This window comes from Lepeophtheirus salmonis, chromosome 13 (genome assembly GCF_016086655.4).
Source record: "Lepeophtheirus salmonis chromosome 13, UVic_Lsal_1.4, whole genome shotgun sequence".
In the NCBI taxonomy this organism is placed as follows: Eukaryota; Metazoa; Arthropoda; class Copepoda; order Siphonostomatoida; family Caligidae; genus Lepeophtheirus; species Lepeophtheirus salmonis.
The window spans coordinates 6,685,323-6,757,411 of record NC_052143.2 but is presented as its reverse complement, the minus strand read 5'-3'; positions in this window follow the sequence as shown (position 1 = coordinate 6,757,411).

Sequence of the window (72,089 nt, the reverse complement as noted above, 5' to 3'; positions counted from 1 at the left end):
ATCATTATTTAATTCTTGAGAAAGGAACATCCAAGTATAAAGTTCTTGTGGATATGAATGATGAAGAGTAACACCGTTGGTTTCTTGACGAGGTAGTAGTGTAAGTCCTTAGTGGACCCAGAGTAGAGTTGAGGAGCGGTATCGATATCATTCTTGCCTATGTCTGTATGTCCTTTCTCTTAAGTCATTATCTAATAAAATTTAGTGGAAGCTACACAGTTCTCCCTCTAAACATTTTTCAAGTTTTCAGAATATCAATATTAATTTTTGTAGTTGTTATTTTTTTACTGTTTGGCAAGCCCTATCTTGTACAATTCTAACTATGTAAATATAGTTGAGACAAATTTTAATGCTGTGATAAACATGGTACACCTTAATAACTATGTACAACGTACATGAATGAATATTTAAGTACCCTACTTCTCATTTATTATTAAAAAAGACATTATAAACGTACAAAAAACAAAATAATGTTCAAAAGTGAGTAACTTTTTCCCCTATTTTTCAAGTGAGAGCGTTGTTGATTATTTTTTGGACTCGTTCTGTGACATTATTTTTTATGAATTTTGTATACATAATATACAGGGTTGATCTTATCAAGTGATAAACATTTTTATTATTTTCTACTTTTCAAGAGTTAAATTTAAATGAGTTTTTATGTTGACATTTACTTAAGAAAATAATCTGCAAACAGTACTTGGCACACCTTTCATTCAATATGTGACCCCTTAGGTCTAATAGTTGCCTCAAGATGAGGCCTAAATCCTCTGCAATGCTTTGTTCACTCCTTCTTGATGTAAACCTTTAGAGACGGAATACTCTTGTAAGGAATAGCAAGCATCTTCTACTCCAGACAACCCTAGATAGAGTAGTCAAAGGGTTTTGTATCTAGAGAGAAGGGGAGCCTCATGTTGAGGTAAAAAGGTCCGGAAAGTTTTCTCTAAGTGAGATCTGTGTCATAAAGGTAACACTTTCTTATTCAGATGTGTGATATATACGTTGAGCCTCTCCTTTTTCTCCAAAAAAATGGGATGGCAGACTTTGCCTTTGCTGGCTACTGGATTTTTTTGGTTTGAAGACATGTCTCATTAAAGATGAATCATTGTGTGGATATTCAGTCGTGATGTAGCGGCTGTTCTTCTTATTCACAGGGGTACCAAGAGAGATTTTTTTTTCAGTGCCTGTAAGGATATTTCTTTTTTAGAAGCGGTATGACTTCATCCTCAGGTCTGTTTTTATGGCCCTGGAGAGTGTTGAACGGCTTACTTGCCGATTTTGGGTAAGAGCGTTAATAGGAGTCCCAGGAGAGGATCTCAAGGAACGTTTCAGGCCTACGAGGAATATGGGAGTGCGTTTTTTTATTCCTCCGGGACTTGTGAGCTTTTCTCTTATATGCTCTTTCCTCCTTTCATCGGTTTTAGACGTTTTAAATGTTCTCTTTGGAAATCTGAGCATCTTGTTAATGTACGCTGGGCTATAACCTGTAAAAGCAAATTAGATTTAGGTGTTCCTCCGAATCACCTACATTGTTTTGAATTAAAAGTTAACTTATTGTTGAGGATATAGTTAAAAATGGTCGGAATATACCTGAACTACATCGTAGATAGAAACAATATATAGATTAAAATTAAAGAAAACTTATTCAGTCAAACTTTTAATTTGATTATACAATATTTAATAAATAAGTAATATAAGATTATGTTAAAAGTTTTAAAAGTACATTGCTTATTTATTAAAAATAATATATGAAAATTATTTAAAATTAAGCTTCAAAAATCTGCCAAAATAATACTTTTTATTTTGACGTTATTTTTAGTATAATACAATTGGGAAAAAAAAATATGAAAGCAAAAAAAAAATTGTTTACATTCAAAACCTTGCATTCTATTTGATTCTTATATTATTACAAAAGTTTATTTTTGTAATAATATAGATACTCATTTTGTAGGAACTGTATTCATTATAACTTAATAATTGTTTCATCTTTTGAAGGTTGGAGTGCTTTTTATAAGAATTGTTATTACCTTAAAATTTAATCTATACTCTTATTTTATTTTGAAATATGGTACTGAATCGCACAGATACTTAGATTGTAAACTTTAAAATATAACTTCAAATATACTGCGATTGAAAACTTAAATGGTAATTCTCGTGTTCTATGACTTAAAGAACAATAATAGATGTGGGTTTTAGACGGGAAACCAAAATTATGTTGTATAGTGTTATAAATAGGTTTACTGGTGATTTAATTTTATAGCAGATTAGTTCAAAAAAAATGGATCTAATCTAAATAAACTTATAAAAGTTGTTAGATACTAATGCTTCAATTTAAGCTAAATAAAAAAGAAATAGATATATGAAATTATGAGAAAATGCTTTACTAACTATTGAGCATATTAATTGATCTCAAAACCACTTTTTGTTTAACTTCCTACATTAATGAGTAATTCAATATCTACTAAAATAATAATAGCAATATTTATGAAGGTTTTTCATTTCAAAAAAATATATTTGGAAGATTATATATAAGTTTGTAATAGACCAATTAGTGAGATAATTTCCCTACTGAAGCCAAACAAATTGATTATCAATTATTTAAATTCCTTTTGTTAGCCCTTTGAGACCATACGGTCACTCTTGATATTTTTATGCCATTTTTGATATTTTTTACTCATTGGAACATGCAAAACAACTTTTTTAAAGAATTAGGAAAAATTGATAATGGCTCTGAATTTTACAAAACAACAAATTTATTGCTATAATTATTTTCTAAAATATAAACATTTTCTATATTTACAATAGAAATAGATAAATTTTCAAAGAAAGACGTAGCTCACTCGGGAGGAGTTATTCTCTTAAACTCAATCTGCGTAGGTTTGCATTCCGGTCGTTCCTAGAGAAAGAAACATACTGCATGTATATTGACTTCATGGTCCGATGGAGAACCTAGATGTATTTTTATATTGTTTGCGTATACTTAATCAGTGCAACTCCATCTGATTATGTATAGAAACTTACTTAAAAATAATAATTATAATAAAATTATTTTTTAGGTTATTCTTTAATTTCTTCTGGATGCAATTTCTGCATTTCCCTCTCATCGATATGATTATTGGTAGGTGGAGTGGAAAAGATTGAAGAGTGGCTTGTTTATAAGCTTTAAATTCTATTCCTGTATTCAACTACGTGTGATTTTGCTAAAATAACTTTGAATTCTCATGTCCCATTGGATTTTCATTTATGTTGGATTTTTTTCTAAAATAATGTGCAAATTAGCTACACAAATATCCAAAGGATAAAAAAATCACTCAATATCGACTTCAGAATTTCAATCCAATCTATAAGTAGGATAGATGGATTTTCCAAAAAAAATATTTATGTAGGTTTTTATAGTCCCAGAAACGGAGTTGTTGACAATTTGTTTGGTCTTCCATGCAATAGTGGCCTGTAAATGGCATTTTTTAGAAGTCCTTTGATCCAAAATAAGGATACCTTCCAGACAAGAAATGTATCATTTTATAATATTGGACATGGGATTATTATTAATAATTTTTCCCTCTTACTCGTTTTAGGACCGATCAAACTTGATTGTAGTAGTCCAAAGTTATGGCAATTAAAGTTACTCTTGGACTTTTTCACCACATGATTGCTATTATAAAGGGGTTTTCAATAGGGAGAATTTAATTCATTCTTTCAGTTAGAGAAAAAATGACGTCATATTTATTTTCTTCCTTTTACTTGTATACATTTCATCATGGAACGATATACACTTGATCAGTGATTCCAAATAATTCAAATTTACTATCTAAATAATTGTCCAATGCTCATACTGATTTGCATTACAAAATCTTTGTTAGTGGTGAATCTCATTTTTGGCTCAATGGCTTTGCTGATAAGTAAAATATGAATTATTGGTGAGAGACAGCAATTCACAAGTCCTTCATAAACATCATTGCATCCCCAAAAAATTACTGTTTGGTGTTAATTTTATGGTAGAGGGATCATTGGGCCATATTTTTCCGTTAATGATAACCGCCACACTATAGTACATACATGGAAATCGCTTTTGACCATGATAAATGAGTTCTTCTTACAAGGCATGGACTTGGAAAACTTGGAGTTTCAACAAGACGGTGCCACACTCTTGCCACACACCAAACGTTACAATCGATTTATTGCAAAGCAAATTTGGTGAACACATTATTTCGAGAAATGGACCATTTGATTGCTGACCTCAACCGTGCAATTTAACGCCTTTAGATTATTTTCTTTTGTGTCACGGTAAGTCATTGGTCTACACCAATAAGCCACCGTCCTTAGAAGAGCTTAAAAAAATATCGAACGCAAAATGTTTGCAAGATCGGTAAATTTATTGGAAAAAGTAGTCGAAAATTGGGTTTAGCGATTTGACTTTTTGTAAACGAGTTTGTGATGGTCACGCTAGAGAAATCGATAATTATACATATGCTTATAATTTTTACTAAAAAAATTAACATGGCAAAATTTCTTACCATTTGTGTTTAATTTGAAAAAAAATTTGAAGGGTTTTTTTCTTTTGTTTTTTTCATTTGCATTTTGTGTTTTTATTACTTGAAAATTATGACGACACGAATAACAAATACACAGAAACTACAAAAATATACATTATAAATGAAAAAATATATTAATAATAGCTCATTAATTTCAAGTTGATAAAAATTTCTTGAATTATTTATCAAATTATCAGTTATATAAACACAGGATGAATATGAAAAACTGGGATGGAAATAAATTTGGTGGAATTCTTATTCTTTTTAGACAAATTCATGTTTCATAATCTAAATAATACACCAACGTTTGTGAATCTGTTTGTGAAAGACTTATTTTTGAGTGTGCACTTCATATCTTAATACAGTGTGACTACTTGATCTAAAGAATAATGATTAGGATTGATAAAGGTCAGTACCTCATATTAAAAAAGTGAATAAAAGAAGAGTACATATATAATGTTTTTTATATGGACACCTTATTTTTGACTAAATATTTTAGAACTACGACTTAAACATGACTATTTGATCCTTAAAATAACAATCTAGCAACGAGGGTGTGTAGACCAAGCTCAGCGCGGCATATTCAAAAAGATAAAAACACTTTATTATGTTAATGATTGCCAAGGCACAGAAAGTGCATTATTTATTTCCCATCTCCGATTTATTAGTGTAAAGTAAGGATGTATCCATTTGATTTCTAAATCACTTTTTTCAATAAGAAGTAAAAGGGTCCCTCAATCGCGGCTATAACCTAAGATCCACAGTCTACTGTAAGTCATTTTACCAATTGATATATCACTCTCAAACTTCTGAGCTTTTGCCTTCTTCAATGTGTTCATAATTGATGTTGAGGACATTGTCACAATGAGCTAATTGAATCAATGAAAAAAAAACTAATTGGAATTATTTTTTGATCAAATTTTTAAAATACGTAAATTCATCAATATTTGGATTGCATTTCACGGGAAATCGACGTTGAGAGGAAACCTTTAAAATAATCTTGTTTGAACTTTTGGATTTCCCCTCTGTTGGTTATTAAATTTACAAAAGAGGATTTATTCAGCAGAAATACTTATTTGTTTTTTTTTTTGCAAGTAGAATATTTATGAGGTTAGTTTTTAATTTTTTTTCAATTCTATGATGTATAAATTTATGGGCTAAAAAGAAGGTACAAAAATAAATTTTTTATATATTCGTTTTAAAACCTCTTAGGAATTATTTAATTATTTTCTCCGAATTGGATGATTGTATATGAAATATATGTACATATTTAAAATAAGCATAAAATTTTGCAAATAATATATTCCCTTTTTTATGGATTTCCTTCATTTTCCACATTTGCTACAAACCTATATAAAGGTTAAAAATACTCAAAATATGGAAATCAAAAATTGTATCAAACCAGATTCAGTATGAAAAAAAGTAAAGACTTATATATGACTAGCTCTTCCATTACTTTTCGAATTGAATATGGAATTTAAAAAGAATAATAAATTATTGTTGACACTTGTTTGCGATTTAAATATTTATTTAACGTATAAGTTAATGAATCACACAGGGGAACAATAAGGGGGGGGATTTTGTACAAATGAATTGAAGGCAATAAACTAATTCATATATGAGCACAAAATCTAAAAGTGATGTAAGTTTTTCTCTCAATTATCAAAGTTATGATATATCTGGAACTATGGTAGTTTAGGATTACTATTGTTCAGAGTGATTGAATACCCTTAAAACAATCCCAAATTATAACTAAGATTAATAAAATTTATGTAAAAGTATTTTCATGGATTTTGTATCTATAATACATAATGATTAAAAATATCATTTAAAAAAAGATTTATTTAAAATATATGCATCTCCAAAGATTTTTTTTTTTCATTTTGTAGTAATTCCATATTTTATGGGGATGTACTAGAAAATAGTTAACATTATCATTATATTATTTCCGATCTCAATTCTAGTTTCATGATGTCATATCTCGTAAAATGAAGATCAAGACAATCTAAGGAAAACTTTTCTTAATTGATTATCCATCTCAAAAGATATTCGAATTCAGATTCCGAATTCCACGTGGAAAAATCGGATGATAATTTATCCCAGAAAAACTACCAGACCTCATACCAAATATGAAATACCAGGATCGAAACAGTAAAGCGATCCATTTACGTTGAGTAAAGAATTTTAATACTTCTAATGGGATCATTTAAAAAATACAAAATGGAACAAAAATACTTGCAGTAGCATTCTTTTTAAAAATATTTTTTTAAACTCTTCATATAGAATATTTATCTATAATATAAGCTCTGATATTATCTCCTTACTTATAATTTATACGGGTCTGAAAAAGAGTGTCTTTTTTCATCATTTTCACACTAAAAATGGAATTATATCGAGTTCAGAACTGTGTTATCAATAGCTCAATAAAGAAATTATTCCGGGAATTTCATATATTTGTAAAATCCCGGGATCCTGGAAGAGAAACCCAAATATAAATAATTTATATGGATGTATGTATAACCATTTTTGATAGAAATAGATATTCCATCAATCTTGTTTTGATGGATATTTAATCAAACACAGGTGGTTTCTTCTTTTTTAAATTGCCAATTTCTATTTTACCGAGATAATATTATATTCTTCCTTTTAAAGAAGGTATATTATTGACATAAATAAATGAAAATAATCATTTTGATTTGATTGATTTTTGTAGCCGTACAGAATTTAAGCTTTGATTTTGCTTGGAATATTATAAATATAGCACGATTTATAAAGGGTTGTTGGTTCCAACACGAGACAATCACTGCAAACTCTTTTTCTAACGTCAAAAATTAATAGCCACAACAGATACACTATAATTGTATAATATTATGGAACAAATCAGTTAATCCCGTCAAAGGTTAAAAATAGGGAACGTCGTTGCAAGACCCCATGTTACTTAGGTATACTCCTTACTCAGAGAAAATAAAAGGCAAGATACAGATCATCGAGGGAAAACTTCTATAGTTTTCTTTTTGCGAGCATATCTTTCAAATAGCCACTATTATGCTCCAATTTCATAGTGGGCCATAAGTTTAGAAATATACTAATTATGTGGAAATCTTTAAAATTTCCATGGGTGGTTTGAATCTAAAGTTGTTTGGATTCCTAGGCAAAAGGCTGGAAAGACTATTTGAAAAGGAATACGAGTTTCCATTCAACGAAATAATTTCCGTCAATATTGGAAAGCTATTTAAGTCTTCAGGTATTATTAATGATTACTGAAAGCAAATGACTAATTCATGGTAATCAATTGTAGACTCTGTTCTTCCTATGGTGGATGTATACAAGCCATTGAATTTCAACTATGGATTGATGTCTCGAGATGAATTTTTCAAGACATCAAGACTTTCAGCAATTGGACAATTTTGGAGTGAGAATGAGATGCCACGCCAACGACCTTCTTGCTTATCAAAAGAATTAAATAATGATTAAGCCGTAAAAATACAAAGTTTTATTGCCAACACCACTGTGGTACGTGGTGTTAGAGGCTATACTTCTTCATCAAGAACGCCATTGAAAGCCAAATTGTAGATTCCCCAGCCTATTTGGTGCGTAAACACTTCCATAATTTAAGTTGTAAACCGTTGGAAGATGTACTCAAAAACTTTAAAAAAATAATTTGCAACTCTTTCATGGACTCAAAAGAAAAGTTGTTCCCCTATAGGATGGCTACTTTAACCCTATTAACGAATTAATCGAGGGTTGAAGATATATAGACAGACTGCACATTCTGTAAGTCTTGTCTAGAGACTTCAAGACATATTTTATAGGATTGTTCCAAAGTGGTTTTGTAAGTGCACATGACCACTGAGTTTTGCAGGGAATATCACAAAGCAGCAGTAAAGATTGGGGTCACCCCCATCACAAAGATTTCACTTGCAAATAGAGTACTTAATGGATAAAGTGTTATTTATTCTTATTGCTGAAGAAGTAATAACTCTTGCGTACCTATTGGTGTGGAAAAACTCCTCTTAAAATCCCACAAAGTCCTGTATAAGTTCGACGTGAACTGAACAATTGTCGTGAATGGAAAATTTTGAGATTGAAGGAACGTAGAAATAATGTGGTTTGTCATGATATATTTTATTCTATAACTCTAGTGGATGCCCCCGGTATATGCACTAACTTTTATTTGTTTCTTTCTCCAAAGTATTTGATACAACAAAGTCCAGCGGGTTTAGATCTGGCGAGGAATAGGACGACATCTCTTCGGTCTAGAATCCAGCCATTTTATTAGCCTGTTAAATTGTACCCTACACTTCTTTACTTTACTATAGAGGTCTTCTTCATCATTTTTCATATTGATCACCTTGAAAACCAGACTCCTGGAGCACTTTACAATGTCCCCTTCAGCAAGCAACTAGGATATCTGAAATACGCTCCCTTTTGGCTTCTTGCTCACTCATGACGACGAGATGAAGAGATAATTTTTTTAGTTGGTTTATGCACAAATGATGGTAGAACCAGATTGTCAAAAAATAATCAATAAACCTTCCTATTATAATGAAAAAGGTAATATTAATTCAAAGACTACGTTTTGCTGCACAATCCTGTACTTTTTGTGGTTCAGGGCATTACACTGGTGTATAGAAAGTTAACTTTTTTTTTATGTACTATTGCATTTTCTGCCGGAAAAACATAGTAGAAACTCTATTTTCAAAATTTCAAGTGTGGTGGTAAAAAATATTTATTCTAATATTCGGCCAAAATTAGATGCATTCCCCCCTCCAAAAAAATTAAAAATAGTGGCTCTCTTGTAAAAAAAAGACAGGGAACCCCTGATCTAATGTATCTTGGACTGCTCAAAATATAAATTAGGGTCATAATAATTTCCCCAATATTATCAGAATCTGCAAAACCTAATTTTGGTATTGCAGCTAGGTAAGTAGAGTACAAATACAAATTTTAGCAAATTTGGTTCACTTTTACCTCCAGCATATTTGCAAATACTTTGGATGCACTGACTCTGACAAGGATTTTTAATTTCGGGTGCAACTACATCACCCTAATAGACATTGATTCAATAGACACTAAATATAATAATATGCTTACTCACCTTTCTCTCTTTTATTTCTTCATAAAACGATACGAATAAAAGAAAAAAACTCATTTTGATAAATCAATTTTAAATACCTTAATTTTTAATGTAGATTTTTAGTGCCCTAAAATCTATGACAGAATTAAAGCACAATATTTGACTCAAAACTATAAATTTGGAGTAGTGAAAGGTTGTGCATTACCTTCCAATAGAAGCATATTTTTTCGAAAATCTATTCGGACATTTTATGGGAAAAGGAAACGTTCTGGCATTTAACCATGTTTATCCATTCATCAAAAGATGTTTAACTTTTTAACTGTGCCTTGAGCTCATTGTAATTAATTATAAAATAAATATTCTTATGTAATTTATCTTTATTAAAATTAACAGATCATTAACATTAATTAAGATCTAATTAATGTCAAGTCTCTCAAAGTTTCCATTAAGAAGGAGTGAACTAAATTTGAGTCTGACTAAATAGTCAAGGTCTGCAAGGGATTTGAGCCTCGGTTTGAGGCAATTATTAGAGATGAGGACTTATACATTGAATAAAAGTTGTGTCAATCACTATTTACGGATGAGTTTGTTCATTCAATGTCCTCACAATACCTCTCATGTAAATTTTACTCTCGAAAAATTGAAAATAATGATATGTGTACCCCTAAATAAGATCAACCCTGCAGTGAGTACTAGACAAAGAAAAATTTACCCATCTTTAAACAATATTTGTTAATTTTCTACCTTGACTTCTGGCCATTACGTCAATTATTATTCTTGATTTGTCTTTTGATTTTACGTCATGAGAGTAATTTTCGTAGAAAGATGTATTTTTACATACCTGTCAATAAAGTATTTAGATTAATGTCTAGTTATAAGTTCTTATAAATCACAGCTGGTTTCCTCAACTCCTCCGGGCCCAGTTTAGCCTTTTGACAGATTTCCAACTGCTTGGATTGTGCAAATGTATGTAAATTAAATATTAAACAAAAGTTTAAAAAAAAAATCAAAATATATAACAATATTTTACAGATATTTCTTAAGCTATTGTCAAAGGCATGCAAAATAAATCATTTTGCGTTAAATTTATGCGTTGATTTTAATATGTTTAATAAATGACTTTGTAGAGATGTTCAATGAATGATTATTATTAAATATCAACAACTTGCCGTATTTTTAATTCCAAAGCTTTCTAAGAACAAACTATGAATAACTTCGCTATGGGCAAACAAACTATATATCAAATTCGTTAGGCTCTTTATAAGACACGGTATTTATTAAAGTAAATTATGCTTGGCACAGCTCTACGTCTAGACGTAAAATAATAATAGTAATCAACCATGTTGAACAGTAGGAAATAATGAATTATATTTAACTTAAAACAAAAATAAATTATAATAAAAATTTTATTTAATTTCATACATTGTCAAAGCCGTTTAGATTTTTGAACAAAGGAGCCATTTTAATAAGAAAAGTAGAGTCCATCTTGGAAGGAAGTCTCGGTTTTTTTTTCTTTTAAATAAGTTCAACTGTAAGCCATACTCATGGAAATAGATATTTTGAGCATCGTAGATAATAAAACATTATTTTCAAATCTGGGATAAACCCATTCGCCTGTTAAATACAATCATGCAGTTAAGATTACCGCATATTATGATTTAAGAATAATTTGGTAATTTTCATTCCATGTTAGAGACTGTTTGAGATCTTCAGAGAGAAACACTTATCTATTTATTATTATTATATATATTTTTTGAAAGTAATTTATAAAATTTACAAAAGAGATGTAGACAAGGCACTTTTATTCAATGTGTCCTCCATTTGGGTCAATGAATTTTTCCACATAAACCCTGAAAGGGAAAATACCCAATCTACCTTTGTGTAATCAAGATTCCTGCCTGCTGAGGTGATGGATCGCTTCACACCTTAACTAAAGATTGTAAATGGATAGAATTAAACCTGGGAAATTTGGAGGTATGGTCACCAAAAGTGATGTAGATTATTGATCTTCACCGATTTAATTGTTCTTTGGGATTTATGTGCTGGTGTAGTGTCTTGCTGGAATTTGTAAGGCCTGCCAGTAGCCACACTTTTCATCCAGGGTACACTGGATCTTCTTCTTTTTTCCTTTCCTCTCTTCCTTTTCTAATTGTTCTTATTAATTGGTATATGTTATGTATATATTTATAAGGTATTGTGCCATATATTAATAGTATAAATAGCCCGCCATCCTTTATGTATTTATAGTAAAGTATTATGTATATGAGTATAATATACATTTGTTCCTGGTAAATCTAACATTGTCTTATTCATCCACGTTACTCCTCTTTCTCTCGGTCGTCCTGGATTTATATTATTAAATAGTTAGTGTCTAATATGCCTCGTTAAAACACCACATTGGCGACGAGGATATGATCAAGACAACTTGACCTCCCTATCGTCAGCGAAGCTAGCCCTGCCTGATTTTTGTAGCGCTTTTCCGTCGACAGGGAGACTCCTAGTTCGTGTCACAAAACGGAACAAGTATGGTTGTGTCTGGTATTGGGGCTCGTGGAGGATGAATTGGAACTATGTTCAATGACAAAAAGTGAGGTGTTTATCCGTGCCAGAGATCACATCAGTCAGTGTCAGTTTAGTCCCCAGGAATTCGGGTTCACGGATGTTACTACTCTCCCGTTCCCTGGTGAATGTATTATGGAGAAGAAAAGCTCTTGTTCTTCCCTCGATGGGCCAATGGCTCTTGATCATCCGAAGTTGGGTGATGGTGCACCTTTTAAGAATATTTTGGTTTCTCCCCTTGATGTGTCGATGGTTATTGATCATCCAGAGTTGGAGAGGATTTTTCTTCCAGAAAAGGGCGGGTGCTCAAATAAAAACCTATTGGACTTTTTCATGTACAATATGGCAGAGAAGAAGACCGATTTGGTTCTAAGAGTCATCTAAGATCAGCTTAAGACAACTCCTTAAGGCGATTGGGATGATAATCCACAAGAAACTACGCGTTCCAGCTGTGTTATTATTTGACACCAGCACTGAAGGCTGTAGTCTGTGAATAAGAAGGACATATTTGACACACTTGTTTATAACTCTTATTCCGAAGCAAGTTGAGGTTGTAACTTAAAACAACCCTTTTCTTATTTTATTTATACTCCTCACACATGTATATGACATCACCACGGGTTGGGGAAGGCGGGATAAGTCATAATCATTTATTAACAATTATTTTTTTAACAATAAAGTTCAATAATATAGAAGATAAAATCAAAAAAAATCCTCGTGTTAATGTTCGTTTTTCATGAGTACGCATCATGAGTAACACTATGTTACTCTAATTTAGATGTTCTATATTTAAGAGTTCAAGAATAATATTAACAACTTGAGAAAATAAAAATAAAACATTATTCAGGTCAACAACGAGAATACAACTCGTATCCTTTGTAAAATGCAAAGGGTTTACAGCCATATATATACTATCAACTCCTGAAAGCCCTTCTGCAAACTTGTATAGACTGTAATTAATGCATAAGATAGCCATATTGAATGACCAAGCCTGCAAATGTCTTGTTTACAAGTTTTGTAAAAAAAAAAATTATTATTTAAAATACAAAATTTCTTGAAGTATTTTTAAAGCAACTTCTAGAGTCCACGACTTGCTGCCTCACCCTGTAGTTTCATATCTTTTAAAAAAACAATTTTTTTTTTCCATTCTTTGCTTTTAAAAAAACTATGTTGAAATCATAAAAGCCATATAATATTTGTTATATTGCATTACACCATAAATAAAAATAAATGCAAATTCTGCATGATCATGTGATTAAAAGCATAACTCTAGATGATAAGCAAATATTAAAAAATTGTGTTAACGAGAGACACAAATGTTTATATCAATATAAAAATATATCTTTACATTAAATATTTCAAAAACTTTTTTTTTTTTAAACAATGTAAAATGAAACTTCAATAAGTAGAGAAGAAAATACTTCTGTCATGATGTTAAAAATTACCATTCTCTGACAATTATCAAATTAAATAGTCTCTTTTCTAAGTTTACAAATAGAAATGTAAAAAATATGAAATTTGAATATATTATTTGAGAGTTGGAATAATCTTTTTATATTGTAAGGCATATTTTGCATACATTATATATAGCAATAAGTAAGAAAAATAATAATTACTGAATACATAGGTAGGTATTAGAGTCTCAAAAAATACTGAATCACTTCTTCATTAGCACGTTGTATTAAATAAATTAAGGGTCATTAGTTAATAAATGAAAATGGTATATTACGGTGGATTATATTTCAACTAATTACTTTTTATTATGCATAGTTTTCGAAAACTCTCTGTAAAATATATAAAAAAGCTTGAAGCTAGTATTTTTGGTCCAATATCCATAAAACAGATTAATGTTTATTTAATTTTTGTTTTTTGAAAGAGAAATAATTTAAACAACAATGTTTATTTATGTTTTATTCTAAACACAAATTTTCTTTTATTAAATGAACTAATAAAACTTTAATTGTTAACTAAGTAGATATTTCAAGGCCGTCATTTAAATAATTTATTAGACTTAATTTCGTCTTGGTATGGCTCTCAAAATAATAGAATTGTTTTTTATAAATTTTAACTACTTTAAGTGCAATTTATGATATTAATAAGATTAGTTTGTGCACAGAATTGGAGGATAGTTTATCCAAGAATATAAATTTAATCAAATTATTTTTTGCCAATTTAATTATTTAAATCCTCATAGTCTTCCTATCGTCAACGACCAATGTATGTATGGAAGAATTGCAATGTGCAGACCATTTCATCAATAGATCCCCCGTCTTTTTTTAACCAGAGATATCATGCCATGAATGAGGAAAATGAAGACATTCGTACTTTAAAATTTATGAAATGTAAAAAATAAAAAAATATTATATATTTTTTTTCTTATGTAAAATAGTTTTTAGAATTTTCAGTAGTACATATACCCTGTTGTGTGGTCGTGTACGTTGCCTTATATTTGTACAAACTTTTTATGTATGTATGACAAGTAGTAATAAATATTTAAGTAACCAGTCTTCATCTCATTCAAAGACATTTTGATACAGGGTTTATAGCCTAAAGACATACATATATAACAGTGCTTTTGATTGCAATTATCTCTCTTTCTGCGTATTTTGAATAATTTTTGAATTTTGATTCTGTTGTTTGTAAGGAATTTTTATTCATACAAAATTCAGCACTACGAGGATGCTGAAGCAGCATAGATTAATTTTATTTTTATGCCTATATACGTTCATAATTTCCATCTCATAACTGTCCTTTTTTAAAGTAGTTTTCTTGTCAAGCTTCTTTCTAAGAATAATTAATTATGCTTATCCTCATGGTAGTGGTTCTCAAATGGAGGTATGCAAAACTCTTGGTGTACTTGGTGGCACTCAAGGGGTACTTGATAATTTGAAGAAATATTTTACAAGTTCTACATAATGAAGGGGCGTCTACAGGGGGTTTAAATGGAGGGGTTATACTCCTCCCCCTCTCCTCCCCCAAATTAAGGGATTTTTGGATATTACTAGAAAAAGTATTATATATATATTTTTTTTCCAAATAATTTCATATTTGAAATTTAATATAATTTTCTGTGAATAGCTATATGGATTTTTAAATTTTTCTCTAATAAATGTAATGTTTGAAAAAAAATTCAAAAATTTGTATAATAGATTTTTTTAAATAACTTTTTGTGAACAGCTGTGAATTTTGAAATAGTTGACCAAAATTTTTGCAAATAGATTCGAATTATTGAAGTTTTTTTTCGGAAAAATTTGATTTATACTGAAAAGATAAGAATTTTTGAAGTTTTTTTGTGATTTTTTTTTTTTTTGTGAACAGCTGGAGCTTTTGATTTTTTTTTCGAAAAAAAGTTATAATTTCCAGAATAAATATGGATTTTTGAAATTTTATTTAACGAAAAATTAATTATTTCAGAATAAATGTAAACTTTTGAAATCAATTTGGTAAATTGCTAAGGATTTTTTTAAATAGCTGTGGATTTTTGAATGTTTTTTTCGAAAAATTTAAAATTTGAACTTTATTTACAAAAATACAATTTTTTAAATCAAAAATATAATCCTGTGGACGCCCTGTTATTGAACCTAAATATATTTTGTGCTGGTAAGGTGGTACTTAAGGGTAAGGTTAAATAAATTTTTAACAAGTGATACATTACTAAAAAAGGCTTAGATGGCATGATGGTGTACCTAAGCACCTTAACGTAGGCCTCCTGATCGTTTTTCTGTCTATCCTTGACAAAGCCTAGAAAAGAGCAGAGGCATTTTTTTCCATCAAAGGCCCCCCAGCCAAGGATCATTGTTTGGGTCGGATATTTGGTGTGGTAAACCTCTTGGACCTTTTCTTTTGTTTCTGCAAGCCAACGGTCGTTCCAGCGGTTCTGGATTGGTTCAACTGTGAAAAGCTTCTTGTCCGAGAAAATTTACACGATTGACCCATTTACTTTAATCCATGTGAGGATTTTCTTGCGCCTCTCAAGCCTCAAGTAACAGGTTCTTGTGGGGGGGAAAACCCCAATTTGTGCTTTATAGCCCTCCTGATGGTCGTAGGAGCCACAGAGAAATTGTTGGCAAGACGATTCATCGACCTAGTTGATCCTCCTTTATATTCTTCTCCAAACTTAACAATAACTTCGTATCCCTCTTTGAATTATGCTCTGTACTTTCTGAATATCCTGGAGATGTCTTTTCCATTTTTCAACTCGGTCAACTTAAAAACTAGGCCCCTATGACACTTAACAATTTCTATAATTTTCATCAAATCAACTCCAGCATCTAGGAGAACTGAGATGTGCTGATTTTTGCTTGATGCTCGCTTATGATGATAAAATTACAAAATAATTAGTATAGTCTGTTCATGTACATAAGACAGCGGAAGCATATTATGAAAAAGAAAATCACTAAAGCTTTTCATAGAAAATAAACATTAATTAACAGTCCACGTTTTTCTGCACTACTCTGTATATATTTCATAATATTAAAATCCTACATAGTATTTTATTTGATACTGTATTATAATATTGTATTAAAAGTATATCCATACATTTGTATTTGTATATTGTATATGATAGCCAAAATTTATTCATGGAAATAATAAAATGACCAATATATATACTTCAATACGAAGAGGCGTCAATAAGAAATTGTATTCCTTTTCTTATGGAAACGGACCAGAATTACCAAATAACTAACTACTTCGTTCAATTATCAAAGATAATAAGTTATTGACTAGTCATGACGTATCAAGTTAGACAAGGGAATTGACAGATGAAAACAAAATACATAGGGTATTTTATGTGTTTGCAAGGTAACACCGTGTTATTTCTAAAATAAGATTAATGTTATATATAATCAATTTTGATTAAGAAAAAAAAATACAGTATGTCAAATGTTGCCTGACAAAACAAAATAAGGCATAATGATTTTTCTTAAAGTTGGGTGTGGATTTCATTTGTATTGGTTTAGAAATTATTGTCTATTTCTATTAACCCTTTCCATGCGTCACATATTACACTTTAATTAGCCAAAAGGGATATTTGCAATAAAATAAAATTGATGGATTTTATTTGAAGACCGTGTTGGGAGTCATAGTAAGTCTCTTAAATCAAATATAAATTCTAAACTATAACTAAAATTCTTAGGTATTCTATGTAATAGCCCAATTTGAAAAAAATAATGTATAATTAACTCAAATATGTCTATAAATATTGGGCAGTATGTATATATGATGAAATAATAATTTGGGAGTTTTGTATTTTTCAATATTTTTGTATGTTTACGCAAGACAAATCTTACTTTCAATACTGGGTGGTCCATTGAGATCGAAACACTTACAAATTCAACAATTAATGAAGGTTGAGTTATTGAAATTAATTCATATTCCAATATATTAAAGCATAGACAATTAGTTACAAAAAAAAACAAAAAACAAATCGAAGCTCTCAAGTATACGTATAAGTCGAGAAAGTTGAGATAATTCGTTGAATATGATCGACAAATTTCCATTAGTGCACTCTGTCAAAAAGCCCCAAGGGAGTTAAAAAAGACAGGCAATGCTAATTCCCTCAAGTCCATTAGGGCCTATGCAAGAGGTCTCGGAGTTTAACACCATACTGTCCAAAGAGCTGTAAAAAAGAGGGGGAAAGATCCTTGTGAAAGTAGAGAGGCTACTTTGAACACCAACAAGTTTGTAAGACTATTTTGAGTTTTTTGAAGTCTTTTATGAAACTTTTTGCCCCCAACAGCCCTCATACCAAACCCCCAATTTTCACTTAATTTTGGTATATTAAAGTGGCTCTACTCAGGATTTTTGAAAAACAAAAAAATTAAATAAATAACTTGCATACAAGACAGTATATAGGGATGTATGTAAATGAACGTAAGCCTAATTTTATAAATTAAAACACACTCCACACCAAGTTTAATAGAAATACAAGGTTAGACCATCATGTAATCGGTCTTGCTAGAATGTTCAACTTTATGTATCGTACCAACAACTGGGAAAGAGACGTCAATATTGGTAGAATTTTCAATTTGATGTATTGTACCGACAGCTGAGCAAGAAAGACAGATTTCCATAAAGCACGCAACCACTATGACGCATGCACTATGACGTCAATATTAAAAAGAGAGGTGGAAGTCAAACATTAGTCGTACATGTATTATGGTATAATCTATTATTTCTATTTACCTATATAATAAATATTTATCTATTTTAACGGCCCAAAATTCTACTTTTGTGATTGAAATCATTCCTAATTTGTGTCAAATAACTTTTGTTAACTAAATATTTGTGAATATGAATTAACTTAAATTTGTTTAAACATGAATCTGTAGTGGTAGGTTCTTACTTGTATAAATACAGAGAAACATCTATCACTTGATTGAATTTCTTTCAGGGGTCACAAGTATAAATTTAAAAAAACTTTTGTTAAGAAATTATTTTACTCCGATCCAATCTCCTAAAAATGAGATTAGATCGCTAATGTTGATTTTTTTATGTCATATCTAAAGTGAGAAAATAAAAATTATGTTAAAATAATATTTTCACTTTACAATATATTTACATATATAGAATGACTGAGTGAAAAATTCCAACCAAAAGACCCATAACCTAAGCAAAGGAAATATATTACAAAAAATTCACAAAAATGTATATTGAACAATTTCTTATGAAATAGTTATGTTCACTTAATGTATGAATATATATAACAAATTCAATTGAAGGTAAAATATATATTCGTCAGATTTTTTCTAGATACCTCATAGGTTTTATCTCTTTAATAAATAAGTATAAGTCAAGATTAACAGTTTGATTCAGATAGTGTACCAATCGTTACATTGGTCAACATAATTGGCAATTTTTTTTTTTTTTTGCTTTTTGTTTGAGATAGTGTGTTCCTGACTGCTTTAATGCACAAAAAAAAATGCCATTTATAACCCCAAATTTTTGATTTTTGTGGCCTATAGATTATTTGTCCCAAAATCTAAAAGTTGTGTAATTAATGGTTCTTGAATCTTTTTCTGAATCCAAGTAAATGCCATGTGTAAGTACAAAAAAAAATGACAAAACATTGATCCAATATTTGAAAGTCTAATACGTGCCTTATTTTGTATTACAATGAACAGAAATAATTTTTTTCTTAAAGTGAAGACATGAAAAAAAAAACCTTAAAAAAAATGTATATTTTAAAATCTAACTAAAATTGGTTCCTTGAAAAATTAAAGAGGAAGTAAAATTTTTTGAGCATTATGTCACTATGTTTCGCCAATAAAATTAGAATGATCCAATTTAGATAATTAAAAACTTTTTTCTGGCTAATTTTAATTTCCTGGTCAATATAATAAGTACTCTTATACATACCAGTCCAATTCTACGATTTTCATAATTTTATCGACATTGTTTACGTCCATATTACCAGAACAGAATAGTTGGAACCAGTGCTTTGCTGTATCATTCGATACTGTATCGGGTACAATTTTTTTGCCCACCTGTTTTGCCATTTCAATTTGGTTCTAGTGATAACAAGAATTTATCGAGTTGTCTCTTTTTTACTAAATTTTAGGATACTCTAACACCTAATTGGCTTCATCAAACACATAACTGTTGAAGATCTTTTTTACGTATATGCTTAACCTTTAATCCTACTTTTAATTTTTTTTCTCCAATTCAATGTATTGAACTTGTGATATTAGTCACTCAAGACATCTAGCGAAAAATGCTCAGAACTTTTTACTTAACCTAATATTTTTGTATTAATACATTTAATACACTGTGCTTAAAAGATTATTTTCATATTTCTATTTTTAAAAGCATTCAAAAACAGCATATCTCAATCTAAAATTGTTCCTAAATATTATACAAATAAATATTTCTCACTTTTTTTTAATACTAACGAAAAAAAAAAATAATTAGAATAAAATATTCCAAAGTTCTTGGATTATTTGAAGGTCACCATAAACTAATATCGTATTAAGGAATTTGAATTTGTGAATATCCATATCACATCATTGAAAATTGATAATTTGTATATATATCAGCATTTCTTAATAAAATGGAGCGACGCAGTTTAATGTACAACGCTTTGGAATTCAATTATTCTAGGTGGCTCCTAGATCAAATGGAAATACACATTATGTATATAGACTTCCATGACAATTCCTAGATCAGATGGAGTAAATGTAACAATTTAATGTTTACTTTTACTTGTTTAGTTCAACTCCATCAAACTAATTAAAGGAACATTAAAAAAGGGGATAATTGCGAACTACTTTTTTCATTTTCTTTTGGGGAATGCATTGCTAAATATGATAAAGGTAAGAACTGATATAACAACTTAATTACTACTACTGATGTGAAGCTTTTGTGTATGTATTTATGTATGTAAATGTCCAAATATGAGAAATAGCTGAGTTCTACTCTCATTTATTTCCAGTCCAATATTTCTTATTTTAAGGACCCTTAATAGCCTATTAATAAAAAATAAAATGATGTATTTTTCATAAGTCTAACATTTTATAACAATATACATTATACATACATAAATTCAATGTTTCATAGGCATTACGTTTAATTTGTAATGTAATCACAATAAAAAGAAAGCAACTAGGACCATAAATCAAACACCATTGTATAAATTATGCATAGTTCAGTATTAATAATAATATGAGCAAATTTAATTGTATCCAAATTTTTATAGAATCTAAATAAAGATATTTTAGATACACTATTAAACTTTTAATTTGCATAAAATTAAAAACGTGTATTCAATCTATAGTATATTTTTGAATAGAAAAATACATTCTTTTTTTTCTTAAAGTATCATACATATGTAGGAATGAAAGACTACTGATTAGGTTGTTGCAATTCTTTTTTTTTTAATAAATTTTCCGACTCTATACCCTTGTTAAGATAAGACAATTAGATTATTAATAGTATAGACACCTTTAAAAAAACGACTTCAAGATAACCAATAATTTACTCTTTTGTTCTAAAAGGAGGCATTATATGATATATCCTTCCTTTGTTTAGAAAAAACTGGCCTTTTGACCTAGTTTTTATTTTATTTTCTCCTCTTCTAGAGTTTGGGAAACGCATGTGATATTAATTCTTGTATTATAGGAATGAAAAAATATGCATATTTTTAAATACTTTATTGAACAACAAATTAAATGATAAATAAACAAACAAGCTTTGACTTTTAAAATTTAAAGGGTTTAAAGACAAACCATTTTCTATAACATCAAATACAGAGCAGCTAATTTAATGAAAATAATAAAAAGAGAGAAAGGGTTAATAATATGCTGATTAATGTAATTTCGAGTAGTATAATACTTTCAATTTTCAGGAGCATTTATTAGGCACTTGAGATTTTTGAAGTCAAAATGCATAATAGATGTTGTTTTCTCGTAGATTACATGTTTAAAATTTAACAGAAACTAAACAAAAATTTGTGAACAATGTATTAACTTATTAATACTCTATTAATTGATTGTTACAGAGAGCAGTTCAAAAAAGTTATTGAAGTATTGGATCATTTTTTATACATTCCCACACTAAAATATTTAGTGTGGTAAAGATATTTTGAGAGCTATTTAAGTTTGAAAAACAAACACAGATTTTTTCCCCCTCAAATCATGGCTAACAAGCTTAAAAAATGAATTTTTGTTGATGAAAATCTTATTGTTTACTTGAAAAAATAAGAATAAATATATGCATACGTTTAAATTAACTGTTTCCAATTTAAAAGGCCCAGCAACATCTTTATCTTCTGAACGTATTTTCTTTGCAATAGTAGATATTCTAAAGTAAGTCTATTACCTGTAATTTGAGATAAGTACTCTTTTGAAATGTAAACTATATTTAATGCCGAGATAATAAGAAATTATTGGAAAACGTTCTTGAAATTATTGATATGACATATCGCATTAACAGTGCTTGTATAAACATATCTTTGATACGCATAAAAATCATTCTTTTAAAATGATCCCAAATTTGAAATTATTTTAATATTTCTAACGAACCGTGAACCATCAGTACTAAACTGCAATTGGTACTGCACTGTCTGAGTCCTTAAAAGAAGTAATAGACACAGTATTTTTTCATAACTTTGGAATATTTTTTAATTCACATGTTATTCAAGCGTTTATGATTATTGTTTTGTTTTAAAATTAAAAACTCTAACTTGAATAAAATCAATTGATTTCATCAAAAAGATACAACAACATTAAATTTAAAAATATTGTAAATATGATGTTCATAATTATCTATTAATAAAATCTGAAGAAAAACCACACCTCTTATTCAAAAATAGATTCATTAGATACAAAGTTGAAAAATGATTAAAATGGTTCATTTATATTCAATAATTGAATATCTTGAAAGTAGTCTTTTTTTTAAATTAAATAAAATGATGTTTTATGCAGGAAGTCTTAGGAAAATATTCACTTAAGGATTTAAAGAGAAAGCAATGGAAATTTAAAAGATGAGCTACAGATTGCCGTAATACATAATCATAGTATTGAATTCAGTGATATTTATATAAAATTTTATTCATTTACGTAAAATAAAACAATTTCTTTCGTACATATTTTGTAATAAAATTCTCTTCAAAGAACTATTTAGTTAAATAAGCTTTATTTTATAATGAACAGTATAATATATTTATCCATTTTTACTTCAAAGCTAATTACGGCATAGAATTAACCCATTACAGGCGATTGTTGAATTTGTTTATCTCTACATATGAGTATGAATTCTTCAATCTACATGCAATATTTATTCTTTAATCTATTATTATATGTCGTTCAGAGTACTTTACTCCATATAATATAGTAAAGAAAGGTATAAACTATTTATGAGGGCTTTGCATTACTCGAGAGTCTAGATCGAATAGAAAATGTTGTTTGATTCAGGAAAAGACGAATATCTTGTAAATTATCAAATCTTCATATTAAGTTTCAATTGGAAATGGCATTGTAATCCCGGAGGTTGCTCGAAATCAATTATAAGCGATTTCGATTCATTTTTTACATTTTTATATCATTTGGAAATTTGGTGGTTAAAAATTTTATACTCTGGCCATTGGGGTAAGTATAGATATATATAAGTATTTTGGAAGAAATATATTACTATTAACAAAATTTTAGATCAAAGTATTTTGACTCAATGAAGATAATATAAACTTGAGAGAATATATGAAAGTGATAATTTAATAAGAATGATGTCAAAAAGATTGTTTGAAAAATAATAAACCCTATTACTGAGCCAGCGACAGTTTCAAATATATTATATTTTCTAACGCAAGATAGAAGTATGAAGTTGATAAGAATTATGCGAACCTCACAGTTCTTGATCGACTCTAAAAATAACAAGGGTATATAATCGGAGTTAACTTCTTGGATACAATTACAGCTGTCTACAAGGGCTCACTATAGGAAAGATAGGCTCGTGGACTATATCTAACTTGTAAGTAATGTTTTTGCACTTCAAGTCTGGTGACTCATACAAGCTAGAATAAATGTATATCTGCCTTATCTATAATTCCTTCGCCATTTTGTAAACAGACCCTAGTCAAGCATGGAATACATTGACTAAAATTCAGTCTTCAACTATTTTTGAGAGAAGCAACTAGTCGAAGCTATGGAGAAGACAATTGCCTCAACTTTATAGATCTACTTCTCAGTAAAGATGTTGCAAAACACCAGTGTGTATGGAAAAAGAGAAATTTGAGTGTTACAGATACAATATCGGGCTACATCTACATGTTTAATGGGGTCTATTTAGCATTTGTTGAAAAAATTATTATATTATTTGAAGCATAAATAGATAAACTATGTCGCCGATTTTTTATAATTTTCCGAAATAATGATTTTCATTAGAGGGTAAGTGCAGGTTTTTAAAGAGACTGGAAAATTATTTTTTTTTATGCTATATATTTAGTTCATATCAATCATAATATTTCTTATTTAATATACTGGAGGAATTTCACTTGGTGTTAAATATGAAATTTTGCTTAACAGCAGTTGAATATTCCATTGTGTTGCAGACTTACAAATAAATTGTTATGTTTTTATTAAAATCATACAGTAACACCCATTAAATTTTGAATTTGATATTTTTTGTACACTTTTAAAATTTTTCTATTATTACTTGAAATCATTTTGATCAACGAGATCTGCAAATAAGAATTTGAAACTGTTGGGGGAAGACAAAAGCTATCTTCAATTAGAAATTTAGATATCTAGATAGATTAGTTTCCATGCCTTTACATTACTTTTAACACTAAAACTACAAGCCAATCGACACCCTTCATGATCTACTGTGTGAGATATTTATTTTTGACAAAATTAGTTAGGTTCTTGTTAAGGTTTTGTACTAACATAATGCATCTTATTTTAACTTTTATTAAGCATCAAAAATATTTTTTTATGCTTAAAACCCTTTGCATTCTATTTTAGTTAAAACTGGGATATATTTGCATCTGATCAAAGTATGAAAGTCAATGACTGTGTGAATTACAAAACAAGTTTATTTAGTATTAACTATTAATTCAAACTAAAAGATCATATTTTAGTCAATTTATCAGGCCTTAGAGTTGATGGTAAGCTACAGGTGGTGTTAGAAGCTGCTGCAGACACTCTGGATGTGCTCGGGGCTCTTGGGGGCCCAGGCCTTATTGAAGGAGTTCTTTAGGTAGCAAGTACAGGTGTGGCGTCTCCTACAGGCATTGGACTCCACATGCACCTAACTGGGATAGACTAGTTTCTTGAGGTCTGGAATCGGTGCCGGCCATAAGTCCTTTGCCCAGAAGTACATGTTAGCCTGAAGCCACTCTTTGGATTTCTTTGCAGTATGGCAGGAGCTCAATCTTGTTGGATCCCCCATGGAAAATTGCAAACCATAGATTTGATCCCTGGGAGAATTTTGGTATACATAATTTTGAGGTACTCATCAGCTTTCAGCCTTTATAATAAAGGAAACCACACCGGATTCATGTCCCGACGTTATCACTGAAGCAGGTTTGGTGGTGGAGACATCTCGTTACTCCTCTGCTACATCCTCAAATGTCAGTTCTTGATCATTCTGCCTGTTGAAAGCAGGTTTAACAGGGAACCTATGACCTTATTTTGATCCTTTCTGATATGTCTTGATATCTGAAAGGATCAAAATGAGGCCATAGGTTCCCCGTTTCCTCTTACCTTTTTAGAGGTCAGGAGGACACCCTTAATGGGGACTTGTTCATCTTTTCGATAATGTCTGCAATTAAGGAATATAGCTTTTGCTTGATGGTAGACTTCAGTGGCTTGAAGGACACTGAGGCTTTCCTACCTTCTCTTGGAGAGTGTCTGAGGTCCTGACCGACCATTAATCGCCCTAAACTACTCCTTGATGGCCTTCGTGGACAATACCAGACTTAGAAGCTCTGCAATCTCAATCCTTTGTTTGGTCGTGTGTGCTCATGGAGGCGACTAGGACACTATTTTTCCTCGCAATGAACTGCTAATTATGTGTTCTACAACATTACTCTTCGAAACCTTGTAAAAAAATACTCTTAATATTATTATTAGTAATTAATAATTTTTTTATTAATGATCCTTGGTATCACTGTTAAAAGCCTCAGGCTTACAATCCCTTTAAGTATTTTATAAGGTGTATTCAAAAGTGATCCTGTTGGATAACACTATATTAGCAATTTGTCATTTTTATCTTATTAGTATTTTTAGGCCGATCCTCCAACACTACTGGAATAAACATAAACATATTTCGTAAAATGAATTAATATTATGTAAAATATATTTTCTCACCTTTAAGACACTACCCCAAATTATATCTCTTAGGATCAAAATTTATACTGAAAGTAATATGTATTCACAAAAAATGTAGTTATATATTGGTAAATTATCAATTATGATTTTGGAGAGGCTAAATATTCTCGTTATTATTTGAAATAAAAGTACCAGAGGGTTGTAAGTGGTTAAAACTGCAATGAAGGAAAGAAAATGAAAGCAAATATTAAGACTAGATCAAGTACAAATAAATATCCATGAAACCTTATTATTTATAATTAAAAATTATTTACGTAGAAGCAAATGTTTTTCTTTATAAATCAATTAAATATCCATAATATGCATATACTTACTTGCTTATAAATATATGTTTTGATGGCTGTACAAATTGCTATTTCTTTTTCTTAGCGTACATTATTTTATTACGACATTGGTCATTCTAACTATAAAGTATTCACTGATTCTATCTTTTTATTATGATCTATTAAAATTATATGGTTATTAAGTATGTAAGAGTAGTAAAACTGTAAGAAATTGAACTTTATAGTGCTCCAAAGAATACTCCTTTTTTAGTATTTTTTATTACATAGTCAGCAATTACATTATTAATATACTATTGATCATCATTGGCATATTTAATTATTTCATTCGTCTCATATAACAAGTACTGTAAATTTTTTATCTCATTTTTTAGTTGTATCGTGCACAATATGTTGCGTACAAGTTGCAACTTGTACGCAACATATTGAAATGTATCCAAGTACATACTTAGATACATGATATGAATGCTCATATCTACGAGGTAGATTACATAAATCTGGACAATTTTAAACACGTATTTAAAACAATATGTAGAGAAAATACTAAGAAAAAATATATATAACGTACGACATAGATCGATCTTAAACTATAGATTGATTTAATGTGATCACCTTCTTCACGTCACTATCATTCACTTAATACAATGTGCAAAAACTTATAGGCATTTACTTCATATATGGAAAATATAGGGGACCAATGTTTATTCTACTGCCAATAAGGCCTTCAGGCTCATAATAAAGTTTATAAACCATATTTTGTACATATAACTAAGTTCTAACTTCAGCTACCCAGCGATCATTTTGGAAATCTTTTCACAATCCAGTTAATATTATTGCTTTAAAAAACGTGTTTTCCTTCATTTAAGTTCATTAGCTGAACAATATTTTAACATTTGTGATCCAATAACTTCTATGTATATTTTTTTTTGTCAAAAATTGGTGTTTATAAAGCTTCTTTAATTCCAAATGAATGGCTTTGGGGGAAATTGAATGGTTGTAATAGTTTTTTTAGCCAAAATATTTATAGGATTCTAGAATTTGATCTAATGGATCCTTATAGGTCAACAACAAGGTCACACCTTGTCTTGTGGAATTTTCAAACATCCTTGTCACCCTTTTCAGAGATTGTAAGTATCAAAAAATGCGCCAAATTTCGAATGAACTCAAAAGAGTATTGCAACGGAGGAAATGGGATTCTTTCTTTGCTGTTGTCGAAAGAGTTCTTCTTTCACTCCAACGTTTCGGAGTTTTTGACGGCGTAGACGTAAGTCCTGGGGACCCCCAACTACTTTGATTGCACGTAGGAATTTGTTGATCATGTTCAAGTGTCATTTTCTGGACTTGTACAAAAGATAAAGAGCTCAGTTTTGTTTTATTTGAAACTATGTCATTGTTAATGCTTTAATATATCAAAATATGAAATCATTTCAATCACTCAACTTTCATTTATTATTGAATTAGTAATTATTCAGCTTTGCATGGACCACCCGGTACATAGCTGACTAATGTTATTTCAAATCTTTCTTAATTATTTATTTTATTTTGTTTGAAAGCCGTAGTACCTATGATATAATTATGTTTACTCATTGCAATTTATAAAGTATTTATAAGTGTATATTTCTCTGCAAATAAATAATAGATTTATCGTTTTTGCCCATTAAATCTAGAATAAACTAGTGCAAATGTTGTTGTTTTTAATTGAATATACAGTAGACTGGTTCCTATAAGTCAAAATAAATAATTTTATAAGATATAACTATTTTAGATGAATAAACAGTGATGCAATAGTACATAAATAGGATTTTACAAAGGGTATTTTTTCTTTTTTTTAAAAATTCAAATAAAATAATGATATAGTTCGTATTATAAGTAAAATTCTCTTTTTATATATTTGATTTGTGATTTTTTGAATAAGATATAATTATTTCAGGACAAAAATTTAATACACGTTTGAAATATTGTTTATTATTCTAATATGATTATTTAAAATAAATTGCTCTATTCTAGCTTAGAGTTACTATTTTTAATTATATAATTCTAATTTTTTGATATTGTACAAGTTCTAAACACTAAGACCCTAATGAGGCGTTATTTATTAAAGAATTGAAGCATTTTTCGACAATGGCTATCATTCATTTTGAAATTAAACCATTTTAAGGACCAGTATAATATAGATAAAAAATAGATATATAAAGAAAAAAAATATGCACACTATTCTATATTTATATATGTCTGATAAAAGTTTTTTATGCAATAAAAAACTTTCTTTAGTCCTTTTGTTTCTATATCTTCTGTAAGAGCTTTTAGTTAAATAGATGCAATTTAAATTTGTAAAGTTTTTTTTTTGTTATTGTAGTTAAATCAAAATACCATACTTCAAAAAAAAAAAAAAATGCTATGAATTAATTATGCTTATATTTAAAAAACTAACATTTACATAATGTTTGATAAAAAAATCAATGAGGGGTCAAAAATGATACCCCACGAGGGAAACGCAATTATGAAAAGTGTGTAAACGAGAGTGAATCCATTTGAATCTAGAAAATGTTATTGAAGTCATTATAAATATTGTAACTCTATTTATAAAATTTTTGATTAAATTGGTAATTTGAAAAATGATTTTTACAGGTATATTCAAACATTGGAAATTTCTGTGTGCTCATAAAAGATACAGAGTGCCCTTCAGGATTTCTTGTAGAGTTATGATTGTAAGTTTTTGTTGGACTCAGATTAGAATTGAGGATCGATGTCAGAGTAATTCTTGCCAATATCATTGTTAATTTACTTCTACACAACCCCCCTTTGTAACAGCTCATTGTAGCTGATCTAATTGAAGGCCATGAAAGCTAAGATACTCTCCTCCAAAAATTCTTCAAATTGTCAGGGTTACCATGTTAATTTTTGGCTTTTTTTAACATGACCAAAATACAAGTGATTTCCATAAGTTTTGATGGAGCAACTTTTAAATATAGATACTAAAACATCTTGTATAAAGAATATACATTAGTACACACAGTAGTTTTGTCACGTTACAATAACTGGTACAAAATTGCACCCTTGGTTGGCTCTAAATGACCCTTACGGTTTTGTACATATTTACCTTCAGTGTGGTACGTATTTATATTATCACACATTAAATATTTTTATATTATAAAACTTTGGTTATTTTTTGTTAATAAATAGATTTATATAGTGAGCTCATATTTTAATCCATATGCATCTTTTTACATGATCAAGGATTTCAGTATTTGTTTATACAAAAAAGATATTTTAAAAAAACTTACAAAATTATAAAATAAATCACAGTTGAGTAAAACCCATTGGTATAGTGGAGGGATAATTAGCTTCATGATACCTCGCAACTACAACTACAGGTACATTTGTATCAGGTGAAATAATTATTTCGACAATAGGATATGGCGATTTAGGACTGGTAAATGGTTTTGTTTATTACCGGAAAATGTAGACAAGCTCATCTTTTTTCAAAAAATGTATATATTTTTGAATAATAGTATTTTATAACTCGCTTATATTTACATCAACCTTTGCTTCTTATAGAAGTTAAGTATATTTAAGAATAACTTATTTATATAGAAAAGAAATGATTAAAGAATAAAACATCAAATTTTTGTGTGTAAACTGCATTTATTCTATAAAAAACAAAAACATTTTACTATTGTAGCTTACAAGGAGCGTATCGTGAAGAGTATATTTCGGTTCGTTTCGAACCATGAATTCAAGGAACTACCCCAGCCCTACATTATACTATCATTTTAATACCAGTTTCAAAATTTCAGGAAGTGATGTTGGTCCTTTTTTAGGACTGAGGACCTTGTGACTTTTTTGAGGGTGTTTTTCTTTTATTAATTATTTTGTTATATAATAAAATAAATTATATAAATTAATAAAATATATACTCGAAATATATATAATTATAATGAAAACCTGAATACTTTTTTCAAGATATCTGCAATGCTCCAAATATATATCTCATACATCTTATTTGGAATATTAAATCATGGATATTTCTAGGAAAAAATCCAATGACCAGCAGTTAAATATCGGCTCCAAGGTCTGACAGTCCTAAGAACCAGTCACAGTAATAAGACTGGACTAGACCAAATAAATAGAACGACACAACAGTATTTCAGAGGCGTCCTCAAGTTATTTTTTGTTTGTTTTTGGTATGATGGGAGGAGACCTGCTCAGAAATTTGCAGATATTATAAAGAAAGTTTTCCTTCCTGCTATGCTTTACGAATGACAATTTTCAAGCTTTGAAATTTGAGGGTTTAAATCATACGTGGTACAGTTTGCAAGAATCAGTTTTCAAATTAATTTTGTATAGTAGTATTGCAAATGAATCGGTTTCACTATAGTACGGGTATACAGAAAAACAAAAATAAATGGTACATAATATATATATATCTTTCTCTAGGAGTCAAAGTGAATTGCAGCACTGAAATTAAGTTCATGAAAATAATTTTTCCCTTGTGCATTATCCACTGACGTATTTCACTCCAAGTTTTATTTGCAAACCAAAAGTTGCTGTATACTCCCCATTTCCAGTTTACATTGCAGAAAATTAACAAAAACCAATTACGAATTTTACTTTATAAAGATTTAGTAAAAAGTACTTTCTTTTATTATTTATAAAAGATTGTAAAATCCTTTACCAAAAAGGTTCAATTTTGTTCTAAACCTGATTGAAAATTTTTGTGTGTTCATAAAAGACAGATATTTAACCTAATAGCGTAACCCTTATTTTGTTGTGGAGTTATAATCGCATGTTCTTGTCGGATTCAGAGTAGAATTGGGGATCGAATATGAATAGTTATAACAAATGTCCTTGTTTATGTATTCTTTTCTCCTTCCTGTCTTGTCACAATAGATCGTAGCTGATCTGACTAAATTACATGAGCATTAGTCTTTTTGCTTCTAAAACATTTTTCAAATTCTCAGAATTACCATATTGATTTTATGTTTCTTCTTGTTTAATTATCCCATTTTACACTACATACATTTGCATCATTCCTTATTATTCATAAATATGGTAGTTAGTGATTTCTAATAATTCGGCCACGAGTAGTAGTTTTACTTATAGCAAACGTGATATGAATTATGAGTAGATAGGTATGGGTGTGAGAGTTGTCTAGATCCTTGTGCTCATAAATAATTAAGAAATGTCTATATTGAAATCTTTAATTGATGACATATCTGCTAATATAGATAATTATTCAAAAAATTAAGTGCTCGTTGCTTGCTAATAGGTTTGAAATGTCAAAATAAGGATAAATAATTAATAAAATACTAATATCTTGCAGGGTAGTAACTTATACATATTTTTAAATGTATTTTCAGAGCATTTCTACAATTCTCACATCTCTATCAATGAGGTTAATCTACTAGGCCATTTTCTACATATATAACTAATTGAAACTGCAAAACTTGAAAATTACTTTTTTTATCAACCCATTAAAGGTGATCATTATTTAGGATTACAAAGATAACGGTAATATATGATCACTTATTTCTAATTCAAGTTAGATAACTATATTTTTATAAATCTTAATAGACACCTGGGACCTTTATAGAGGCTGTTTAATTAATTAACCTATCACTAGTATCTGTAATATATATAACTAAGAATAGATATATGATTTTGAGACATATTCGTTATTTAATTATGGAGTTCAAACTTGAAAAATTAAATTAATATATTGAGAGATATTTTTTTGATATAAATTTCATCCCAATGAAACTGCATGGGTTTAATCAAGAAAATAAACAAAAAAGAAAAAAGTAGCAACCTACATAGATGCGTTTGCACTTCCTCGTTGGGATGATCTCCTTATTTTGAGTTTTTTATGCCTGATATTACAGAAATTATGTATATTTAGGTAATATACATAAACAGATGAATGGTAAATATCATCTTACCGCATATGTAATTACTAGAAAAATAAAATTGTTTGCCCCGCACTTTCTATAGAAATAAGACAATAATAACACGCTATTTTGTACAAAATTACAGTAATTATACAAGAACATGCAAAAAAATAATTACGTTATACCTTCTGTTATTTTGATGCCCTTACTCCAATGCTGAGTGGGAAAATATATTCCTTAATTGTACCATTCTATATTAATTAGCTCTAATGTTTTGTGTAAATAAGTTGAATAGATAGTACAATTAAATTAAATTTTACTTTCTAATTTTTTTTCAATTTTATTTCAGTATAACTTAATATATGTCAGGTAAGGTGGTTGCCCTCCTGTTCAAACGAGAGCCCCTTGGACTACTTTTTCAACACAAGTATGCTACTCCTCACGAGTGTGTCTGGTCTCTAGAGGCTTCCATAAAGAAGGAGTGTACCAACCTCAAGTCTGACTACATCCCTAAAGCGATACAACACCTCAGCTACCAAGAACTTTGAGCATGCAGAGATACTTTGGGCATACTCCTCTTTCAAAGCTCGTCTAAAAAAAAGTCCTACGCCAAAATGGGGAACACAATGAATAAAAGTGTTTTGCAACATCTTTATAAAAAATATTATAAGTAACTTCTTTTTTTTTTTTTCAAATATTGTAAAATTTATAAGGCCAATTTATCGTAAACAGTCTGTATATTCAATTTACTCATAAATCAATGAAAAAAGTGCATATGCTCATTTTGTGCAATGGCACGTATGTTGAGCAATATCATAAATTATAATAAACGAAACACAACGTAGATAGAGATACATAGAAAGTGCTGGAAATATCCATCTAAAAGATAAAGATTTAACTTTTTTTTATAAATATATTTTCTTTATTAAAGGCCAAGAAAATTAGTAAATAGCTATTTATAGTAAGATACAAAAACAAAAAAACTTTTTGAGTAAATCTCATTCACTTATCCTTTTTCATCAAAATTATAGTTGTAAAGAAAATAAGTAAAAATAATTGTATTTTTTAAAAGGTCACCTTACAAAATTAACATATTGAAAGTTATTTATGATTTGTTACTGAACACAATTTAAAAATATTCAAGTTTACTGATAGTAACATACCGAGTGCTCCATTATAATCTAAATAGTTAGAATTTTTAAAATTCAACAAAATATGCTTTATGAATTAACTATAGAATTTCAACAAAATTAATACTATAAATAGATGTGTGTCTGAGTTCTCTAAATAATTATTGTAGCTTCCCTTAGTGGCAATGATGGCTTCCTAGCGGATGTCGTGGCACCCACTGTGGATGTAGTCATTTGTCAGGGCGTCACAGTACTGGATGACAGTAACTTTCAGTGCCTCTGAATTTGGATGACGTACACTGCAGGCCTTCCCCTCGAAATGTATAGAAAAGTTGTAGTCCAAGGCTTTAGCATCAGGACCTTAGGGGCCAAAATTGTCAAAAAGGAGTTCAAAAGACTAATTCAAAAAAGTATTGCAATGGAAGAGGTGGATTTCTTTCATTCCTGATGTCAAAAATAGGTTTTCTACTATCACGAGGATTTTCCACCTACTTTTTTAAATCTCTCGGCAGTTTGGTGTGAAACTCAGAGATACCTTTCATGGCCCACCACACACTAGAGGGGATTTACCTGGGGTGTGTTCTATAACTCCTCCAAGTCCATTCTGTCCCTTTTTGGCAGAATTTTTCTCCATCTTCAAAGTTTTGGACTTGCTCACGGCGTAACGATAGTCCTGAAGACGCAAAACTGTTTCGAGTGTGCTAATGGAAATTCACCGAATATTTCAATTTTCATTTCCTCACCTTGTACGTAAGCTTTAGAATTTATGTTTATTTGGTTTTGTATGTAATTTTTTATGCTTTAATATATCAAAAAATGAATAAACTTCAATCACTCAACCTTTATTAATTATTGAATCACTGAGTGCTCAGATTTCAATGTACCACCTGGTATATGAAATGTTGCACTTTGTAGACTACAAGAACAGTAATTTTGCTTTACAAAGAGTATTCTCATGTTTGGAGATGTAAAAACAATCAAGGGCACAACATTTCAATGCAAGGGAAAATATATTTGAACAAGTGTAATCAATACCAAGCGTTTTAATAATATTACTGTACATATATTTGATTAGTTCATTCAAACTCCCATTTATGATTTGTTCTATCGTAGAGAAATCCTTTTAAATGAATATTATCAATATATGGCAAAAATCATATTATATTTTTTAACTCCAATGATTTCTCTTTTTTTGTGAAATACCCTCAGGTCTATTTGCTAGGATATATTGAAGTTAATATATGGATTAATTCAAGATTATTTGTACATTTCAGTGTCCAAGTAGAAGTTTTATAAAATACCATATATAAGTTTTATCTATAAATATAAATAAAGAATTTGCATAAATAGTATATATAAAATTATAATTCAATAATAAAACCCATTTTTAAACAATATGAACAATGAAAAATATGAATATGAATATTGATTAGTATTTTGAAGATATGTACAGTCTGTTTTTTATTTAAATTTAAACTAAATATGTCTATCAAAGTGCGTAATTACATATTAATTATTACGTACACGCTTTGAGCGGAACATATTTAAATGAACGAAACCTTCCCTCTTACCTTTATATTGAGTACATAAATACTAAATATAAAATAGTTATTGAACGTGAAATACCTTATAACTTAATTCAAAGTTACAACAGGTATTTGTTGGCGCAGTCGATAGGATGTTCTTCTAAACTCCAAAGATCTGACCATTTTTTTTTTTTTTTTTTGGTACTTTACAGAGCTAAGCAGATCTGATTGAAAAAGATTTCCTCAAGAACTATGGCTTGAGATGGAGAAGATGATGTTGCTTATGCAAAAAACAATTTGAAGCGATTACGAAGATCATGCAGGATGACATTTCAAGTCCGTCCACAATTTGTTCAAACTATCAGGTACCATCATTCGAGCCTTTTGATTTGTCACAGGAGTTGTGGTCTGATTATTGGGATTATTGTTACTTTTGTTGGAGCACATTCGGTGTCCAAGTATAACATGCTGTCTATATTTTTAACAAATTAATTGAGGGATGTTTATAGGCTTTAGCGAAGCAACAGAACCCCCCGAAAGATATTATTGATCTTACTCTGGAAGAAATTATAGCTTTCATGAGTACTCAATTTGACCCTAAACTTTATAATGTTCATGCGCGTTTTATATATTGGAAAAATATGAAAAGGAACTCCGGAAAGACAATTCAGGAGTTGGCAGTAACGTGAGAATTCATACCAAAAAGATCCTTTTGATGAAGCCCTTCGGTCTAAGTTTGTGAGCTCTCTAAATAATGAAGTGGCCCTGAATGCAATCTTTCGAGTAAAAGACGACGAGTTGGATTTTGCAGTGGCAATTAAAATAGCAATGGAAACTGAAGATGCGTAAGGATTTCCAAGGATACAGTATACGGGGATAAATCCAACCCGGTTAACAAGCTCATCTACAAGAAGAAAAAAGAAAAAGGACCTATTGTACATTGTAAAGAAGAATATACAAGTAAATCTTCTTATTCGTGCTTTAGATGTGGAGGTCTTGGACATAAAGCAAATGAAAGTCGATCACAAGGATTGAAGTGCAATTATTATGGCCTTGCCAGCCATTTGGACAAAACATGTAAAAAGAAGGTCATGGGTACTGTGCCTTTGATTCAAAATGTGATTTCAGTTTATAACGGAGAAGTATCGCCAAAACGGGAGATAACTCACAATATCCAAGGACACAAATTAGAGATAGAGTTGGATACAGCCACTACAGGCAACTTCCTTTCGAATCATGGCTGGAAGGAATTAGGATGTCTCGCACTGCATAAGGCCAATTGGAAGTATGAATCCGCGTTCAAGCACAATCTACCGATCATCGCTACATTTTTTGAAAATACATTGATTTTTGCAAAATTTTGTTCACAGTTTCCAAGATTCCTGAGTTAAATTTGTTGGGCAGGAGAGCAATTTATGAATTAGGGATATCTGTAGATTATGTGTTAAATGGACCAAAAGCATTGAATAGATTTTTGAAAATTTAAAAACTGATTTCAAATAAAAAAACAATGTAAGGCCCTGTGTGCAAGTTTTCTAAATTATGGTGACCAGAGTAGGGATGTCTCAAAGATTTCACCTTACAGGTAAAATTTTAAGAAAATGTTCAACCCGTTTTTTGTTTGGCGAGGCGTTTTTCCCTAATCATTCGTTAAATGATTACACTTCATATGTTTATTCATTATTATACTTTATATATTTTACATTAATACATTTCATACATTTTTGAGCATTTAATTTTCATAAGTTTCCTATTGTTATGTTTCATAAATTATTGATTAATATTATTCATAATTATTGGGGAGGTGTCGTATATACATATTAATTAATACATACATGCTTAGAGCGGAACATATTTACATCAACGATACCTTCCTCTTACCTTAATATTATGTGTAGAAAAATACTAAATACATTAAGTCTTAAAAAAGTTATTGACTGTGAAATAGCTTGTAACTTAACTCAAAGTCACAGCACAAAGTATCGTTTACAATAAATATAATTTTATTTCACATTTGCTCTACAAGGTAATTATAATGATTGATTAGTACTTACTCCATGACAAAATGAATGAAAATGTCGAATTTACAAAGTCTTACATTTCTTTTGATATTATCCTTTAAAAATAATTAAAAATCCAAAGATCGTTCAAGACTTTTATATATAGAGTCTCATTAATTTTAAGGTCATAAAATTAAGGGTATTTGGAGTAAAGATTTCATCACCCATGTTCAAACTATTGCACCATCCAGCAATGCAAACGAAGAGCAACTATGGTGCAAAGAATCTTGGGACGAGAAGAGGATTGAGGCCAGTCTGGTATTTACAATCTCTTTATGCAGTTGAGAGTTGGGAGGACCTCAGATACTCTCCAGGAGCAGGCAGGAATGCCTCTGGGTCCTTCATCCACCTGAAGTCAACCTTCAAGCAAAAGTCAAATTCCTTAATTGCGGACATTGCGAGGAAGATGAACAAATCCTCATCACCGGTGTCCAGGAGGATTCTAAAAAAAGGCAAGAGGAAACAGGGAACCAGTGGGATCATTGTGGTCTTTTCTAATGAGAAGACATTTACGGTTGATCCTGTCTTCGACAGGCAGAATGATAGAGTAATTACATTTCGGGATGTACCAGACGAGCACCGATATGTCTCCAACGCCAAACACATTGCTTAAGTGATTCTGTTATTTATGGTGCATCCAATAGGAAGGCCATTAATCCCGTGTGATTCCCTTTAGGATAGAGGCTGAAGGCTGATTAGTACGCCAAAATTATGTACACCAAAGTTCTACCATGGATCAAATCCAACGTGGTCAATTCTTCCTAAGTATTACCAACAAGATTGAGTACCTCCCCACACTACTAAAAAGACCTAAGAGTGGATCCAGCTCAATGCGCACTTTTGGGTAAAGGACTTCTGACCACCACATAGCCCAGATCTCAACACCATTGGCTATTCCATGTAGGCACGTATGGATTCCAAAGCCTACAGGAAACAGCACAACAGCACCTGCACCCTAAATACCTCTGGCATCAAGACCTTGGCCTCCACAAGCGCCTTGTACATCCAGAGTGTCTGCAGCAGCTTCTACTGCGTCTACCTGGATCTCACTATCATTTCTGAGGGCCGATATATTGATTAAAACATGTAATTTGGGATTTAATTAATAATGAGTATATAATAAACTTTTTTTCTAATAAAACCAGGATCCTACCATGGACTTAAATACTTTGTGTTTTAATATAGGTAATTAATAACAGTTGGCCTGGTAACTATACAATAATGAAATCAATACCAAATATATTTTTAAAAAAAGATGTGTAATGTAGCTTTGTGCCATCACATAAAAAAATTAAATAAAGAGATAATATATTTATATTATTTAAGCAGAGTTAATCGACGCTTAAAAACTTCAAGCAATGCCAAGTACTCACATTATTTAAATCAATAAAAATTGTTTATATTAAAAATATATAGTCTTTGTCGACCTATTTTCTTAATTTATGTAAAATAAAAATTACATAAAACGCTTCAAAAAAGTTTGGGACATAATATATCTTATAAAGTTAAATACGTTTTCATTTTAGATTATTTCTTTATTATTATTGTCTGATTAATATATAAAGCTTGGAAAAAAAGTAATTTTGTATTTTTCTCATTATTTTAATGCTTATAATAAGTCTAGCAAATATCCGATATAAGCCAAGTGCGTCCCTTCTGTTTATACCAATAAATTGTTGGCAACAAGAATCAAACTTCACATCGTCCTTCTCGTGTTCCAATCGGAAAGCAATTGTGTTGTTAGAACTTTCACAGAGAAAAAAAAGGAGCTTCATCCGAAACGAAAGCAATTGACTTTGCTCTGCTAAACTCAAAAGATCTTATCGCAAGTAGGTTGACGTCATATGAACAGATTGTTGAGGAAGAAGTGAGGGGTATAATTTTGGTCGCATCTACGAGCTATGTGGCCTTATCGCTGAAAATTTATAGGAACGGATACATGAACCACAGCATCAGAAGTCATCAAGTTTATTCTATCTATGGGGTCCGCCAGGGGAGGAGTGTTTAGCCGAATAATTAAAATTTTTAGGAAAAGCTTGTCATAGTATTGTAATTTTGTCGTTTTAATTCTATGTGTTACATTTAATTTGGAGATATTTTATTATTTGATAAATTTGTTCTGCTTGTATAATTATAGTTGATGTGGTTCAACTCTGGGGTACTAAATTTAAAATATAATTTTTTTTAAGTATCTTTACTTACTTGACATTATTATTATTGTATTTATATAATTTGTTTTTGTTTTTATATATATTAATATGAAGGAACCGAACAATAAAAAAAAAGTTGCACTTCTATTTAGGCCAAATTTGTGCCCCCAAGCGCATTGGACATACTCAGGAACAAGTATTAGTTACTTGGTACAAGGTACGGATTGTAAGGTGGATGCATAAAAACTTCCCATCCGAGCTCCCAGAGCTTCCGACGTGTCATCAAATATGTCTACGGTCTGGTGTTGTTTTGTTGTATTCTATGCTGGCCGCTTTTCCATCACCGGCGTCAAACAGTAGAGTTGTTCTCAGTAGAGGACAAAATATCGTGATTTCTTTTTTTTTTAATTCAAAATAAAATCACAAACACTGTTGGTCAAAACAAACTAAAATGGTATCGGCCTCTATAAATTTTCCGACACGTTTTTCCTTTTCAGCTAATAAAAATGTAAAATATGGTGGATTTCTTCCTTTGAGACCTATTTAAACGACAGACAAACTTTCATACCTATACTTTCATACGAATACATTCCTACATGTATAATTAAAATGAGCTATAGCTAAATATATGGCTTGAGTATGAATTACTATGTAAAAAATACCTAATTACCATAATGATTTAGCCCCAATATTAGTTTGTTACAACATATATTATTATATAACACATTATTAAATACGTAAACTTGTAAAAGTGAGGATTGTATAATGGTCTGAGAAGTTATTCAGAGTCAATGTATGACTCTTCAAATAATTAAGGACTTTTTTGCATCTCTCGCCTTCATCCTGTAGTTAAGAAGATGTCTTGGAGTCCTGACAAAGCTCTTTAGGCCGAAGTGATCAGGATCTTGTCCTCCAGGGACTTGAAAAATGTTTTATTTCGCTTCAAACCATTTTCTCAAACTCCTTTTCCCTCCATTCCTTTTCTCTTGTAGCCACTTTGATGTTCCGGACTGTCGTCACGGTCACGCCGATAATGTCTGAAATTCTTTTTGAATCAACATCTGTGTCGAGAAGATCCAAAACCCTTAGTCTCTTTGTTTTCTGTTCACTCATTTTTCGTCTGACTTTAATCAAATTTAAGCAATGCAAAAAAACAACAACAACACATATATTGAAACATTGCTTAATATGTCACCTGAAACCTTAATTAGTGCAAAAAAAAAAAAAAAATTATAAGACGCGAAAAATTTCCCTTGCGTTCCCTGTACCAAACAAGAAAGTACTATACAAATGAGGGATAAAAGAAAAATAAGAAACAGATTTAACAGGAATCACAAGGCGAAATGTAAAAAATTGCAATGATGATATCCAAGAAATAAAATGCATACCTCAAAAAAGAATTAGGGTCACAAAATGTGATGAACAAAATTAAATTGCTAAATCAAACTATAACTACATCTTTAAGCCACATGCTAAAAGTGACAAAAGATGACTATAAATCAGGACAAATCATATTAAATATACATATGTGAAGAGTATTTAAGACGTCCTAAGAATATAACATATGATAAAATATATACAATAAAAATTCAAGGAGGATTAGGAGCGTTATACATACATACCGTGTGTAGAAAAAGTACTGAGACCTGTTTCTATGTTATCATTAAAATGCTTATAATTGATGATGATGATGTAGAAAGAGAATTTTATTTTATAATGTTTTTTACTATAACGATGCATTTAAATTTTGATTTTTGCAACCATCAGCCTCAATGATAGCCTCCAATCGCCTCTGGAACACCTTGTACACATTGGCAATGTAGTCCCATTTAATGATCCTCCACTGTTGGTTAACGGAGCCCTTCTGGGCATCAATATTCGGATGAAGGAGGTTGCAGGCCTTCTTAACAATTTGCCACCAAATTGAGTAATCAGTGGATTTAGATCTGGAATCTAAGGGGCCAGAGGTTCTTGGACCAGAAGTTTATGATGCTGCCTATCCACTCTTGTACAATATTAGCAGCAATATGCCACCAACACCGACATCATCAAAAAAGGCCGGATCTTGGTCACTGACCTGATGCTGTTGTCAGCCTTGCCAAAGCATATTACCAGATCATTTTCCTTGTTGTAGACGGGGTTAACGGTAAAGGTATTTTCATCGAAGAAAAAAGTTATCCGGTTACTATGATGCTTCCGATAGTTCAAGAGTTTTTATATTGGGAAAGGAGTGGCCTCTCAATTCTTCTAAGCGACCTTTTTCCAACCTATGAGACGGCCATGCACTGATGCACTGTCTTCTTCTTTAATTTTGATGAGGTTTAGCATGAGCGTGGGTAACTAAAGCTCAGTTTGGGAGCGCTTCTAGAGAATAAAGTACTTCTTGGCTCATCACGTCAAATTAAAAAAGAAAAGAAAGTACATATATTTAGAGTTGTAAATTCTAACCATGCTTTAGTCTGGGATTTTTTTTTTGCTGTTTGCAACAGGCACATTTTGAAATTTTATTTTCTTAAGCTGATATTTTCATCCTCTAGGAGAGAAAACATACGTATTGTGTAAGTACGTGTAAGTATTCATGAAAAAGGGGATAGTAAATCTGAGGATTGGTTAGAGAGGTATATTGTATATTAATACTGCAAAAAATGTCTATTTATTTACACCCAATTAAAACCCAGTTTAACCCTTAAGCTGTTTTATTATTAAAAATGTAATCAACATGAAACGTTAATCCAATCTTTACATTGATTTTTATTATTATTAAAAAAGCCTGAAATAACTTTATTAGGAAGATAGTGTAACTATGTTCTGCCGTCCTAAAAGACAAAATGCAACGCCCGTTCTTAGAAGTAAGAACGACAATTAAACAAACATTTATGTGACGATTAATTTTGATGTTGCAAAATGAACATATATAAAAATATTTTCAACCAACTTTTTGGCTATAATAACTTTACTCCAAGTAATAAGTAATTTTTTTATTCTACTCCGACAAAAAGAAGGGATTGTATAATTGTTTTTCTGCCAACAGCCTCTTGTAACCTTCATCACTTTTTTTTCCAGAGGATTAATTATGTAATCCCTCGAATATGAATTCATTTGTAATATTTGATTGCCCCACAAATATACTAATAAAACATTAAAGTTGCAATAAAAATTCCCGCAGCTATAACTTATCTAAGGGACAATGATGTTTTTAAAAACATTCAGAATATGTTTTTAATTTTTCAGGTGACGTACTGATTCAGAGGGTATGAACCTCACTATGTCAAATGCAAAGTCCCATAACTCTCGATAGACGCTTAGTATTTTGATACTAAAAGCAACGAATCTTTAACTGTGGTATCCATTAAAATGCCGCTAAATGCTTCTACCAGGATCAGCTCTTTTTCTTTTTTGACGCGAATTCCTTCTCACCGATAGTCCAAAAAGAATTGTGGCCGATAGATAACTTGACTTTAAAATTATGAGACCTTTCATATTTAGAGATACAAATTGTCTATGTAATTCAAGACAGGGGGGGGGGCACTCAGCAAATACGCGGATGACCAAGTTATACATTATTCCACAGTCTTGATACGGTTTATAAAAGAACTACATCCTAATTAAATGTGTAACTGAGTCGTCAATTTACGACTGAGTCGTCATTCCACAGTCTTGATACGGTTCATAAAAGAAGTCAATACATCCTTTAAACGACCGTCCAAGATTCAACATGAGGATATTAGTATTCATTTGATTCAGATTTTTGGCAGTTTCAGTATTTTTATATATTCTTTTGTCACCGTAATAGGTTCATCTAATGTAACTTCTCCAGATTTTTAGTCTTACTGGCCAAGGTGCAAGGGATTGGTTCCACTTGGAGATTCTAATTAACAGGTATACTAACTTCCAAAACTTATATTTGACTTTAATTACCTCGATGCATGTCTTTTTCATATGGAAGGGGAATGTAAATTCCCCTTCATGGTTTTTACATTGTCTTATGTCTCATTCATATGAATACAGTTCACTCTATGACTTAATTATACTAAGTTAAGAACAACAACAAACATAGAGACATAAGTCTGAAATCTTCTCTCCATGGTTAGATGTATTCAATATCATATGATTCGCTCGGATTAGGTAGTTATTTAATTAAGAAAAAGTAATAATTACTTATTTATGAACAGGGTACAATTAGTGCTGTGTAGGTCCTTATTTAGAACCACATTCCAATCTCACTTGTCAGTCCTTAAGGAAGGTAAAATTAATTCCTCGTTATTGTTGGTGTTTTTTTTCTTTTTTAATTATTTCGTTATATAATGGAATAAATTATATAACCTAGTCAAACTATAATATGTTTGTCTTATTTTGTATTATAATGAAAACATGAATATATTTTGCAAGATATGTGCAATAGACCGGTTTGATTTTCAACTTTTTTCAAATTTCGATTACGGATAGGGAAAAAAGTTGCATTTATGTATGAAAAGAAGGGTTACAAAACTTCCTTGTTCGATCACTTAATCTTCGGGTGACACATTTTGTTCAAAGTTTTTGAAAAATTATTTTGGTAAATTTTTTGATAAACGTCTTTATAAGTTACACTTTAAATATACAATTGTTAGATGTTAGTACATTCTACATATTTATTAAACTTTTTTCATAAAATGAAAGTTTATTCTGCAAAAAGGGAGAATTCATACCAATACCTATAACATGAACCTGTATTAATGCATTTCAATGAATAATTTAAATAATAATTAATTAAAAAGTTTATTTTGTTAGATTCAGTCGTGAAATTTCAAATGAAAAATAGCAAAATATACAATTTTGGTAAATATCTATTTAATGACTTGCACCTAAAATTTAATAAATTTAATATAAATAGGAGTTTTTATCATCATATCTTCCATAACCTAAAAATAAAAAGAATCTAATAGCAAGACTAAATGATTTTAAAATAGAAAAATTGATTTACATACTCATTCTGTATATAAGAAGTGAACACAGTATATAAAATACAGAAAGTAATTACAGAGGAACACATAAAGGTTGTAAAAAGAACCTAGATCATACTATCTGGGACATATTACTCCTGTATCTAGATCTGCATTTACTATTAGTTTTCCATCCTTAGTTTTCTGGAACATGAAGAGTTCAATATTAAAGACTTAGAGGCAGTCTGGTGTTTTGGAACTGTGACCAACACTGGGTTCAAAAATGGGATTATTTCTTGCCTGGAAATAACTTTTGAAAGGCCTTTTCAATGGGTGATTTGTCTTTTACATAAAAACGAACTTCCACTGAAGCACTTCCATAGAACTTTAGATTCTAATACTTTAGGACTCACAGGTCTAAGTAGAGAAATAGGGAAACAGCTCGGATAAGTTCAAAATTGTACAATACAAACCCATCAAATACAACTTTTTTAATAACTTGCCTAATATTAATGACTTAAGTAATGACCAACAATACCTACTAGATTTTTGCAATGCAGGATCTATAGGTACTTTTAGCAACTCACTACCCAATAGAAATCCGGCAAATTGGCACATTTTACAAGGATAACTACTGCCAATAACATTTAAAGTCTCTATGTTTCTACAAAAAATCCATCTAAAAATTTTAAAGAAATTGTTATCGTTATAACGACTGTATATGATCCCATGTTTTTAAAAATAAAAAAGTTTTATATTATAAGATTAAAAAATTATGTCATGCTCAACAAATTTACCCTAGAAATAAAGAGATAATGAATAAAATATCTTATTTTAAGTATATAAAAGACAGATTTTATTGTCCGAAATATTAAATATGTATAATAGGGGGGTTCTTATTGCTCTAAATAAACTCTGGAGGTATGTTATATTTGATAATAATATAATAGATTTGAGTATTAAAAAATTTACTTTCTACATTTTAGATCGAAAATACTTGTAAATTGAGGCCAATAAGAGTAGTTATGTGTAAATTTTGTTAAAATATATACTTCTTATCTACAATACTTAATTAATAAAAATCCTGTATCTCAATTTAATTCGATAATTTGAAGGAACAATATGATCAAATCTTTTTTTGTCTCGATGTTTTACATATTTTCAAACATAAAAATGCACATGTTTTGTACCATTGATTGTTATTTTCTTGTTAAAATGAATACAATTTAGAATAAAAAATATCATCCAATACAAAATTCCCAAATTTTGTCATTTCAATACAGTCTAATAATAATATATTTAGATTAAACTATTACAAAATAATATTGTAAAAAAACATTAGAAAAAGGAAGTTTTTATAAAAGTTGCACAACATATATATATATTTTTTTTTCATATACATTTATGTTCAACCGATCTAATACAAATATATTATAGTTTTATAAAAAAACAATTTCCAGTTATTAATTAATGTCGCTGAAATATTATACACATTTTTAGTTAATATACATCAAATGAAAAAGATGGGAAAAAGTAAAAGGAGAAATAGGAGGCACACAAACACAAGCCTTGTTACCAAATATTTCACCTATTTCTTCCACCAGTCCCGCATACTCTTCAGGCAGCGTACTAAAGTACTCCCTGGACTTTACTCTTCCTCTTACACAACAGAGCACATACAACCACAAACTGAGAGTAGACTGGCAACCTTCATTATCAAACACAGCATTAACACGTCGCTTAAATTCCATGCAGGAGTTGATGACAAAATCCTCGGACTAGTTGTCTCATGCAGCCACTATAGAGGCCTTCAGTGAGTCCCCATTTTAAGGTCATGTTGGTGTTCCTTATCAAAGTGCAACATATAGAAAAGTCCAGTGTGGTCAAATCTGTTTAGGGAGGGGGCCATATCTCTTTGGACCAGAATCCGAGCCATGTTATATGCACATAATTTTTAGCACTTGGGGGACGTGTGAGAGGAGGTGCATTCTGGAGTCCACACGTAGTTACCGTCTGCTGAGTAGTTGGTCTTCAGCCATGGTATGATGGTGTACCTAAGCAGAATAAAATAGGCCTCCTAGATGATTTTTCGTCCAGCTTTCAAAAAGAACAGAGACATATTCTTTCCATCCCAGGCCACACTGCCGACGACCATTGCTAAGGGTGGGTATTTGGAGTGGTAAACCCCTTGGACCTTTTCTCTTCTTTCCAAATGACAGCCATCGTTCCAGCAGTTGTGGAATTGATCAACTCTGAAAATCTTCTTCTCTGAGAAATTTTTCCAATTGACTCATTTTCCTTGATCCATGTGAGGGTTTTCTTTTACATCCCTCACACTGCTGGTTTTTATACCCTCTGTCAGAAGGTGGGGAGTGGTCCTTATGAAATTTGTGTTTCCTGTCTGAATGGCTTAAAATTTTTAGCTATTGATTGCTTCCAATTTGAAGCGTATTTAATATACAAAATTATATGGATTTACTATATTTGAAAATTATGTAAGGTTTGATTGAAAAGGAAGACTTTTTAAGTCGTATATGTAATAATAAAAAGTATTAATTTGATGACTCAACTGGTACCAGCACACTTCTTTATTTATGTTGCATATATCTAAAGTATATAGAAGAGAAGGTTTACTCCTCTCAACTCTTCAACTGTATTACCATGTTTTCAGGTGGCACAGCAACTGAGACATCATTGGATTTTTTTTTAGGTGGACATTGAGTGAGGTGATATAATTGATGTTTTCTTCCTTTACTCTCCCAGATACCTCATCTCCAGAACCTTTGGAATCCCGGTTTTATTGGAAGGTTCATCATCAGGCAACCAGTTGAGATCCGATACTCTCATGGTATGGTGTAGCCACCTGTAAAATCGTAAAGATTGAATGTCTAGGAATCAAAGGTAAAATATTCTTTGGGTTGTTGAGGACTCAATAATTCTGATGCGGGGAAACGCCTGCCACTCTCGTTGGAAGTGCAATTTTAATATGACTGATGGCAACTTGAGCCAGAGGCAGTCAGTTTCTATAACCTGCTTCTGTCTTAAACTCTTCCTCTTATCTCAGCAAGTAAAGATATCCTGTTGTGGAGGAAAGGTGGAGTCCTCGCTCTCTATCTATGGATGTAGTCGCCATCAGGTTATGTAGGCCGAAGCCACAATTGCTTCGCAGAGAGTGAATGGAATACTTATTTGCAATCTTCAGATGAGGTCACCATCGCGGCATGAAATACAGATGGAATCTTCTCACTCTCTCCCCGGGGAGGCCGTAATCATGCGGCGGAGGATGGATTGCAATCTTCTAATTTATTGTTTTTAAATCATTTGCCACGATTGATTTGGGAGTTATGCTGTGTTCTTTCTTCCTTGCTTGTGATCCTGATTTATTAAGAATTTAAACTTTTAATTTTCATCATTTTGTCAATATATTAAAACTCATGAATATGATTTTTTTTGTAATCTTCTATTTATATAGAAACAAAATTTACGACAATTTGATTTTATGTACTTATTTATAAAATATTTTTATGTTACAAAGATATTCTTAGAAATTATTGGACAATTTATTTTATTTTCTAAAATGTGCTTGTTTTTCTTCACATCGATATTAATATTAAGTGGTCTAATTCAAACAAAAATATATTAACAGCTGCATATTTTTTATTACCTCATAGGGGAAATCTGAAGCAAAACTTTGTAAAATGGGGAGCAATGTTACAATAACCTGAGGTTGCTGCGATAATTTAGAATCCATGAAAGGCTTCAAAGACTCCCTCAAAATTATTTAGTTCATTCAAAAAGGAGTTTGTTGGTTTCTTAAGTCCTCCTCTAGATTAAAGTGAAGTCCAAGACGTAATGTCTGAGTCACAGAAAAGATTAAAGAGCAAATTGGACAAGGCAAGGAATTTCTTTTGTGAATATTCATGGAAAAAAAATCCATTAAGACTTTGAAAAATATTAAATTATGGTTGTTACAATAATGATTAATGCTATGTTCTTTAAATAGTTTATATAGTAATCCATGTGACTTCATCCGAAAAAATTGATCAACTGCTGTTTTTAATTTGAAATAAAAAATAATTTAGAAGAGACTACCTTCTCTTTTCGCGGCGTTACCTCCCCTGAAGATGAATATGAAATACATTACAGGATTAAAATAAACTACCTTCAAGTAATCTATATGAAACTTCAAATTTATGACAGGAAATATTTATTACAAAATTTGTATAAAAATCATACATTTATTAGATTAAAAAAATAAGAATGTTCTTGTAAGTAGTTTGTAATGAAAAAAAGAGTTACGAGTAGAAACGAGAGTGGGTGTATGGTACACCTTAATTAAGATCATTGTTAATATCAGCTGAATGTTGTATAACATGGTGATGAGAAAATGAATTAATACAATTAAGATAAAAATATTCCAGACTTCAAATAGCATTACAACAGAGAACATATTGTAATTATTTTAATCAATTTAATTACATTTTATCTTTGCATTTACTAAATGGCAGATTTCAACTGTTTTTTCCTGGTTCTTTAATCAATTAAGAGTAAGGATGGGTATTCATTTCTGAAAATGAGCAAATTCAATTTTAGCCCAACATTTTTAATAAGCCATTATACTAAGGTGCTCCATTTTTAAAGTGATTTGTTAATTTAATATTATGTTGTATTTTGATGAAAAAGTCATTTTTGGAAAGTTTTTTATATGATGTAGTCGTTTTTTTAATGAACTATTACATTTTAGTACTACAATTAATATACAATGAATATTCAATTAAAACTACTGGATGAATTGCATTATAACAATATAAATAAACATTTTAGTATTTAGATTCCTTTAAAATTAGACCTCCAGAGATAAAATAGTTCGTCCTTTCTTTTTTGTTATGCCTGAATTTCATAAATTCTATAAAAGTATGAAGTATTCATTTAATAATATTTGAAATAAAAATTAAAAGTGCACCTAATAAAACATATCAGCTAAGAAAATTAACAAAAATAACACAAATTCTCAAAAAACGTTAAAAGTTATAAATAAATAAAAAATAACAAAAATTTACTCAGCTATAACCTATCTGAAGAACGATAATGCTCTCTAAAAATACTAACATTATCTTTTTAATTTTTCAGATGACGTTATGATAAAGAGGTTATGAGCCTGATTAGTCACAGTGAAAGTCCCATAACTGTTTATAAACGCTCAGTATTTTGATACTAATAGCACGTGTCCTTTTGTGGCATTTATTTAAATGGCTCTAATCCCTTCTACTCTGATTGGCTCTCTGAATGTGAGTTTTTGGATATGTATAATTTAAAAGTCCATAGTACAGTGGCTTGGTTTTTTGAGGTCAATTCCTTCTACCAGGTAATCTAAAAAGAATAATGGCCAATAGGTAACTTGAATTTGTAATTATGAGACTCTTAATATTTAAAGATAGAAGTAAGTTAAGTATTTCTAGGTGGGGACACTCAGCGAATGCGTGGATGAACAAGTTATACTTTGTTAATAAAAGGGAATGCATCCTTCCAAATTCTGTAACTGAGCCGTAAATTTACAACTGCCCAAGATTTCACATGTGGATCTTAGTATTCGTTTGATCCAGATTTCAGGGAGTTTTAGTCCTCTAATATATTTCTCGGCAACTCTATTTATTTAGTCTAATATATTTCATCTTTTTTGAATTTCATTGACCAATGGGCAGGGTCTGGGTACCGCTTAACCCTTCTTATGAACGGATATATTAACTTTCCCTTTGAGAAACTATTGTCCAAGAAAGAGTTATGGACATAAATAATATTCTTCTCCTTTGCTTCCCTCCCCAAAACTACTGCATCTTCCTGTTGCATCTCTTCTAACGGCTACCTGTCTTAAGTGTGTCACTGCACCAAGCGTCCATATCCAATTTTCAAATTTAGAATTATTGCAAATTCGAAAAACTGTTTGAATAGGTCTCTTAAACTATGCAGTCGTTTTTTTCATTTTCCCTTGCATGACCGTGTAGTATATTTTTGTTATTGGGCCTCTCAAGGTGAGGATCTTGATAAGAATGAGCAAGGTTTGAAAGTTTAAATTTATATGATATGTTTGAAAAAGTGGTATTAATCCACCTGACAAGAGGGTATTTCTGTAAATACCAAGGAGGAGAATTATTAAAGAAGAAACTTTGTTGTAACCTCAATTTATTAACTGATTCAGGCTTTTTGTCTGAGAATCAGTCTTTATAGGATATATTTACTAATATTAAAACATCCTCAATTAAAAGAAAATCAAAGACACAATTTACAATATGTTTTTTTTTTATTATCTATTTTTACTATTAATAAAAACTTGATTTAAATCAGCCATTCCTCAACATAAAGGTTTTCAATATATTGATCTATATCTACCATAATCTATTATTAACACAAACAATAGTAATTATACAATCAATTATTTGTTTTATCGAATTTTATTCATATATATAGTTTAATAAATCAAACTGCTCGTATTGGAGCCCCAGTGTTTAAAAAAAATAGATAAACTATATTTTACTATATATAGAAAAACTATAACCCCGAACGATTTCTAACACTAAATAATTATCATATCGACTGTGTCTCGTAAGGGTGGAGGATATGAAACTTGTCGTAATGCACGCAAGAATATATTTAAAAGAAAAAGTAAAGCTATATAGGTAACCTGCAAGACATAAGTGCTCCTTAGTGTTAAATTGGGTTTAAAATAAATAACTAAAAAGACTGAAGTCCTATTAGTTCGGTCCTAATAAAATTCCTCAGTCCTTATTACTCTTTTATGGAAACTACTACAGCTAAAATGACGTAATTACTACTACATACACTTTCATCATAATTGATAGTTTCTTTCAAAGAAACAAGATACTTTAACTTCAAAGTGGGGAAGGTGTGTGATTAGAAGGTATTATTACATGTTGTAGCCATTGTTCTTAGACTTAGCTAGGAATGAAGGAATAAAGAAGATAGATAGGATCGTAGGATTGAAAGTCCAATGTATGGGTCCTTAGGATCGTTGAATGTTAAAAAAGCTTAGACCAATAAAAAGCTGCAAAGGGGAGGGGGCAGATAAGGAACTCAGTCCTTGGATCGATCGAAGACTAGTGCTTTTATTAATGATTTTTAGCTATTTTGATAATTCAAACGTATTAGAAAGTAAAAAGTTATGTTATGTTGTCTATAAAGACTCCCAACAGATATATATACATACATTTCTTTTGATTTTTATTGGACTTTATGGGCACGCATTGAAATATTTACAATCTGAGTAAAAGGTAGAATAATATTATGGAGAAATAATTCGTTAAAACTTGTTGACAAACGAAAATTAAAAGACTATTATAAAATATAGCACAATCAGGACTTTTTAAAATAAATATATAGAAATAGTATTAATTTGATGATGAACTAAAAAAAAAGTCAACATTTTTATAATGATATTCAATAATATTAAAAAATGAATAGGCATCGACATCCTCTTATATTAGGGTCTATTTTCAACTCTACATTCGATATATATATATATTAAAGTAACTTGAAATATATAGTATCATCTGGAATGGGATTTTAAATGTCCTTACAATCAGCATGTTTATTTATACGTAGGTCATACAATAATTTTTAATAAAACGTTCGTGTCAAGATTATCAATATATAATAAACTATATAAATAATACATAATAATAAACTTTTTCATTTTTTTAAAGTAGAGAGAAAATTTTCTATGTCCACTAGTTTATTGAACAATACACTTACCATTTTAATTACTTCCCCATCAATTTACAACTATTGTTGGCATCTCCCTTTGTAAATATAACTTTATCTTTCTTACTATTTCAGTAACAAAATAACATTTTTTAAACGCTTGGAGACTAATGATAACAAAATAAAAATATTTGGAAGTAAAAATTCCTCGGGCTTAACTTTAAACGTTCATTCAAATTACTTTTCCAAAAATTGTCGTGTTTCCAGAACTATATATAACTTTATATCTATTATAAATTTCTTTAGATTTATACTCACAAGGATTTAGACAACTCTCACATCATTACTCATCGACTCCAAATTTATATAACGTTTGCTCATTAGTAAAAAAAGATTGTGATCGTAGTTATTACAACTCACTAGTTACCACATTTATTTACGAATCATAATGATGACATTTCAGGTGTGGTTTTTATACGAGTTATGGGAAACGGAGAGGGTATTTAAAAAATATATATTACATTGATAAGATACTGAGGACCAATAAGACTGGAATGAACCAAATAAATAAGGACCAACACAACACTACAGAATAGTTTCCGACTTGTTTTTTTTTTTTTTTTTACATCTTTAAGAACTCAATTCTTGTACTACTACATTCATTTTGTTAAATTATTTAAATGTGTCAATGTTTAGATACATTTAAGTTTTTTAAAGAAACCCTTGAACTTTAAATCGGATGGGTAAATACTGTCAAAAAGATAAGTGGGCAGATAATATTTCTTATCATGGATAGGTATATATGTCGAATCCTAGAAATAGTTCTAAGAACCTGATTTAGGTACCTATTTTGAAGATGAAGAAATCATAAATAAAATGTGTATTATGAAAAAGTATTATAAGGTGTTTTCACAGTCATGCGGCTGTTTATTGAATACTCTTTAAAAGAACGTTGTATCGTTTTAGAGGAGTTTGGGATTTGTTTGGAAAATCTATAATTTTTATTTGAACGTCTTGACTAACCATGTCAAAACATGGTTACTACATATATGTATATTAATACAGCAATGTTTGTCTGTTTGTCGGTATGAATATATCAATATGAGTCACCGGGTGCACTCTCTATAGTGCTCCGTGATGTATAGCATAAACATATTTTGACGTAAGAGTAACAATGTAGTAATATTAATGAGTTATTGCAGGCGTGTGCATATAGCGTCGATCATGTATACAAGGTTGCACTGTATATAGCTCTCTCTGATGTAAAATTATATCAAATATATTTGATATATAAGAAATAATGATATACTATTATGAATGAAATATTGCAAGCTATTGTATGTATAACAAGAACACTGTTTCTCTTAGTTTTTATTATTGGTCTCTTATTTATATCACAATAAATCGTAGATTTTCAGTATATGCTAAGATTTGAATGAATTATAAACGCTGGTATGTTAAAATGAACTTGTTTTGCGTTTTGTTTTTTTAACGCTCAAATGACTAAAATACTCACCAGTCATCCATCCCTTCACATTATTTTTGTTTTCCAAGCCCTTATTCATTTTCAGGATAGAACACAATGAATTGATATAAGCAAAGGTGAAACCCCACTATGGAATGGGCATTTTAAAGAAAAGAAACCGAAAATCTATATGGTAACTCTGACAATTTGAATAATGTTTTGGAGGAGAGAAAGAATAATGCTCATGACGTTTCATTAGATCAGCTACAATTATCTGTGACAATCGAGGAATGAAAAAAGGATCTAAACAATGACATTTGCTAGTATTAATTCGATTTCGATCCCCAATTCTACTCTGAGTCCAACAAGGGAATTACAATTATAACTCAACAACAACAAATCCTCAGGATTACGCTCCATCTTTTACAAACGTTCAAACAGGTTTTTGAATATAATTGAATCTATTGAGGAAAGGATGTTCACTACTCAGGTAATAAATAACCATAAAAACTCCTAAGGAAAATAAAATTATTTCTTTATACTACCAATTACAAATTAACAGACCAGCTAAAAAAAAACAGATTTACATGCATGGATATAAGTATTGAGTAGTTACGTATGAGTTTGCTCATGAAAATCGGAGAGTAACAATTTCTTGCTGAGTTATCTTGTAAATTATAAAAGCAAAATTTGTTTTTTAGCCGATACCTAATTACTCTGGGCAATGCCAGGGACTACCAATAGGTTAATAAAGTAGATGAAAAACAGCTATTGCAATTTTTCATTTTTCTTTTCTTTTTTACAAACTCAGGTCTATAGTGTCTATTTGTCACATTTTGATGTGGGAAAAAAGTAATGATTACATTTAAATTGTCAAATATATATTTATTTAAAAAGATCTGACCTATGAAATTCGTAAATCACAGTTTTTTCATGAAACTATTTTATTCCAATATCAAGGCTATCATATGCCTATTTTTAGGTATAGATGTACATTCGTCTATTTGAAAGAGTGTAATTTAATTTATCCACTTTTCTACCCCATTTGTAGGGGGTCGCACTTAGAGGTTTCAAGTATTTTATGAGTAGAGTAAGCGTTTAAAAAATAGTAAGCTACAAAATATCAGATTGTGAAATCGATTAATTATTACTATTAATTTTAGTAAGTCCATAAAATATGTTCCATTCCAATTAATAAAGATGTAAATTTATGCAATTGAGATAACAATATCATTAGGTCTTTTCATTATTTTCACATATTTCAATTAACCTACACCCCCCCATCTTGGAAATCTTAGATCCACCTAAAATGAGATTATTAATGACATATTTTCAATTATTCAACACCTAAATATATCATTATTTAATCAATATAACACATGTTTTGAAACGTCCCGGTCTTAACAAAGAAAACATTTTTTCAGATCAAAATTGTTGTTTTTTAGTTTTTTTGTTATTCGCTTAATGAAGTGGAGTCCCCATATCAATTTTCAAGTCATTGCTTAGCTTGAACAGTATTTTTCCCCATCAACATAATTTATATCTTATTCCCTGATAAATATAATCTTCAACGAATGATTGTACCTCCCATGCAACATTATAATATACAAGCTCTTCTCCCGGTTGGTTGCTTTCCGTAATTAAGTAATATTCACACAACACTGCCTTATGTTTGCCTGCCTATTACTTTTAATTTGAAATAAAGGTATTAGTTGATTTTAAAATTAAATAATAAGACAACAAATAAAAAAACTATGTAGCGAGTGTAAAAAAAGTAATAAGACATTCTAAAATACAGTCTTGGATAGGTGTTGTTGATTAAATTTTAAAAGTTCTGATTATTTTCGAATAGCTTAGATTCTCAGCCTTTAATTAATGTACATGTTGTAATCAAAAATTATGTATTTGTCGCGATGGACGTAAGAAGAGCCATTATAGGTCATTTAATCTGGGCCGAGAGGACCACCTCAGATATCATGTAGGGATTAAACGTCAGTAAGGCTACAGTCTGTCGGGTGAGAAATTGTTTAGCTGATGGGGACAAACTTAAGAACAAACCCAAGAGTGGAAAACCAACCAAAGTGAAGCCTGAAGACATCATGGAGACCTTTGAGGTCAACCCAACGATAAAGACGTCAGAGAACGCCAAGAAGAAGACAGTGAATCGGTATACATACTGTGCACATAGTCATCTGAAAGGCTGGATGAAGTTCGCTTAGAAGAATTGAAAAGCCACTCATATCCCAACGTCAAAAATAACTCCGGCTTCAACAATGTCAACAACTCTTGAATGATCTGAAGCCCAACAGTAACTTGGTAATTTTTTTCTCTGATGAAAATACCTTTACCGTAGACCCCGTCTACAATAAGCAAAAAGGATGGGCGGTAGGCATTGGCAAGGCTGACAACAGCATTAGGACAGTCACCAAGGCCAAATATCTAACCTCTGTGATAATTTTAGGTGTTGTGGCATCAACTTGAGAAAAAATGCCACCAATTTGCTCTCCTGTTGGATACCGGTTACCCACAGCCGACTACTTGACGGTGTTGAAGAAAAATTTGGTCCCATAGATCACCAAGACCATAAAGAATTCCAACAAGGTCATGTACGTATTTTAGCAGGATCCGGCCTATACTGGTAATATTTTACAAGAGTGGATGGATAGCAATATGAACTTCTGGTCCAAGAACTTTGGCCCCCTCAGAGCCCAGATCTGAATCTACTGAATTACTGCATTTCGTAGCAAATTAAGACGAACGACTGTTAAACAGTAGTGAAGGATCATGGAAAAGAACTACGTTTCAAATGTATACAAGAGGTTCCGGAGGCGGTTGGAGGCTGTCATTGAGGCTGATGGTGGCCAGATTCATAATTAATGTGCACTGTTAAAGTAAAAAATATTATAAAATAAAATTTTCAATGTACAACATCCTCCTCATCAATTATGAGTATTTTAATGAGTTCTTAGAGGCAGAACTGAGTACTTTTTCTAAACCTGGTATAGTTTCACATTTTGCTCCAAACATCCTTTAAATTATTTTGCATTTACTCAAATTAAAAATTAAAAAATGTTCCAGAAAAGCCTTTAAACCTTCATAGCCACTCATTCTAATTATCATTCATCATATTGAATTTGAAATTTTTGAAGGTCTTCTTTTGTTTGAAAAACAAATTATATGATTTTCAAAATATATTTTTAGAATCAAAGTCTAAAATTCTAGTGAATATTAAATAATTAAGCATGAAATCGACCAAAGACTTTGTCTGAATAGAGAATATATATATACACACTGCATTTTTTCAACTGATATAATGTTTTTCTCAACTTTAATTTACCTTGATTTTTATTACTATCGTTTGTTCAAGTCGAAATATGGTACAAAATCCGAAGTATGCGCTCAAAAATTTGTTTTTGTTTTTTAAAAAGACTTTAAATTCCAAATTGCTGTTTGTTGAATATTATTATAATATGCATTTTTATGTTTTACGATTTCAATAACAATAGTTAATGTCGATTTCGGACTGTGGGCAAAAATGATGTTTCATACTGAATAATCTCATAAGCAGATTAAATTTTTAACCTTATGCAATTTTATAATGATGTCCGTATCATAGCTTTAATTACTTTTATGATGTCTATCATAATAAAGATCACAGATTTCTTTGGACTTATTTTGACACTTCTTTTAATTCCATTAATTTATTGATTCCTTGACAATCATTTGGTTGTGTATCTACAGAGTGGTTGATCAAAATATATATTAAATTATTTCCAGTCATGCACATCTATATCTTTTGCATGTGGATATAACACATTCTTCTGAGCTTCTTTATTTATCTTACAAATATTGATTTTATTGTTTTGTTTCCAATTCAGAAATTTTCGAAGTGGAGATTTAAAAAATTAAAAATATAACAAACATTTAGCAAGTTCATTACAATAATTCCCACTTATGTGCAGTGCAAATATCAATATTTCATAAGTATATATATATATTCTTTTGAACTTAAATTGATCCCAATGATGAGAACCTGCTAATTTCCATTAACAATCCCATTGTGATTGCAATTTTGAAACAGCTTTCTGTACATATTTGTTTCTCTCTGATTGATTGAAAAACAAAATTGTCCTTAAACCAAGTTGTTATTTTTCAGTTAAATAATAAATTTAAGAAGTCATTTATTTAAACTTTTGTGAGTGTATTAATATACTTAAAAGTTTTTGTTTAAACTTTTAGTTGAAAAAATAAATTCAAAGAAATAGTTTTTAATTTTAACTGTTGAGTGGAGACATGTGTCATTGTAATCCGTTTTTTGTAAAACTTTAACATACGTCTTATTTTTAAAGAAAATGAGGTATTAACTCTATCTTTTTAAAGGTACGACTCAGAACAGGAGTGTAATTAAAAATTAAATTATACAACATTTATCAAAAAAATATAAAACAAAATATTTTGATATTTAATTGGTTTTTGTAGCAGGCCGTTATTTTATTTTGAACTCAAGTTGTAAAAAAAAGGCCGAACTCAATAACGTTGACTTGAATCCCATAATATATATTTTAATAAAGCAAAGTTTAAATTTATTTATGTGCCTTATGAGTTCTTTAACAATGAGCTCTTATGGGGAAAAAAATGGAAAGTACACATATATATAAGAAATGTATTTGACTTTAGTTGAGGCTTAGTAAGAAGTGTGTGTATGTAAAGCACAACGACTTAGTACTATAGAATATAAAGTACTCCTTGGCTCATCACATCATATTAAAAAAAAGTTCAAGCTGTTACAATTGAGGAAAGAACTCCTAAGTATTGAGTAGCTAAGTGTAAGTGTGTTTTCTGAGAGCAAACTGACAATTTGTAGGGGAGTTATCTTCTACCGGCCAGCAATTATTATATAATCATCTCTTTTATACAAATTTTGAGAATTTAAGAGTAATTTTTTTTTTTTTACTGTTTTCCGTAAAACACATAATTAGCTGTCTCTTGCTAAGAAAAACATTGTCTTAGTCGTCATCATGAGCACACAGTACGAGAAGAGGATTAAGATTGCCTCTCTACTCTGCTTTGGATTATTCCAGAATGCTATCTAAGAGCAGACTTTGTCCTCGAAGAAGACGATTTACAATGTCTTCATGTGGTTGAAAGTCGGGAGAACTCAGACACTTTTCTGGTTTCTATTGAACAGACTACTAATTTTATAATCAGATGTTGAGTGGGTCTGAAGCTCCAAGTTGTTGCCAACTACCGATCTATTTAATTAATTATTTTAAGAAAAATTCTTACACTATGGGAGAAAAAATAATACTTCTATTGACTTAATTCCAATATAAGGATATAACAATATCCTAAATACATAGACTATCACTTTATTACTTTGATGTAGTAGGTCAATTAAAAATATCGTAGGCAAACATAATAAAAACCATTTATGTATCTAAATTCTATTGATTTATTCCCATGTAATTTCATTCGAAGGCAATATAACGATTATAGCGGAAATAAAGTTTTCCAATGCCATTTTTGTAGTTTTTTTTTCTCTCAGTGAAGAATGTTTATCTAAAATTCAATTTAATTGTATGATGAAAATAAAAATTATTAAAATTAATAAAATATACAGGTAGGGCACCAAAACTTGGACTCGAAAGATCGATTTAGAAATACATCAATGATTTTATATTTTCAAAAATATGCTTATTTACATCAGTAAATACAATTGAAGACATATTGACAATGTATCTCTTGAAAATTGACCTCTGTTTCGTCAATGACCTCTTTATTACAACTGAGTTTTTTACCGCAATCATAAGGTTTGCAAAGTGGAAAAAGTCCCCTAGGAGCCATATATGGAGATTATGTTGAATAAGGAAACAGTTTTTAGCCTAATCAAAAAGCAATGTTTTATTAACATACGAAATTATTTTTATCCCCTTTTTGTTAAATAACAAAATTTGATTTACTTAATATGCTACATTTCACAAACCGATCTTCTTAGAGGTAACAAATTTGTACAAAAATTGTTTGCAGATTAATACAACTAAAAATAATAAGATTTACCTTTCGTAAATGTATCCATCTGCTAACTTTTTAGCCGATCTAATAACATAAACATGTGATTCAACAGAATATACTAAGTTTTTTATCTAATGGTTTTGTTTGAAGGGTAATATAATATGTAATAAGTATATTTTAGAATTCAATTAGTTATTTTTTAACCATTTATTGACAGACTTTCCATTAATTTTTTTCCTTGACAGTGATGAATGACAAAATAATTAATTAAAGATGTCTTCACTTACAATTTGCAAACTCTAATAACCCTTTGTATCTAGCTAATTAAACTGACAGTCAATTAAACGAAAACAGTTTTTTATTTTTAAATATACAAAATGTAAATAAAATTAATAATCAATCTGTTGGGTAAATATAAATCATTTCATACATCGATGTACATATTATTATGATTAAATAGACAGAAAAATACTTTCTTTTAACTAATTCAACTCAATCACGAAGAAGCTATGTGAATCATTAATGATGTTGTCCTTAGCGGTAACTAAGGCTTCAAGGTGGCTGTGGAACCACTACAATACAGTGGCTACAGTTATTTTTGTAAATAAGAAGCACAATATTAATTAGCCTGTATAACAAAATTCAGATCTTTACATGTTCTTGGAATAAAATAATGTTTTTTATTGTTTTTGCAAGTTGTAAAAAACAAAAATTATCTATAAAATCTTGAAAAGGTCCAATTTTTGTCTTTAGAGTCTTTAAAACAAATTCAAGTTTGATTCCGAGCCATATTTGGTCGTGAAGGTACTATATAGACAGTAATCTTTTCAGGCCCACGTGCATCCGTTGAAAGTGTTTTTTAGTAATAAGATAATACATATTAGCAAATCAGGAATAGATTTACTCTTGAGCATAGAGAGGAACTGAATTTTTCAAATTTCAATTTGAAATTATTTACAACTAATAATAATAATCATAATTACGATTAATATATTTATGTATTTTCTTGGCTAGACCTTATCATTAGAAAGTTGAACTTTAAAAATGTTTTATTATTTGTTATTGTAGATCCTTTATACATAATAAACAATCAGCGGCATCAGAATTGCCCATAAGATGATATCGGAAACTGAATTTGAATTAGCTAAATTTTGTATAGGTACATCTCTATATGATTTTTATTTCATTCAAGTATTTTTTTATGGTATATGTTAGTTACTTCTTTAGCAGGGCGTAGGGAAAAAATAGCTGGGCAGGGGTTACTTATATTTTTTGGGTCAAGGTATAATAATAGTCATGACATGTAATTTAACACTGATATAATTATTGGGTATAGTTAATTTACGAAAATGAGTAAATTACTATCCAAAGTGTTTTGTTGTGCTACAATTTGTTTGTTTTTTGTTCAAAATGAAAAATATGGATTATATTCTTATGTATCACTTGAGATAAGGAACTTAAAAGAAATGAAACTTTTGAATTCAACAGAATAAATTTAAAGTTCAAACTTCTGAATCCCGTTACAAATAGAGAATATATTTTAAAAAGTCATTTTAAAAGGGCAATAGAGCTCAAAAACGCCCTTTGAAGACTGAAACTTTGCAAACATTATTTGTTTTTTAAAAATTAAGCAAAAGAACGAATTAACATATAGCCCTCAAATTGGACAACCAGTACATACGCTAAAATACAGATTAGACAAAGTTGACCTTTTTTTGTCACATTTGACCTTTTATGTAACCTTATAACTGTACTTTATATACATGAAATGATATATAACCATCGATAGAACCATAAAATGGATTTAATGATTTAATTATTTACTATAAGCAAGAAATTTATAGATTTATAAAATATTTGAAATGCAATGCGATGTCGTATAAATTGTTCAATTGGTTTAAAAAAACATTGAAATTATCGTTTTTGTCCAAATTAATAAAATATTTTAAGGACTTCCGTATTAATGACTCATTGAATGTATTGTACTGCTTACAATTTTTATTATTTAAAACATATACATCAATAGAAAATGGTTAATTAATATATTTACTTGTATTAATAGCTCTTTTCTTGTAGTATATGTGCATGGAAAAAAAGCTTCACTTCCTTCTTTTACGTTGTCATGGGTTTATTTCAGTAAGTTTGACGTGACCCACAATTTTACCTTGCTAGCACAAATGAAGTTGTTACTTTTATCACGGAAATTTTTTCCAAAAAGAAACAGAAAAAAACTTGAAATCCGTTGTTAATTCCCCAAATGAGTCAATCATAGCAACTGCTATTTATGTTTTAAGTATTCCTAGACTATCATTGTTATCTTTTTTGTCCACAATTTTAGATTGAATTACATATTTATACTTCATTTTTAAAATCTTTCACCATATTTTATTCGATAACGTATTAGGAATAGAATTGAGATTTCTGTATGAGATAAAAGAGCTCGAAGATAATGTTTGGGTGAGGCAAATGGTACTACTGAATAAAGATCCTTGTTAATATCAAAAATTCTCTAGTTGTATGATTTTGGAGGGAGAAAAGGAATTACTCCTATAAAGAAGTGGACCTTCAACATTATAAATAGCATTTATGCAGGGAAAATATTGTAATTATAGTTTAATTCCTATATATATATATATTACTATTATGCATTTTTAAAACAATTTACAACAAAGAACGACAATAATGCTTACTTCAGTGGTAGAAGTTAGCACCACGACGACCGAAAAATAATGAGCAAAAAAGAAAAAAAAAGGACACGCAACAACCTTTTTTCCTTTCTAAATTTTAATGGTAGTTTTTTTTTTTTTTTTCATTACAAACAACTCGACCTTCATTATAATGTTATTCCGTAATATTTGATTAAAATTTTAATTATACACTGTATTTGTATATGATAGATTAAAATAATCATAGAAATAATAAAATGGCCAATGTGGGTGAGTGTTTGTCCGCTCAAACCAGTGAAACGAATTTTCTGCTTTTTTTTTGTATGTTTTTAAGTCTCAAATATGGTTCTAGTAACAATTTTTTTGACTTTTAACGACATAGCGGCCTTTAAATAGCCTTTTCAAAAAATAATTTATTTGACAATGAAATATTATATATAATACGAAAAAAAAAAAAGCATTAAAATCTTAAGAGTTATTTTTGCTGCACGTTAGAAATTATCTTTGAATATTTAAAAAAAAAAAAGATAATAAGGTTTAGGGAATTAAAAAAAAAAGAGATATATTTTTCTCTTTTCAAAAAAGGTATGTTTCTCCTAAAAAAAAAAAACTGCCCCCCAAAAAAAAAAAAAAATTAAAAAAAATAATAGCAATAACAATCCTGCAGGTGTTTATAAATATTCTTATGTTTGTGCATCATGCTTATGGTTCTAAATTATAAGATGTGGTTTTTTTTTGCATGTGAGTTTTGTTGCTGCTGTTATTGGCAACCTGAAGAGTTTAATTTATTTTATGGAACTTTCATCAATATTATTTCATTCTTGAGGAGTAAAGTGTAAAACACAGGTGTGGTTGCTTATAAATGAATAATAAGAACCGTAGGGTTTTGTTAAGGACTATTAAGTATGGCTTCAAAATTTTGGGAATTTCCGACTAACAACAGCGTTCAACTAGAAGTTTAAATATTGTCAAAAATATTTTCTATAAAAAATATATTTTTCAACACATTAGGACATAAAAACAAAACAATTAATCGACATATCATAAAAAATGTCACTAAAAAGTTGTTTCGTTGAACATGTCTAAATATTATCCGTTGATAGGATTAAAAATGAAATAAATGGATATTTAATAAACTTTGTTATTGGCTCTTTTATCATTTATAGTATGCTATTATTTACTCTCAGTCTCAAATAAGATCAGATAAAAATATTTTGAATTTAGTTAAAAACCAGAAACTATGAAATATAAACAATAAGAAAGAAAGCGCTTCCTGCTTTAATTTTGGAAATTCGATAGAAAAGGATTTAAAATTGGATATACTAGCAGAAATTGTCTGAAATTTAAAATCCGTTTTTAAAAAAACAAATGAAATTTTTTTTTCAATTGAGATAAAATATTATTACTAATTAATATTAATATAAATGCCTTTAATTTATAAACAAGTTATTTTGGTATACCTATTTATAGGTAAATTATGAAATGAGAGCTATAGAATAATTTTTTAAGAAATAAATCCAAAAATTTATAAGATAGTAATTACTCTTAAGTCGTTGTCCGGGTATATTAACCCCACTGCCTTTGATACTTTGCTCCTATCTATGTACTTAACTAAAGAAAGTTAAAACACTTCTCCCTCTTAAACAGCCTGTTGAACAACCTATTTGATCAGAGGCAATGTACAAAAATAAAAATTTCCTGAATGTCGCCCCTATACTAAAAAGTACATTCATCCCTACTATAGATTACATTTTTATGTATTCATCTTAGAAAATATCAAATAAAGCCCAGAGTTGATCAAAATATAGCAATCAAGTAAATATTGGAGTGTTTATAATTGCAACTAGCAAAGCGTACCCACGTTGCAGGACCGAATAGAGGGAAATAGAACCAAAAAATGAAGGTAGAAGAAAAGAGAGAGGGATGTAAAAAGAGACAGAGTGAGAAGAGAAGAGGAAGAAAAGAAGAGAAAGAAGAGAAGATGGAAGACACAGAGATATATACAGAAAAAGAGAAGGGAAAGGAGGTTTTATTTTGATAAAAAACAGCCTCCTATAATTTCCATGTGTGAAAACCAGAGTTGGGCAATTTAATACAAGTTAACTTAACTTAAATAAGTTAATAAGTTAAGTTCATTAACTTATTAACTCAACTACTTAATTTTTTTATATCAAAATTAACTTCTAACTTAATTAGTTAATTCTTTAACCTGCATTATCTTAACTTTAAGTTAACTAGATTAAGTTATTAGTTAAATTTATATTTATTTTTTTATTTTCAGTTGAAAAACTAAAAAAAAATTTCTTGAAATAACGGTTAGTTCTCCAATAATTTAGTTAAACACTGTATCGACAATACATATCTGATTTATGTAACTTTGGAACTGGGGTATTCGAGAATAAATCATCTTTATATTATCTCCGATATTTTTATAATTTTACATATACTTTAAAATTTCCTAAAAACTCAAAAATCTAACATTTTAGCTTTCTTTGACATCCATTGAATTAGTTAATTTATCTTGTATTGCTTTTTTGCTTCGAAACAGAAGTTGTTGGGAGTAGAGAAAATCCTAGCCATAGACACCAACCAAATAATCTTTATTATAAAGCCTAGATAAATCTCTCAATGGACTAACTTAAATAGGTATTTTTAATATCGAAATTAATTTGAACTTAACCATAGTTGGGTGAGTAAATTTAAAATAAAATAATAATTAACTTTAACTTAACGAGTTAAAAAATAAGTTAACTTACCCATCACTGGTGATAACACCAAAAACATATATGTATATATATAAGATGTTAATAAACAAATTGTGGATTTCTCTATTTCTGTTATTTTTTTAAGATTGTTTTTATGTTGCCAAATCATATATGTGTATATAATTTACTTTAATATTTTAAAGCTACTTCTTAATATACTAAGCACTTTATAGTTCATTCTTTTGTCATATGACTTATTTAAAGATAAATAGATACGCCTTGAGATAAGAGATGAAATATGAATATGAAATTTAGAAAAATATATATTACCTACCTTATTTTAGTATGATTGCGTGAATTGTGCAAAAAGAATAAATGTATATGTACTTATGTTACCTTGGATACAAAAAAAAAGTGTAACTATCTTGAAACGAACTCTCAAAATTTTAGAATATTGAATTGAGAATTTACTCCATGGTTGTATTGTACTTATTTATAAATATATCTTTATTCCAAACTTTATTAACAGTGCATAAGGAAGCTAGTTAAAGAACATGCCACTCTATGAAAGGCATGAAACCCCCAGGTGGTTAAAACATCTCTATTGAGCAATGTAAAATATAAAGAAGTAAACTAAATGAATACACTCACTTATAAAAGTATCAATCAATATTATCGTATCTATTGTTTGTAGTGGTTTGGTATTTATATGGTTGATATTGTGCGTGCATATAAAAATGTTTATTTATAAAACATTTTGTAAGTTGGATCTTACTTGTAGTAGAGTTGAGTCAAATAAAGTTACACTCTAGGTTGCAATAATTTAATCGACTTACAATTAAAAATTATTGAATTTAAAAAAAAAAATGGAAAAGTGACCTTGTCCAGACCGATTTGACGAGAATTCAAACTCACCAAATACGGACAAGCATATAATTACTGGGTATTTACTTTCAAAAGCTTTCTTAAACCTTTACCCAAAGCGCAAAAAGAGAACAAATTAAGACTAATAAAACACAATATGAATCCGTCAAACTATGAATTTATTGAAGTAGCTGAAAGCTATGACGAGGCACTTACAATTATAGACAGTGTGTCTATATAGAAAAAGAATAAAAAATTATCTAGACATTTGCTTGCTTCACGTAAAGAGAGGGAAGATGAGTTGTTGGCTCAATTTCTTCAAGCCCTGGAGATATTGGTGAAGGATTGTGAATTGAGCTGTAAATGTACTTGGTAGTACATTACAAATTATACAAAATGTGTTCATTTGTGGTTCTTGTGGTCAAAGAATCTTGGAGAGCGCTAAAATCACTTTAAACGAGTCGTTTGATTTAGCTAAATATCTAGAAATGTCACTTCAACCTATGATTCTGTAGCCGTGGCTACAGATGAAAGGAAGGCGTCGACAAACAGTAACACAATTATAGCTGCAAAAGATTGTTGTTTCTTATGTGGGAATGGAAGGCATGTCAGGTTCAGCTCCTTTGCTAGGAATACCACTTGTTAGAAGTACACTAATCTAGGATTTTTATTACTTCGTATTTCTTTTTTAATTTACTTTATCATCTAATGTATAGTAAGGTTCATCAGACCCCCAAGTAAAAAATATTACCTTATGAAATAAACATGCTAACTATAATAAAACAGACCATATTAAATATTTTTAAATTCAAATGAATTTTGACTGGCCCCACATTAGGTATTTTGAATTTATATTATAGTAGATTATATTATTATGGTAAGCAATGCTAAAAACTTCAACTTTTTATTTTTATGTTGATTATGTGTTTAAGAGGAAAATAATGAAATAATCTTATTTGAAGCGTGAGTAAATGATATTTTATTTTTGAAAGAGTGCATTCGGCTCTATTGGGAAGTTACTGGGTGGTCCATTGAAATCTTACAAATTCAATAATTGGTGTAGATTAAAGAAATATGATAAAATATTCAAGGATGTAGACTAACATTATTAGTACTCTTCCCAATTTTGTTGAATTTTATTCAGGTTTCGATAAGGAGTCAAGGAGTGTCTTCTTGAGAAGCATTTGTTTTCAAGAAGCCTAAATTATTTAAAATCATTATATTTTCCTACTATTGTATCTTCCAGGATCCTATGCTTTCAACTTAAAATAATATCCTGTAATAAATGAAGCAAAAATATAATGTAATCCGCATTTATGTTCTCTTCCAGGATTATGGGATACTAATATTCTAATTAATTCTTTGATAAATATTGTCATAATAACGGAATTCCTATAAATCAAAGTTTTCTGACCTCAAAATTTGTAGTTATTCCTATTGAATTTATAAAAATTATAAATTAAAATTGCCTAGATTTTCAAAACATACTATTGTAACTATGTGTAGTGTTACATACTTCTAAAATATAACTTAGTTTTTTAGATTCAATTCATAAATAATTTTAGTCTAAATATGAATTTCACCTATTAGCAAATTTGGAGGTTCAAAAATGATTTTTTTTTCCCCTCTACATATCTGACTAATGTATAGTGAATATTTAATCTAGTTTAATGTTTTACTTTTTTGAAATACAAATTTATTGACTTAGCATATTCAGATTGTTAATTAAACTTGTATCATATAACAGGAGTATACAATATTAGTTAAATGGAAGGATCACATTCCTGAAAGATTGGGAATATTAGAAGTAGATACTCTTATAATTTGAAATGAAAAAGTTATCAATTATTGATTATCATATACTTTTAGTTTAGATAAAACGATTTTTATTATTATACACTATTATATTCCTTATAAATTGATTTTGCTGTTTGCTGGAAAAAGATAATTATTTTATTATTATCAATTCGTTAACAATTTATATAGGCTCTTTTTAACAATAAATAGTGGTCACGTTTGGTTTTCATTAACTTAATCAAATATTATGGAATTAAATTTAAGAAATAAGGATTGTTATTTCAAATTTCCCAAACTTTTTATATATACATCTAAAATTGATATAGATTTAATACAGAATAAAGTTATTTACTAACATCACAATATAGATAATATTTTAACATTAAAACATAAATTTAATAATAAACAAAAATCAATATTTGCTTTATTTACCACTATATTTAATTATATAAGTATTTAGTATAACATAAATATCAACTTGTACATTAATACTGCGTCCATAACCAATGCATGAGGGGGCAACAAAAACCTCTCACATTAGACTAATTTTCTAATTCCTAAAATAGATTATTTCTTATGTTTTGTACGATTTTTTGTAATGTCTTTTCTGCAATGTATGCGATAAATATTTTGATCTCATTTTTCAAATATTTACCGTGCAAATTACATCCATTATATGAAGAATACTTCTTTTTTATTCGTCCTAATTTAAACACATAATTTTCGGATATATGTGAAAGTTCTCGATCCGGATCAAAAGATGTAGATAAATCCGTATTTGTGCTATCAAAGTTACTTGATGTGCCTTATAATAGAAAATAAGTGGATTAAAATCTTAAAATGAAGCAACGCAAAATGATAAGTTATAACTTGTAATAAATTCATAACCCTCAGTTTGGTCATGGTACATGTGCTCCTTAATTCTTTCATTGGTATTCAATGTTTAACAACCAACCAAGGGTTAGTTTCTGGAAATTATCTTAAAAATAAGCCCAATAATGTGGGAATGATCAAATATCATTTATGACAAACATCGTTGCGCCTTCCCGTTATACCCAATTCAGAACACATAGATTTCCAATGACGAATAAACGTTGTTTTACCTGCAATATTTATTGTATCCTTGATCCAAACATTTATTATATACAACTTCCAATTACCAGGGAAACGTATGGTTTTAGAACATTATGTGATGCAACGCTTCCTAGCACAAAAACACCCTAATCTTTCCTTAGGTTCTCCAGAAAATGTTTAATACCTTCTCTCCTTTCATTTATATTTCGATTGTACTGGTTATTAGATGGATTTCCAGTCAATTTATGATATTTATTTTTGAATCCATTCTTTAAATTATGATTTTATAGTCCCTGAACGGTAGATCTGTCCACTAATTTGGAATTTGATATTTTGATCTTTTTTATCCTGGGCAGTAAAATGTTTTAGCTTCAAGACTCAATGAAGAATTAGAAGACTATCCTATTAATTGATCACGCAAATAAGAAACGTCTTGGAGGCTAAATAAATTTTAAAAAATGAGTTTTATTTCCAATAGTATCCAAAAGTGCAGAAAACATGATTGAGGAACCATTGAACTTCTAATACTTCTTCAGCATCTACATTGCCAAAACATTTCCATGTTATAAAGATTCTAAGCAATAATAACATGCCCTGTTTGTGTGATATTTTGAGAAAAAGTAGTAAAATTTATGGTTTCAAGAATATCATTTTGTTTCTTATGCAGCAAAAATAAAAATCAACTTTTCTTCATTCCTTCTATTTCCTTTGAATTTTCATTTGCTGTTATCATCACACAAATATTTATCACGTGTTCTGTCTTCCCCAATTGGTTTATAGCGTTGTTTTAAATCTATTTAAAGTGTACAATGTACCTATCTATGAATGTATGTTAGGGTGAATCAGACCCCCGTGGGTAAAAAAATGTTGCCTTGGCAGTACAATAAAAATATTCTACCTATAATGAAAAGCACACCATTTGAAATATTTTTAAATGAAAATAAATTTTACCAGTCACACATTAAGCATTTTGAAATGAGAATATTATAGTGGACCACTTCAAGGAAATACACTTATCTAGACAAATACGAAGGAATTTGGCGCCCAAAATAATATAAATGATGTGTTAAACTGCAATGAAAATACTCACTCTTCAATAGCGATGCTGAAGCTGTCTTGCCAGCTCTTTTTCAGCTTGACCAGAAGATATAAGCCAATGAACGAGGTTATGAATGTTCAAATCGCTACAGCAAAAGAATAAACGTTTGCAAGATATAAGTCCGGATGAGCTTTATATTTTAATAACGGGTAACATGGGAAAGGAAAAAACAAAGGAATATTTGAAAACAATATTGGACCCTATTCTAACAGCGAAGCAAAGGTATACGAAGTACAGAATAGAACCGGGCCTCTACTTCATGCTGAGAGTATTTCACGATGAGCGGAACCTCAGTTGTCACTGTAATAAAATATGGAGAATATATTTTAGAAGAATTACATAAGGATATGTGTTTTAATTTTGAGAATCATGGATTCATTTTTCATATAGATCTAAGGAGGATTTATCAACATTATTGATTTAACAGAAATAAGTAAAGCAAACTTACAACAAACAAAATTAGATTCATCTTAAAAACTGTACTTTCTAGAAGAAGAAAAAAAAACAGATTTGGAATTAGTGTCTAAAATGCTGCATGATACACACAAATTATGTCTGATTCAATGTTGACCTGTATTATTGGAGAATGTTCCATTTTACAAAAGTCAAATTGTATAACAACCAATTTTTTCATTATAATTTATTACAAATAACCCTTTATTTAAACAGTATGATCTGAAAAAATAATATTCTTATTATTTTCATTGATAAACCGTAGGTTTATTTAATATTATATGCCACAAATTAATTGCTTACTTTGATCCGGAGGGAGTAAAAAATGCATCAAAAGATGAAAATAAAAGTAAAAATAAATAAATAGATTATAGTTATTATAGATTAAAACGTTGTAAAATATATTTTTTAATTAATTAAGCCGATCAATTAATTATTATCAGGTGCGTTGTTTGCTTTCATCATTTTTGGGAGGAGGAAGGGTTACTTAGCCCCCAAAAATTATCAACACCGTCATATAACGGTTGGCTTATTTTATATATATACCAGTAGAGGGTACCCACTTTGTACCGGCTGAATAGAGGGAAAAAGAAACAAAAAATAAAGGTTACAGTGTGTATCATCTGAGAAAATTTCAAGATTTGCAAGTACCCCCATAATAATCAAACTATATAAATAATATCGAATACTCGAAATATATATATGACATTTAGTACTACAAAGAGTTGCACATCACCAGTAGTACGTGTGCTATAATTAGAGGACCCCTTATATTAATACCGTTTGGTCTATTAAAATCTAAACACTTTGAATTTTAAACTTCAACAAGATATAGTTTATTAATTTACAATAGAATTTCGACGATATTAAAACTATAAATAGATGTGTAAGGTTGTAGCCGTATATTTATAGCAGAAACGACTTGTAAATTATTTGAAGGAATAATTGAGTTAAATTAGAGAAATATATTATTTTTCCGATGGGTGTTTGGTCAATATAAAATCTGTAAAGCCGCCTTAAAACTCACGTTTCAACTAGAAGACTTTCAATTGTCTGCTGATTGGCATTTTTTTGCCACAAGTCAAGGAAAGGGACCTTCGGATGGTGTATGTGGGACTATTATAAGAGAAGCTACGAAAGAGAGCCTACGAGATCCTTATAAAAATCAAATTACAATGTCAAATGATTTATTTGGATATGCAAGGAACAAAATGAAAAACATGATGATATATTTTACCACCGAACAAGATTATAAAAAAGAAAAGACTACTTTCACGAAAAGGTTTGGTTTTGCAAAAACTATTTATGATACACAAAAAACTTCATTCATTTATACATGAATAAGACCGATTACTAAGAGTTCTCATACATAGTAAATCAAAGTAGTCAAAAGTTGTCTCCCTCCTGGAATGCTAGCCAAAGAATTATATGGTAGGACAATCCTCTATTCTACTCCGACTCTGCTCTGGATATTATTCGTGGGAATTGTGAAAAAAAAAATATTTTTTTAAGGGAATTTACGAAAGACAACTAGAACTTTTAGCACTAAGACGGACATACTAATTACTATTCACGATATCAATCAAAATAGTCCACTTGGTTGTGAAAAATTCAAATTCCCCTTTATTGAGATCTACAAACAAGCATGTTCCTTCAATGCTTTGGCATTTGAAAATGAATTTTGGTCTAGCTACTCCAGGGGAGGTCGATAAAAGTATCTATAATTATTTAAAAAAGTTAGATTTGCCGAAATTATGGAGAACGAGGATTTTAAGCTCAATGAATCGAATCGCAGACGGTTGACAATTCACATCTCAGTTCCTAATCGCGAATGGACATATTTATTTTGACTCTCCTTGCAATGACTGTGGGAAAATGTACAAATTCTATCATTCATGCATTCACTAATTGCCCATCTATTTGGATTTAAAAAACTTTTATTATTTTAAATATGAAAGGCTTGAATGAAAAGTTTGAACGATCAATTTTATTATTTGGACCTGTAACCAATCGTTCAGACAAAAGTATGGCCGCAAATTATGTTCTTTTAAATACGAAAGTGCTAATTGCTCACGAGTTAAGCAATGAGGAAGAAATGTAAGACCAAGTTTGTAAGATTAATTTCAATTCCCTCCGCCGTTCGGTATAGAGTGCTCAATATAAAAATTTCCAATCTTAACAACACTGATTGGTCATGGGCAGGCAATAGTATTCGCTTCTTTGACATGGACTCTGCAATCTATTTAAAAACCATACCAAAGATTGTAAAAAGATACCAGAGGCTCAAATGCAG